The sequence below is a fragment of the Pygocentrus nattereri genome, chromosome 6, assembly GCF_015220715.1.
Source record: "Pygocentrus nattereri isolate fPygNat1 chromosome 6, fPygNat1.pri, whole genome shotgun sequence".
In the NCBI taxonomy this organism is placed as follows: domain Eukaryota; kingdom Metazoa; phylum Chordata; class Actinopteri; order Characiformes; family Serrasalmidae; genus Pygocentrus; species Pygocentrus nattereri.
The window spans coordinates 35,684,000-35,756,088 of NC_051216.1; the positions used below are offsets into that span (position 1 = coordinate 35,684,000).

The following is a 72,089-nucleotide window of genomic DNA, read 5'->3' on the forward strand; positions in this document are numbered from 1 at the left end:
ATTGTCCTGTATTTTTTAGTTTTACCCCATTTATTTGCAAGAATTGCTTATCTGCTCTGTATTTCAGATACATTTTTTTTTCATAGCTGAACCAGAATGAACAGAATATGCATTGTGCACATTGATGCATATATCCAATCATCTCTATATAATACAACTAAATGGAGTTAAATTGCTAGAGGAAATATAGCCAATCATATTTCAGACAGAGCCATGTACAGCTAAAGTATACTTCAGGCCTTCAGGTTTGCTAAAGAAGAGAAAATTGTAAATTGTAATTACATATAACAAGAAACTTCAGAAATAATTACATTTTTAATAAATGATCTGTGTAATCCTGACAAACATGAATTACCTCAACCGTTAGACATTGTTAAAGATGTCAAATCTGTATTCAAATGTGAGAGCAGGAGATTATTGTTGCAGTCAATATTTGACTGTTTAAAAAGAAAGAACATGCACAGTGCTGTGAAAAAGTATCCCTTTGAAAAAGTCTTCTCTTTTTTGCATATTGTCACTTCTGAATGTTTCAGGTCATCATTTGATATTAGACATAGATAACCCAGGTAACCATAAATGCTGTTTTTAAATAATGATTTTATTTACTGAAGGAAAATGCTCTTTATCCCTACCTGGCCTTATGTGAAAAGTAATTGCTTTGGCTATTATTTTAAACAGTTAACCAAATTCAATTGACTACTGGGTTCAGTTTCACTAGCCACACCCAGGCATGATTACTGCTGACCTGTTGAATTTAAACATCACTTAAATAGAATCTGTCTAGAAATGTGAAGCAGGCTGGAAGGTCTCAGAAAGCAGCAGAAGATGTCACATTCTAAAGAGATTCAAATACAAATGCAAAAAGAGTCTACCAGTCTGGAACAGTTTAGAAAGCCGTTGCTAGGGCTCTGGGACTCAGGTGAATCACAGTGAGAGCCATTATCCACAAATACAGAAAACTTGGAGCAGTGGTGAACCTTCCCAGGAGTGGCTGGGCTAACAAAGTTTCACCAAGAGCACCTTGACGACTTATACAGAAGGTCACAGAAGAACCTAGAAAAGCATCTGAAGAACTACAGGCCTCACTTGCCCCAGTTAATGTCGATGTACATGATACCACAATAAGGAGGACTCAAAAAATGACATTTATGGGAGAATTGTGAGGCAGAAACCACTGCTGATTAAAAAGGACACAAGGCCTCATCTTGCATTTGCCAAAAAACATCTAGATGATTGCCAAGACTTTTGGGATAACATTCTGTGGACTCAAGGTGGAACTTTTTGGAAGACATGGGTCCCATGATAATTTGTATGCTGATGTTCTACAACTGTTTATTGTTTATTAATTATAGGATGCATTGCAAATGTACAGAATGTACATCATGTACAGACTTTATGAACATGAATACATACATCAACTTCTACAAAAGTTTATAAACATATGTACACATTAAAATTCTGATTAACTAATGACTTGTTCACAGCTGTTAATGGTCAGTTTTGAGAACATTCAAACTCAAATTCTGCTAATTTAAATGTTAGTGTCTCAGCTAACCTGAATTTGCTGGGTTAACAAGACTGGTAGTGGCTGAAATCTCAGGCCGACACCTCACCAAGATATTACTAGGAGATGGCAAAATGTTACGGCTGTGTCCAAGGAAAGATTTCTTACCTTCAATCTATTATGTGAACCTGCTCTCTAGAGCTTGTCTTTGCTTGTCTGTGTGCCTGGCCCACGTTGCCCAGAGGTGTTTACATCCACTAGGCTGTTGCTTGTATCTTGATGCTTGGTCCTGATATACAGTGTGGGCTCTCAGTGTATATGGGCCGATGTTGTGCAGAAGGGAAATGAACTGTGTAACACGGTATAAACGTTCTGTCTGCATTGCATAAAACATTGCCCATTGACTGCCAATTGAGTTTTTTTTCTTCCTCTGCTAAAATCACTGCACAAACTGTTTCCCCCGACAACAATATTTCTCAAGTAGTTTAGCCATTCAAGTTTAGATAATGGCTAAACAATCCCTTTCCTCAAATAAACCATTCCTACATCTGAGAGGCTTATGCCAATAGTTGTGTATCTCCAGTCAGTCAAAACGGGCTTTGCTGGAGGACAGGTGGGTGGATGCCAAGTGGAATGTCCTTGCAAAGAATATTCATAACAGTAACAAGCAAGGGTGTGTAAGGGTATGTGTGTGTCTGTACAAGTGAGGGCCATATCTTTAGCTCTTTGTGGTAGCAAACATGGAATGAGTTAATCCACAGTAAGTAAAATGTGTTCAAAATAATGTACTTCTAACAGCAAACAATTACCTATAAAATGTAGCATTCAACCTGTCCAGGGTGTATCCTGCCTTCCTCCCAATGACTGCTGGGATAGGCTCCAGCACCCCCCCACGACCCTGGTGGAGAAGCGGCTTAGAAAATGATTGGATGGATGGATGGATGGATGGATGTAGCATTCATTTGTTTATAGTTTACATTTATTTCCAATGGTGGGGGTAACATGGTACAAAGTATCATGTCACAGTAATATAATTTTTTTTTTCTGTAATTAAGTAGCATAAGACATTATAGCATAAATTCTCTGTCTACTGATTTCTCTATAGTTCTGCATGATGTAATGGTTAAGATCAATGTCATAAATCATCACAATGTGAAATGCTCAGTTCTAGAGAAACTCAGAGTCAGATTTGTTCACAGTGGTGGTGAGAAAAAACATCTAAAGACTTTAATGCTTCTTAAAGCTACCTCACAGAAGTATATTATATGAAATGGTTATGAGTACAGTGCCTGATCCCTAATGTCTGAAACATTGTTTTATGATAGTTTTAAGAAATGATGAGCTTTGACCTTCAAGTTATTTTTTCCAAGTCATTCATGCTGGAGGATTTGTACAGGAAAATAAAATGGATTTTGCAGATTTTCCACTACTTTACCATCATCTACATTACATATGAAACTTAGACACATGTATGTTCACTGGTGGTTTTGGACAGTAAAATAAAATGGTTACATGGAGACTTTGTGATTCCTGGTTCCTATCACCACCATTATAAAGTAATCAGAGTTGGTGAATTTCTCTAGAATGGAGTTTGAAATTTCACATAAAATCACTCGGAATTAAATTGTTTACATCTCAGCCACTGAATTATGCAGAAATGTTGAAAACGGTCTTAGGTACAGATTATGAGTACCTGTGACAGCTGACTGACTCTGTGTTATATGTTTAATAATGTTAGTTATAGAATTTTATAGTCATAGTGGTGCTTAACAGCACAATTATTGTATTATCTCAATTAAATGTTTATTTAGTCTCACAAATGAGGATATATTAAGGAAAAACACTACTGCAAATTCAGTATTTGATTTAAAATCAAACTCAGATTTACACAAATGAAAGATTTACAACAACTAAAGAGAAATCAATCTTTGTATTTTTTTTGGCAATGATTTTCTTACCTGACTGTTCCTCTACAATGCTGCCACCTCTTAATTTCCTTCCACCAGTTAATGCATAAAATTACATTATGATAAACACTTTGTGACCTTTCAGACACATGCACACATGCACACGCACACACACACACACACACACACACACACACACACACACACACACACACACACACACACACACACACACACGCGCACACACACACACACACACAAGCACAAACATGCACACGCATATATATACATCCATTCATCCATCCATCCATTTTCTAAGATGCTTCTCTGTCAGGGTTGCGAGGGGGGTGCTGGAGCCTATCTCAGCAGTCATCAGGCGGAAGGCAGGATGCTTTCAAGTCGCCAGTCCATCGCAGGGCAATATATATATATATATATATATATATATATATATATATATATGTGTGTGTGTGTGTGTGTGTGTGTGTATTTGTGTATTTGTGTGTGTGTTATATATATACACACACAAGAAATCTATGATAGCACAACCTTCCCCAGTAGTGCCTTCCCCAGTTTCTAGAGCCCAGTTGTTACAGTATATTGTGAATTTGGAACCATAATGGTGAAGCGGCATAATGAGAAATGAATGAGAAACTAGTGAAGCTACTGATGATTTTATTTAGTAGTATTTATTTATTTGGGGGCCTAGTGACATCCGTGGCATTAGACTGAAATATGGCATAGATAGAAAGGAGATTTCATGAAGGAACAATGGAAAATTGTTGCTTCAGGAAAAACAAACCTGACTTAAGGCCTTTACATTCATGGCTGTAGATTAGGTTTAGGTATTGATGCGAATGTTTTCCTTGTGAGAGCTAGAGTGAGCCTGCCCAAATGATTTAGATGTACAGGATAATTTTCAGAATGGTATTGTTGGAACTTATCTGCATGTGCATAGTCTACTGTTGTGTGCGAACTTCCTTTTGTATATCATAAATATGCCACCGCTCCCTCTTTATCACCAAACCATTAACCTCACCTCTAACACTCTGCTTTCCTGTGGGTGAGTGCCCAACTGCATTATTACTGCCATTTCCTATTACTCTAGCAACTGTTGTTTTTTTTTTGCTACAAGGCCTATGAGTTTAGAAGCAGTCTAAAGATGAATAAGATTAAATTACATAGTACTCTGGTCTGTTTTAGCTGCTGTGTGACTCAATCAGTCGATCAATTGCTGTTAATTTCTATACATGTATTGTTACTGTTACATTGCAGTTCTGGTTAACAAACAGCTGTGAAGAAGCTACTGCTGCTACTTTATCATGCACCAAGTCTTGGTTTTTGGTGTGATCTCTGGGTTCGGATCTGTGGGGTAAGGGGGTCCTGCCCCTCTGGCTTTGGGTTTGTTGATCCTATTGTCTCCTGCATCCCTATGCATGGTCCGATGCATAAAGGGTGTCTGGCTAGAAGCTTAGGCTCTGCAGCTGGCTGAAAAGCAGCCATCACAGCCCATTCGCTCACATCTGCTCAGTGGGGCGACAAGGACTTGCACTGAGGCAACCAGGACAAGAGCAGTTCACTTTAGCCCTGCGGCTGCCAGGAGAAACCAGACGACTGAAACAAGCAACTGAAACAAGCTGCCACTGGACCAAGGTGCCTGATTGGTCTCAATTCACCTCACAGTCAACCACTAACATTTTAGAAGGTAGTACACTTTTGTCATTTTTGGATGTTTTCCAGTTATGAGTGATATGGATCAGAGAGTTCATTGCCTTAGTTTTGTTCTTAGTATATATAGGTCAGAAAATTGTTGCTATGCTATATATGCAGTGGCCTTATTTCATGCTTTTCATCAAGATTTTTTTTGGGTAAAGATAAAAAAAACCTGACAAGATTTTCATTAAATAATTTCATTGAAGAATCCTTTTATATGCTCTTATCATTAGCTTTTCTTATAACTTCATGCTTCCTGTCTTCCTCATGCAGAGCTAAGAGTTAACCATGGGAGACTGGAGTTTCTTAGGTAATATTTTAGAGGAAGTCAATGAACACTCAACTGTGATTGGCCGTGTTTGGCTCACAGTGCTCTTCATCTTCCGTATTCTGATTCTGGGCACAGCAGCAGAGTTTGTCTGGGGAGACGAACAGTCCGATTACGTGTGTAACACAGAGCAACCTGGTTGTGAGAATGTCTGTTATGATGAAGCTTTCCCCATCTCCCACATCCGCCTTTGGGTGCTGCAGATCATATTTGTTTCCACTCCTTCATTGGTTTATGTAGGCCATGCTGTCCATCATGTCCACATGGAAGAGAAGCGCAAGGAGCGTGAAGAAGCAGAGCTCAGCCGCCAGCAGGAAATAAACGAGGAGCGGCTACCTGTGGCAGTGGACCAGGGAGGCACAACCAAGGAGGCTAGTCCCAAGGGGAGCAAAAAGTTTCGCCTCGAGGGCACTCTACTCTGCACCTACATTTGCCATATCATCTTCAAGACATTGTTTGAGGTGGGCTTTGTAGTGGGACAGTATTTTCTGTACGGTTTCCGCATCCTGCCGCTGTACAAATGTAGCCGCTGGCCCTGCCCTAACACAGTGGACTGTTTTGTGTCACGACCCACTGAGAAGACCATCTTTATCATCTTCATGTTGGCTGTGGCTTGCGTCTCACTATTCCTCAACTTTGTGGAGATTATCCATCTGGGTTTGAAGAAAGTTCGGTTTGTGTTCCGCCAGCCAGCTCCAGCCCCAGTTGAGAGCTTTGGTCCTCCTGAGCGGAGCCTGCCTTTCCTTCTTACTCCTCCGATTCACAAGGCTAAAGGCTACAAGCCCCTTGAGGAGGACACCAAGGAAGAGGAGGTTGCACATATCTACCCATTGTCTGAAGTAGGTATGGAGGCAGGCCTGCTCCCTACACCCTCTCAGGAGATGGAGCAGAAAAGGATGCAGGAGGCAGCAGTACCCACAGTGCCCCCTGTAGAGGAGACAGTGATTTGTGATGAGATTTTGCTTTCCTTCACTGAAGTCACAGAGAACCTGCTTGAGTTACCACAAGAAGAAGAGATGTGTAGAGAAGGAGATGAAGTAGATAGTTTTCGGATGGTTACACCATTGGAAGAGCAGTCAGAGAAGGGGACTTTGGAGGAGGTAGTTGATTCAAAAAAGGACAATGAAGAGCAAAATCTAGGGGACTTGGCCAGTAAAGAGACAGTAATGGATGAGAAGTTGGGCATGGAGAGTGAGTCTGAACAGTGTAAACCAATTGAGGAGCAAAAGCCTAAGGAAGGGGAAGCAGAGGTAGAGGAGGAAGTAGAAACTCCAGTGGAAAAGCCAGTGACTGAGGAACTTTCTGAAGAGGAGTGTGCATTAGACACTGACGGGACAGGAGATGGTAGTAGCTTGCCTGATGTAGTGGAGGACAGGACAGAAACTGAAGGTTTGGAAAGAGTGGAAGATGTAGCACAGGTAGAACCCTTATGTCAGGAAGAATCTTTAGAAAAGGTGAAATCTCTAGAGGAGGTGGATGTAGTTGAGGAGATCAAGGGGTCAGAAATATTGGAGTGTGCTGAGCAGGCACCCTCTTTATGTGAGGTAGTAGAAGCAAAAGAATCGGAAACTTCATCTAACACAGAATCCATAGACAATGTAATGGATGCAGGTGAGCAGCTAGAGGTTTCAGCAGATGCTGTGGACATGAGCAAGGACCAGGCTTCCAGTGAAATGAGCAATCCAGAGGAGACTGAGAGTTCTGCCAGTCTTGATAGTCTGGGAAAGACTGAAGCTCCTGGAATGGTGGAGGGTCCTGCACTAGTGGAGAGTCCAGAACTAGAGGCTAATTTGCAAGAGCAGAAGGTCCTAGAACAGGAGATTGCAGTCCCTCTCGTACCACTGGTATTGGAGACAACAGAGACACTGGAAGATACAAGACCCTTAAGTCGCCTTAGCAAATGGAGCAGTAGAGCCAGGTCAGATGATCTTATGATTTAACTGGCATATAAAATGAGCCATAACCAAAGAAAATATAGTAATAATTTGATAATTCCAAAACCAAGTGCCAATTTAAAAATTGTATCAGTGCAAAGCAATTATTATTAAGGAAATTCCTGTTTTGTTGATGTTTCTGGACAAATTCACATATGTTAGGGTACTTAAGGGCTATATAAGTTAGGGTCATTAAAATGATACATTAGTTTGAATTCCAATTACTTAAGTGAATAAAGTAAAATTACTTCCAAGCTTAGATATGTTTTTATAGAAAGGTTTTGTTCATTTTAGACACACACACATACACACTCACCGGCCACTTTATTAGGTACTGTTCAGTTGCTTGTTAACACAAATAATTCATCAACCAATCACATGGCCGCAACTCAATGCATTTAGGCATGTAGAGGTGGTCAAGACAACTTGCTGAAGTGCAAACCGAGCATCAGAATGGGGAAGAACGGTGATTTAAGTGACTTGGAACATGGCATGGTTGTTGGTGCCAGATGGGCTGGTCTGATTATTTCAGAAACTGCTGGTCTACTGGGATTTTCACGTTCAACCATCTCTAGGGTTTACAGAGAATGGTCTGAAAAAGAGAAAATATCCAGTGAGCGGCAGTCGTGTGGATGAAAATGCCTTGTTGATGTGAGAGGTCAGAGGAGAATGGGCAGACTGGTTTGAGATGATAGAAAGTCAACAGGAACTCATATAACCAACCAAAACCCCTGAGGAATGTTTCCAACACCTTGTTAAAAGTATGCCACGAAGAATTAAGGCAGATCTGAAGGCAAAAGGGGTCCAACGTTTTACTAGCAAGGTGTACCTAATAAAGTGGCCGGTGAGTGTATATATAGATAATTATAATTACAGATAATATAGAGAGGGCAATACACATGATCTGGAAAAGACTTAATAAGATCCTTTTTATTAGCCATTCTTACAAGCTATTGTCATATGCAAAATTTTTAGGTGCCCATGGTTTGTTGATTTTCTGAGTTAAGTATACAGAGATCACACATCTACACATTTTAATGCATGATTGCTGTTGATTCATTGAAAAAAATATTGAGAACTAACTAACTAACTAAACAAATAAATAATGTAGAAAGTTATACATAATGTAGAAACTTATATATTTTTCCTAATATGTTGAACTTGAAATAATTAAAAATTCTGTCAAATTTACAGAACAGTACTATATTTAAGTTCCCTCTATAGATTGTGTTAATATATTTTCACTTAGAAGATCAACAAAACATAATTTGAGCATAGATGTTTGCATATGACTATGCATATCTCTATATTTAAATTTTAAAATTGTTATTTATTTTGTCCTTATAAACCAGTGAACATGATTAATTTAGTTTATTGTCCGAACACTCTGTCTCATTCACTAACTGATACTCAACTTTTTGTTAATCCAAAAGTTGCGTTCCCTTTGCATCCGCAGGACAAATCCCCCTTTATTGCTAGAGTAAACATAGCGCTCATGATGATAAAGATTATGCCCCATCAGCACAAGGTATTTTTTCACTGCAGACAATAAAAAAAACTCTCATTGAACAGTCTCATTCTATACGTGGTGTTAAAGATTATTATTTCTTATTATTAATTATTATTCATAAATTTACTTGGAAACTATAAATGTGTGAAAAATAATATTGCGAAATGTTTCAACAAAGAACCAAATAAGCATAAAGAAAGGATCATCCTAAGTCTTATTTAAAAAGCCATGTGTCATTTAGATAAGCTTTAATTTATTTGATGAATGCAAAAGTTTGGGCATCACTGGTCAAATGACAGGCTTTTTGATTTGATTTTGGCAAAAATAAGTTAAAACAACCTCTACACAGATCACAATCGTGCACATTTTAATGTAAAATATTGAAATACTGTTTATATGATTTTAATATATTAGGGAAAAAATTAAGACCTCTGCAAATTTTTATTTTAGATTTAAACATTTATGGCACATTTTACATTTTATGTCTTATATGTTTTAACTTTTTTCCCCTTAAATGGTCAACTGGGCAAATAAAGATAATTTTTTAAAATGCATAATTATTTTTAAATCTAAAAATATTTAAGTTTGATCCCTGCAGAGGATATGTTACCTTATTTTCCCTGTAACATTTATGTCAATTCTGAATTCTTACATCAGTGTCAGTGATCATCTATTATACTGGCATTGGCCTTTATGTTTATGTGAATATAGGTTCATTTGCTCAATCAGGATGTGGTGTTTGTAGATTTTGTCTACAAGCCATAGTGTTTCTTGTTTTCATTTACTTTTCAGTACTTCGGAGGGCCAAGCCTCTTTAATGTATAATGTTTTATTTACTCTTAAGTTTGCATCATCTGTGACTACAAAGTGGAATAAAGATTCCAGTGCTCATATCTTCTTCTGCTTTAACTGTCTTCTTGTAATTAACATATATTTCTCTTACTGAGCTGCTGTGGTGCAACATACTATGGGTTGTGTTGAATGTACTTAATCCTTTTTTTATTACATAGCATGTGTGACCTCTAGTGGTCAGCAAACACAGCATACATGTTCACCAATGAAATGCAAATTGTCTTTCAAAACAAAGTAAAGTATGAGCCCAGTTATTTTCATAACTATTACATGACATATAATGTTGTAAATGTTAAAATCCTTTAGGGCACTGTAGTCTTGCATTTAATCATCACTGTGGTCATACAACAGATTATAAATCACTGTTGTCAGAACAAAACCTTATATCTCCAAAATGATAACTTCACAGGAGAAGGAAAAACATACATTACTTTCAATGTAAGTCAATGGAACCAAACCTTTTTTCCAAGTAATTTTTGGCCATTTACTTTGGTCCATCCTTCATGAAATTTACAGACAATATAAAGGCCAACAAGCATTTCCAATTATGTCAAAAACTGAAAATCGACAAAAATGGAGATACGAGGTTTTTTTCCGATAACAGCGAAATAAGGGAGTGCTGCTTTAGAAATCCTGAACATGTATTGTCTTTTAGGTGGGCATTTGTTAGTGAATCTAGTAAAATAAAACAATATCACTTGCAGGCTGGTTTACTGAGCCCTACTGTATTTGCACAGGTAAGTTAGACGTTGTTCCGTTCTCTCCATTCTCCCATAAAGTGCTGTTACTTTTCTATAAACTGCTAGAGTCCAGTTAGTCTATTTAGTCAATTATTTAACTATTTTCCACTTTTTTAAAATTAGAAAATACAAATTGATGTCTATCGATTAAGTCAATACAGTTTAACTTTGTTTTTGATCAGATTAGTCCAATTTATTATTAACAAGTAAGTAAATCTGTTACCTTATTAAAGTTACACTACAAAAGAGAGACCTCACTAATACAAATTTGTAACTGCACACAACATGCAGAAGAATGTTTTGTAAAGAAGTGGTTGCAAAGCAGTGGTCGAAGGACCAACAGATGAGCAGAGTGGTTACAACCAGCCACACTACACTACCTGATGAGCTGAATGAGTTCTATGCTCGCTTTGAGGCCCTTAACCCTGGCCGACGGAGAGATATTATGGCCAAGGAGAGCACATCACTCATTGTGACATCAGTGGATGTGTGCAGGACCTCAAAAAGAATAAACCCATGGACAGCAGACGGACAAGACAACATCAACGAGCTTGCTCATCAGAACTGGCTGACGTGTTTGTGGACATATTCAATCCATCCCTCGAATAAGCTTTTGTGTCATCCTGCTTCATGACCACCACCATTGTGCCCCTCCCAAAGAAAAGAGTTGTGACCTGCCTGTTGCACCCCAATCGTGATGAAGTGCATCGAGAGAATAGTCATGACTCATATCCAGGAGACCATTCTGAACACTGTAGATCCTCTCCAGTTTGCATACCGTCAGAATCAGAGTCAGAATCACTGCCCTTCACACAGCCCTCACACACCTGGAGGGTAAGAACACATATGTCAGAATGCTCTTCATTGACTACAGCTCAGCATTTAACACAGTCATCCCATATAAACTCTCAGAAAAGCTCCTCGGACTGACACCCGCCCTCTGCAACTGGGTGCTGAACCTTCTAACAGACAGACCCCAGTCAGTCAGTCAGCAGCCACGTATTCAGCACAAGAACAGTGAGTACAGGGGTCCCCCAGGGCTATGTGCTGAGCCCCCTTCTGCACATGCTCTTCACATATGAATGCACGGACTCCCAGAACAACACCAGCATCATCAAGTTTGCTGATGATACTACAGTCATTGGACTGATCACTGGTGGGGATGAGACAGCATACAGCAAGGAGGTGGCTGAGCTGGTGACCTGGTGTCATGACAACAATCTTTCCTTGAATGCAGACAAGACCAAGGAAATGATTGTTGATCCAAGATGGAAGCAGGACACACCCCTATACATAGGTGAGACAGAGGTGGAGAGGGTGAAAACCTTCAAATTACTTTGCATCCACATTAACAAGGATCTCACTTGGTCTCACAACACACACCTCGTCATCAGGAAGTCCCAGCAGCGACTGTACTTTCTGAGAAGGCTGAGGAAATCTGGCATGCCATCCAAAATGATCAGCACCTTCTACAGGAGTACAATTAAAAGTGTTCTTTCCAGCTCCATCACGGTCTGGTATGGAAACTGCACTGCTCAGGACAGAAAGGCTCTCCAGTGTGTGATCAAAACTGCACAGTCCATCTCAGGAGCAGCCTTCCCCTCACTACAGGACACATCACTCCAGGGTCATCAGAAAGGCCCACAACATAATCAGGGACAGTTCACATCCCCAGCACTCTTCACACTCCTACCTTCAGGCAGACGCCACAGGAGTGCGAAGTCCAGGACTACAAGACTGATAAACAGTTTCCATTCACCAGCCATCAGGCTTGTGAACATCTCACTCATTACCTCTTCCCCTCTCCTACTCTGAACTCGTTTAAATTTTGGCCGACTTTGCCCTCAATAACTGCACCTTACATACACTGTACTGCTGCTGTCAGAACACAGCTGTTTACATCTATTACATTTACATTTACACTCACAGCATTTAGCAGACGCTCTTATCCAGAGCGACTTACAAGAAGTGCTTTGTCAATCTAGAGAAAGTATCTTTGCTAGTTACCAATAGCTTAGAGAAAAGACAGTCCTGAGCTCAGATACTGCTAGAAACAAAATGTCACTGCAGACACAGAGAGAAAAAGAAACAGAGTTGAACGCAGAACTCTGTGCCATTCAATGCAAAGTACTATTACTTGCACAGAACACTACTGTTTACATCTATTACTTGTAACATGGACTTCATGAACTGCTGCTCTACATACTTGCACATATGCACATGTAACTTTAATTTTTCTTTCAACTTTGCACATATAACTGTACTTTTTTACTATTATTTTTAGTGTTCTTATATTTTCTATTTTTTTTCTAAGATTAAGAACAGCAAAGTAAGAATTTCAATATACAGTGAAACTGCCTGTTTCTGCTGTGCACATGACAATAAAATTCTTGAATCAAGAAAATGAGGTGGACACTTACAGTCACGGGCAGTCAAACATGCAGGAATAATGAATGATGCTAAAACGTGTTAAACTTCAATCCACATCATTTTAGTGCTGTTTGTGCATTAAACTATTAGTCATTAAGGGACAAAGAGGCATATACTCCACAACCTGTGAGATAATAGTATAGTAATCATTTAGAAGTTGTTAGGGGGACCCCCTGGTGGCAGTGGGGCCATGAGCGATCGTTTATGTGGCTTCATATGCAGAGCACTGGTCGGATGGGTTGTAACTGTAATCTTTTAGGCTCCTAGAATTCTTAGCTAAAAATTATGGACAGCTGTTCTCACCATTACAAACCTACTGTAGCCAAACAACAGTGCAATTTGTTCAATTAACTAAATATTCAGAACATCAACACAATAAAACACCAAATTAAAGTCAATATAATACCTAAGCTTTTAGCTCATACAGTTATCGGTGGCAAACGGCTGAGTGATTAAACGTATACAGTCAATATTTAGACTATTTAGACCTAATGAATACATCTAAGTATCCTTGGTCTTATCTGGATTCAGATGCTAAGCATTGGAGACTGAGTTGACTCTTCAATTGTTTTAGCCCCAGCTTTTCTTCAGGTCATGAATCAATCATCCATCCATCCATCCATTATCTTCCGCTTGTCCGGAGTTCGGGTCGCGGGGGCAGCATCCTAAGCAATGAAGCCCAGACCTCCCTTTCCCCAGCCACTTCCACCAGCTCTCCAAGGGGGATTCCGAGGCGCTCCCAGGCCAGCTGGGCGATATAGTCGCGCCAGCGTGTCCTGGGTCTTCCCCGGGGTCTCCTCCCAGGTGGACTCGCCTGTGACACCTCCCGAGGGAGGCGTCCAGGAGGCATCCGAACCAGATGCCCGAACCACCTCAGCTGGCTCCTCTCGACGTAAAGAAGCAGCGGCTCTACTCCGAGTCCCTCCCGGATGACTGAACTTCTCACCCTATCTCTAAGGGAGTGTCCAGACACCCTGCGGAGGAAACTCATTTCAGCCGCTTGTATTCGCGATCTTATTCTTTCGGTCATTACCCAAAGCTCATGACCATAGGTGAGGGTGGGAACGTAGATCGACCGGTAAATCGAGAGCCTTGCCTTATGGCTCAGCTCTTTCTTTACCACAACAGACCGGTAAAGAGCCCGCATCACTGCTGACCCAGCACCAATCCGCCTGTCAATCTCCCGCTCCCTTGTACCATCACTCGTGAACAAGACCCCAAGATACTTGAACTCCTCCACTTGAGGCAAGAGCCTATCCCCGACCCAGAGAGGGCTCTCCACCCTTTTCCGCCTGAGAACCATGGTCTCGGATTTAGAGGTACTGATTCTCATCCCAGCCGGCTATGCGAACCAAACTCCAGCTTTGTTTGTACAGGGCCTGAATGGCTCGTAGCAAAGAGCCATGTACCCCGTACTCCCGAAGCACCTCCCACAGAATACCCCGGGGAACACAGTCGAATGCCTTCTCCAGATCCACAAAGCACATGTGGACTGGTTGGGCAAACTCCCATGAACCCTCCAGAATCCTGGAGAGGGTGAAGAGTTGGTCCAGTGTTCCACGACCAGGGCGGAACCTGCACTGTTCTTCCTGGATCCGAGGTTCGACTATAAGCCGGACTCTCTTCTCCAGTACCCCTGCATAGACCTTGCCAGGGAGGCTGAGGAGTGTGATTCCCCTGTAGTTGGAACACACCCTCCGGTCCCCTTTTTTAAAAAGAGGCACCACCACCCCAGTTTGCCAATCCAGTGGCACCGCCCCCGATGTCCATGCAATGTTGAAAAGGCGTGTCAGCCAAGACAGCCCCACAACATCCAGAGCCTTGAGGAACTCAGGGCGGATCTCATCCACCCCTGGAGTCTTGCCACCAAGGAGCTTCTTAACTACCTTAGCGACTTCGGCCTCAGTAATGGACAAGCCTATTCCCATGTCCCCAGACTCAGCCTCCTCACTGGAGAACGTGTCGGTGGGATTGAGAAGGTCCTCAAAGTATTCCTTCCACCGCCCAATGACGTACTGAGTCGAAGTCAGCAGCACACCATCTCCACTAAATACAGTGCTAGTGGCACACTGCTTTCCCCTTCTGAGTCGCCTGACGGTTTGCCAGAATCTTTTCGGAGCCGACTTAAAGTCAGTTTCCAAGGCCTCACCAAACTCCTCCCATACACGGCTTTTTGCCTTGGCAACAACTGAAGCCGCAGATCGCTTGGCCTGTCGATACCTGCCAGCTGCCTCTGGTGTCCCACAGGCCAACCATGCCTGGTAGGACTCCTTCTTCAGCTTGACGGCATCTCTCACCTGGGGTGTCCACCACCGGGTTCGAGGATTTCAGGCACCAACTACCTTACGGCCACAGCTACAGTCAGCCGCTTCAGCAATGGAGGAATGGAACATGGCCCATTCTGAGTCAATGTCCCCCACCTCCCCCGATATCTGGTCAAAGTTCTGACGGAGGTGTGAGTTGAAGATCAATCTGACAGGTTCTTCTGCTAGACGTTCCCAGCAAACCCTCACTATGCGTTTGGGCTTGCCTGGTCTGACCGGCATCTTCCCCCACCCCCTGATCCAACTCACCACCAGGTGGTGATCAGTTGACAGCTCAGCTCCTCTCTTTACCCGAGTGTCCAAAACACATGGCCGCAAGTCCGATGACACGACTACAAAGTCAATCATTGAACTGCGGCCTAGGGTGTCCTGGTGCCATGTGCACTTATGGACATCCTTGTGTTCAAACATGGTGTTCATGATGGTCAAACTGTGGTTTGCGCAGAAGTCCAAAAACTGAACACCTCTCGGGTTCAGATCAGAGAGGCCATTCCTCCCAATCACACCACTCCAGGTCTCACTGTCATTGCCCACGTGAGCGTTGAAGTCCCCCAGTAGGACAATAGAGTCTCCAGGAGGAGCACTTTCAAGCACCCTTCCCAAGGACTCTAAGAAGGCTGGGTACTCTGAACTGCTGTTCGGTGCATAAGCACAGACAACAGTCAGGACCCGTTCCCCAACCCGAAGGCGTAGGGAAGCTACCCTCTCGTCCACCGGAGAAAACCCCAACATACAGGCACCGAGTCGAGGGGCTATGAGAAAGCCCACACCTGCCCGCCGCCTCTCACCATGGGCAACTCCAGAAAAGAATAAAGTCCAGCCCCTCTCAAGGAGATTGAACCCAGAGCCCAAGCTGTGTGTTGAGGTGAGCCCGACTATATCTAGCCAGTATCTCTCAACCTCGCGCACCAACTCAGGCTCCTTCCCCGCCAGTGAGGTAACGTTCCAAGTTCCAAAAGCCAGTTTCAGCAACCAAGGATCAGAACGCCAAGGCCCACGCCTTCGGACACTGCCCGATCCACAACGCACCGAACCCCTACTACTGCCCCTCCCATTGGTGGTGGGTCGATGGGAGGGGGGATGAATCAATCAAGGAATTAAAAAAAAAAGAAGCCTGTATCTATAGAGTGGTGAAAGGTTTTCAGCTCTAGCTTTTATTTTGGTCATATATAGCTATGAATGAATTGAAAAAAAGAGGAAGCCTGTATCTTTTAGATTAAAAAGAGTCTGAGAATAATTTAAGAGGCTGTTTTTTCTGCTAACGTTTGCCACAGACAGCCTTCGTCTTGTCTGGGTTTCAGATGCTAAGCAAGACTCAGCCTGATTAGGGACTGCATGGGAGACTAGATTCCTAGACTTATTTGTTTATATAAACCATTATAATAGTATATACAACACCAAGGCTGCTTAGAAGTATTCAGTAAGTATTGAAAGCTGGTCAACAAAACAGTATATACAGATTATGCATGTGACCAAGGAACATGGTGAAGAGGGAAACAGTTCCTCCAAGAGCTGAGGAGCATGGAGGTGCAGAGGATGAGGTGGGGGAAAGGGCTTTGGTGACACTTGGTGCTAACTCAGAGGAGTTGTGTGCTGCTAATAGGGGGAGCAGGAGGGCGTTCCAGTCATGGTAAAAGATGATTAAAACATGGTACCAATTGCACCATATTGATGGAAATGGTGCAGGGTAGGCCACTGGAAAAATGGCTTATGTGGAGGATTTGTCTATTGGAGGTCCAGCCAAATGCTGCCTCCAAGAGACTTGGAACTAGTTCAGGGACTAGTTCGTAGGGCAGCGTATAGCTGGAAAGGATAGTCTGTGGGTGAAGAGAAGATTATGGTTGAGTCTAGATTTAGAACGCTAGCAGAGCAACCCAATGTTTTTAAGTTGCATATGACTTTTCTGTATTTGTGTCACTATGCATTGTCTACTTGAACACAAGAGGACACGTAAATTTATCAGTGTGCTCTAGATAGGTGTAACAGGGAACTGACAGATGCAGACCTAGCCCACCATAGCCCAGCTGAATAATGGTAAATGTCCAGGCTTAGATGAGTTGCCAAGCGAAATTTATAAGACTTTTAGATATGTTTTGGTTTCTATCTTAAACTAGTATATGCCAAATGTTAAAACAGCATTTCTCAATCAGTAAATGCAGACAGGATTAATTGAACTGATCTTTTGGAAAAAAGAGGATCATTCAGATTTGAGGAATTTTAGGTCTTTAACCTAATTGAATACTAACATTTTAGCTACACATTTAGCAAGTAGAATTAAGAAGTTTCTGCCAATCATACTGGAAAATAATTAAGCATATGTCATAGCAGGTAGGCTATGAGGTGGTCCTTAGCATTAAGAATATAGTGCACAGGTGGTTGAGACAGGTCAGAGTTGGTACCTGATTAGCTTAGATCTGGAGAAAGCTTTTGACAGGGTGGCGCATATATATTTGTTTGATTTATTGGTTTGGGGACAACATGATTCATTAGATGAGGCAATGTGTATACAAATGTGGTGAGCTGTATTAATAACAATAATAATACATTAATTTAATAATACAATCAGACTTTCATGACAACAGAACAAAAAGAAATTAAAACAAATACAAAACAAAACAAAAATGAAGAAGAAAATATGAGAGAAATGAGAGAAAAAGAAAAAAAACGGATTTAAAAAATCACATTTAAAAAGAAAAATCTTAAGATTCTTCTTTAAAGGTGATAAAGATCCAGAATTTCTTAGATACTCAGGAAGCTCATTCCGTAGTTATGGAACCAATACACTAAAAGCAAAGTCACCCATGGAGCATAAATTTGAACATGGAACTGCGAGTAGATTTGAGGATGGATCCAGACCTAGGTGAAAAAGCGGCATGAATCTGAGGAAGTAAAATATCCTGCAAACATACTGGAGCTTGGGCATATAAACCTTTCCAGACCAAAAGTACAATTTTAAAATGAATTTAGTCTCTAATGGGTAACCAGTGCAAAGATTCTAAAACTGGATAAATTTTTTGGGGTCCTGGTTAAAATGCATGCTGTGCAATACTGAACAGACTGCAATCTCTCTATTCTCTGATTTGGAAGTCCAGCTGAGAGGACATTACAGTAATGAGGTCACAAACACCATCTCAGCATCACAACGAGTCAGAGGGGTCCTGAGTCTTGCAATGTTTTGTAAATGATAAAACTGTATGATAAAATATGAGGGTTGTATGATAAAAGGTTTAACAAACAGAAGTAATATGAGAATCAAATGGTAATGTATGGTCAAACATAACCCCATGGTGACGAATGACCATTTACAGCAAAATTGTCCATTTCCGCCTTACGAACATGGCTGTGCCTACAAGAATAACCTTATGTTTAGTACTCTTCAATTACAGATCATTTCTAGTCATTCAACAGTGAATATTTTCCTACAACCCCAATTCCAATGAAGTTGGGATGTTGTGTAAAACATAAATAATAACAGAATACGATGATTTGCAAATCCTTTTCGACCTATATTCAATTGAATACACTACAAAGACAAGATATTTAATGTTCAAACGGATAAACTTTATTGTTTTTTTGCAAATATTCACTCATTTTGAATTTGATGCCTGCAACTCGTTCCAAAGAAGTTGGGACAGGGGCATGTTTACCACTGCGTTACATCAACTTTACTTTTAACAACACTCAGTAAGCGTTTGGGAACTGAGGACACTAATTGTTGAAGCTTTGAAGGTGGAATTCTTTCCCATTCTTGCTTGATGTACAACTTCAGTTACTCAACAGTCCTGGGTCTCTGTAGTCATATTTTGCGCTTCATAACATGCCACACATTTTCAATGGGAGACAGGTCTGGACTGCAGGCAGGCCAGTCTAGTACCCACACTCTTTTACTATGACGCCACGCTGTTGTAACACATGCAGAATGTGGCTTGGCGCTGTCTTGCTGAAATAAGCAGAGACGTCCCTGAAAAAGACGTTGCTTGGATGGCAGCATATGTTGCTCCAAAACCTGTATGTACCTTTCAGCATTAATGGTGCCTTCACAGATGTGCAAGTTACCCATGCCATGGGCACTAACACACCCCCTGTACCATCAGAGATGCTGGCTTTTGAACTTTGTGCTGACAATAATCTGGACAGTCCTTTTCCTCTTTCGCCCAGAGGACACGACGTTCATGATTTCCAAAAACAATTTGAAATGCGGACTCGTCAGACCACAGGACATTTTTCCACTTTGCGTCAGTCCATCTCAGATGAGCTCGGCCCTGCAGTGTTTCTGGGTGTTGTTGATATATGGCTTTCGCTTTGCATGGCAGAGTTTTAACTTGCACTTTTAGATGGAGCGATGAACTGTGTTCACTGACAATGGTTTTCTGAAGTGTTCCTGAGTCTGATTGCATTTTGCCAAGTGTAAACTTTGATGGAGGGGGGATTATGTCAAGGGTTCGTTTTTCAGGAGTTGGGCTTGGCCCCTTAGTTCCAGTGGGAGGAACTCTTAATGCTTCAGCAGACCAAGAGATTTTGGACAATTTCAGGCTCCCAGCTTTGTGGGAACAATTTGGGGATGGTCCCTTCCTGTTCCAACATGACAACGCACCAGTGCACAAAGCAAAGTCCATAAAGACATGGATGAGCGAGTTTGGTGTGGAAGAACTTGACTGGCCTGCACAGAGTCCTGACCTCAACTCTGATAGAACACCTTTGGGATGAATTAGAATGGAGACTGCGAGCCAGGCCTTCTCATCCAACATCAGTTTCTGACCTCAAGCGCTTAATGCTAATTTAAACGACAGTTCCAATGGCACAACCTTATTGGTTAATTGTTCTACACAGTGTTGTTACTGTGATAACAGTTTTCTTCACAATAACTGTATCTTTTTGCTAAGTACCAGTTGTTGAGCAATGACTCATTTCATTTGACATGTGGCATGTTTGGTCAGATGCTGAAAAAGAAACTGCAGACCTATATCAGATTCTGAGCAAGCTTTCATTTGGCAGCTATGATGATGAAACAACTAAACAAACTGGATCCAGCCAGAAATTAACAGAATACACTGAGCAGGAATAACATTATGACCACCTCCACGTTTTCTTTGTCCATTTTATACAGCATTTTATGCAGCACTGGTGTGTCTGATCCACTGGTACCAGCACAACACACACAAACGCACCACCACCATGTCAGTGTCACTGCAGGGCTGAGAATGACCTACCACCCTAATAATACCTGCTCTGTGAGGGTCTATCTGGAGAGCAGGTTGGTGATGGTGAGGAGGAGTCCCTGATGGTCAGTCTTCAGCAGGACGGGAGGGCAGTCATTATCTCAGGAAGAATAAAGAGACTGTGATGATGCCAGTAGCCCTGGTTCATCACCGACGGATTCTAGAGACATTTAAATTATATACAATGTTATACTTACCTGCTCCTTCGGGATTTCTAGGGGGACTGGCAGCCAAGCCAGATCCTTCTCTTGTAGTAGCCGAAGGGCCCTCGGCCTACTAAAGGGGGGGAGGGGGTTTACAGTTCCTGAAATGCCCGAGGGGTGGAGACATATTAAAATTGATGGACATATAATTAATTATTCTTAGTAGATAAGTGCACTAAAGCAATATGACATGTCTGTATCTTTTGTTACTGCAGTAGTGTGTGTATGTCATGTTTGTGTTTTTAGGTAACCCTTGCCGGTAGTATCAAATCAAATCAAATCAAATCAAATTTATTTGTATAGCGCTTTTTACAACAGATGTTGTCACAAAGCAGCTTTACAGAATTTCAGAAAAGAAAAAGTTTCAAGAGAACTGTAAGAATGTACAGAAACCCCCCAGTGGGCAAACCAGGGGCAACAGTGGCAAGGAAAAACTCCCTCAGAACTGAGGAAGAAACCTTGGGAGGAACCAGGCTCTCCAGGGGGGACCCATCCTCTTCTGGTCAAACTACCTACAAATGATTATATTACTAATATTAACAGCAGTAATATTGGTATTAGGAATAACTAGGAGTCTATGAGAACATCAGCGTAGGGTGGGCAGCTCATCCAAGGTAGGTGGTTGGGGCGTGGGCAGCTGGTCTGAAGTGGGCAGCAGGAGGGCTCGGCAGTCAATCGTCCTTCAGTGTCCAGCCGGACATATAGGTGATTGTATACTCGGAAAGAAAGCAGGTAAATGGAATTAGTTTTGTTCTATCCGTTTGTACATAAACCGGGAATGTAAACATTTACAGAGTGTGGCTAATGACTCCGGCAGATCTGACTATGACAGCTTAACTAAAAGGAGAGAACCAGAAGGACACACAGACACGGCAGCACTCTGAAACAGTTCGGCATCCCTCCGCTCCACCGTCCACAAACCTGAGTGACCGCGTGCGAGCAGCGGGACGACAGCACCAGCGTCTCAGTTTACTATAATTCCCTGTGTCCATGGACCCCTGGATCTGCTGCCTTTATCTAAGGGGGAACATTAGCTACCAAAAGCTAAACTGAACAAGTGAGTTTTCAGCCTAGTCTTAAAGATTGAGACTGTGTCTGAATCCCGAACAGTTTCTGGAAGATCATGCCAGAGTTTGGGGGCTTTATAAGAAAAAGCTCATCCCCCAGCTGAAACCTTCTGAATTCTGGGGACTATTAATAAGCCAGCGCTCTGGGATCTGAGTGGTTGTGATGGCTCATAATGAGAAATAAGGTCTTGCAGGTATTCAGGAGCAAGACCATGTAGGGCTTTATAAGTCAATAAAAGGATTTTATAATCAATACGGAATTTAATAGGTAGCCAATGAAGTGATGATAGCACTGGACTAATATGCTCAAATTTTCTAGTTTTAGTGAGGACCCTGGCTGCGGCATTTTGTACTAGTTGGAGTTTGTTTAAATTCCTGCTCGTGCATCCTGACAGTAGCGCATTACAGTAGTCTAGCCTAGAAGTAATAAAGACATGTACTAGTGTTTCCGCATCACGCAGGGACAGGGCATTTCTGATCTTGGCAATGTTGCGAAGATGTAGAAAAGCTGTCCTAGTGATGCTGCCTATGTGTTGATCGAATGATAAATCTGAATCTATTATAACGCCAAGATTTTTTGCTGCTGAGCCAGGTGTGGCTGGAAAGTCGGTGACATTTAAGATTAAATCTGGTGATTTACTTCTTGCTAATTTTGGACCCAGAAGGAGAACCTCTGTTTTATTACTGTTTAATAGGAGGAAGTTGCGTGACATCCAGCCTTTCACGTCTTTTACACAGTCCTCCATTTTCTTTAACCTGTATTGGTCATCAGGTTTGGCTGATATGTACAGTATCGTCTGCATAACAATGAAAGTTTACGCCATGGTTACTTATAACTGTGCCTAACGGTAACATGTATAGTGTAAATAGTAATGGTCCTAATATAGACCCCTGCGGAATTCCAAATCTCACTTTTGAATAATTGGAAGATAAATTGTTTACCCTAACAAACTGATAACGTTCTGATAGGTAAGATCTGAACCATGACAGGGCTGTCTCTGTGACTCCAACCATGTTTTCTAACCTTTCTAGGAGAATATTGTGGTCTATTGTATCAAAAGCCGCGCTAAGGTCAAGTAGCACTAAGAGAGATATGTAGCCTTGATCAGAGGCAAGAAGAAGATCATTAGTTATCTTAACTAGAGCCGTCTCAGTGCTGTGGTGTGGCCTGAATGACTGAAATTTTTCATATATATGGTTCTTGTGTAGATATGAACTAAGTTGTTGGGCCACAGCTTTTTCTAAGATCTTAGATATAAACGGTAAGTTAGAAACAGGCCTGTAATTAGACAAAATGGTGACATCAAGATTTGGTTTCTTGATCAGAGGTTTGATAACTGCTAGTTTAAAAGCTTTGGGAACATGGCCCAGACTAAGGGACGAGTTTACAATAGTTGAGATAATTTATAATAACTGGCAGTACGTCTTTGAGTAATTTTGATGGAATTGCATCGAGTGTGCAGGTTGTGCAATTTGCAGAAGAGATAATCTTCTCTAGCTCTAGCTGTGGGAGGGGGTAAAAGGTTTCCAGACTCTTTTCTACAGCTGTGTTTTGTTCTATATCAGCCAAGTCAGATGACAGCCAAGCTGGATTTGAATTTGATACTGTGGGTTGAATTTGTTGTCTAATATTATCAATTTTTTTATTAAAGAAGTCCATAAAAACTTCACTGGTGAGAGTTGCTGGGATTTCTGGTTCATTACCTGCCTGATTTTGTGTGATTTGGGAAATCACATTAAACAGAACTCTAGGATTATACTTATTATTCTCGATCAGCGAGGCCAGATATGCTGAGCGAGCTTCTGTGAGAGCATTTCTATAATCTATAAGGCTGTCCTTCCAGGCAGTGTGGAACACTTCTAGTTTGGTATGACGCCATTTCCGCTCTAATTTCCGAGCTGTTTGTTTTAAGGTCCGGGTTTTATCGTTGTACCACGGGGCGAGCTTTTTCTGCCTTATTCTTTTTATTTTAAGTGGGGCCACATTTTCTAAAGTGTATCGTAAGGTATTTTCTAAATAATCGGTTAGTAAATCTAGTTCCATTGGATCTAATGGAGTGGAGACTGGGGTTGATAACTCTGGGAGATTTTCTATAAATTGTAGGGCGGTAGAAGGTTTTATTGAATAACGAGGGGACGTATATATATTATGGCTAAATCGTAGCTCATATGAAATTAAGTAATGGTCGGAGATTGCTGTGGTTTGCGGTAGGATATTAAGCTTGTCTATGTTAAGACCTAGTGTCAAAACTAAATCTAACGTATGACTACAGTAGTGTGTCGGCCCTGTTACATTTTGGGTAAAACCAACAGAGTCTAGGATTGAGGTAAATGCCTTTTTTAGTGGGTCATCTACCTTCTCAAAGTGAATATTAAAATCTCCTACAATTATTACTTTATCGTTGCACACAGCCAGGTTTGCAGCAAAGTCACTAAATTCTTTTATAAATTCAGAGTATGGCCCTGGTGGTCTGTAAATGTTAAATAATGAGAACGCCTTCTTTTTTGTGACCGGATTTGTGACGTGAATAGAGAGGACCTCAAAGGAAGTAAAAGTATTGCATTGTTTCTGACTAATATCGAAAGTATTTTGGTATATTACACAGACTCTACCTCCCTTGCCTGATAGTCTTGGCCTATGCGCATAATTATAGCCTACAGGCGTGGCTTCATTTAAAGCTAAATATTCATCTGGTCTAACCCATGTTTCAGTAAGACAAAAAAAGTCAAATTTATGATCGCTTATAATTTCATTTACGACGACTGCTTTAGAGTTTAATGATCTTATATTAAGTAGTCCAAGTTTTAGATCTAAGGTGTTAGTGCTATCATCAGAACATGGATATATGTTGATAAGGTTATTTAAGCGGACTGATTGAGGTTTTCTGTGATTAAATTTAGTTTTAATTCGGGGCAAAGACTCAATAAGTCTCAATAAGGTTAATCTTGGGTGACGCCTCAAGGCAGATCGCAGACGGTCGGTTTAGCCTGTCTGTCTGCGGCCTAGTCCCAGCTCTGGATTGTCAGCAGCGGTTTACACTTCTCTGCTGACTAACTAAAAGACTATGTGCTATGCTGCACGAAAGTAAGGCAGCACCCTCCCATGTGGGGTGGACACCATCCCTACCTATAAGACCAGGCTTGCCCTCAAATTGTAACCAATTATCTATAAAGCCCACTTGATTTTTGGAACACCACTTGGACATCCAGCAGTTTAACGCCGTAAGCCTGCTGTAGGCTTGGTACGGCCCAGCTTAATTGGGGGTGGGGCTACCGGTTTAAGAGGGCTTCCTGTTGGAGGAAATGGGGTTGTTGGGTGGTTGGTCTTGATGTGAGTCTGTGTTCCTGTGTTTGGCCTAGATAACTTCATGGCTAGACTTACTGGCTGCTGTTAGCCAGTCTCAGTTCAGGAAGTGCTGCATATAAGTCTTTACGGACTTGAGTACTTTTTATATGTTTGTTCTGTTTTTATACAGTTTTTTCTTGTTTTTGCTCTAAATGTTGGTGGTTTGCTCATGTATGCTGGAACCCACGATTAAATACACCTGGGAATTGGAACTCATAAGGCTGTGTTCGACTCACTCTCTGTGGTGAACCCAGAATCTCCCACTCGTCCCCACATGCTCACAAATGGTGGCAGCGAACAAGGTCTTGCGTGAGCAACGCTGAAAGAAGAGCCGGTCGGCATTCGAAACTAATTGAAGTTTGTTTAGGTTCTTGTCGGAGCATCCTGACAACAATGCATTACAGTAGTCTAGCCTTGAAGTTATAAAGGCATGTACCAATTTTTCAGCGTCATGTAGGGATAACGCACTTCTTAACTTTGAAATGTTTCGGAGGTGAAGAAACGCTGTCCTTGTAATATTACCTATGTGTTAAATAAATGTTAGATCTGAATCAATTGTCACACCAAGATTTTTAGCTACTTCACCAGGTATTACAGAGAAGTCAGCAAGATTTAACATTAAATCTGAACATTTATTCCGAGCAGCCTTTGGACCAAGAAGGAGAACTTCTGTTTTATCTGGGTTTAACAGAAGGAAATTCTGCAGCATTCTGCAGCATTCTGCATTCTGGATTTATCATCTGGTTTAGCTGATATGTACAGCTGTGTATCATCAGTATAGCAGTGGAATCTAATTCCATGTCTATTTATAACTAAGCCTAATGGTAACATGTATAATGTGAATAACAGAGGACCTAAAACAGAACCTTGTGGAACTCCATATTTCACTTTTGTATAATTAGATGATACATTATATAATTGTATGAACTGAAACCTGTCTGTGAGGTAGGATGTGAACCAGGATAACGCTATTCCTCGAATTCCAACCATGCTTTGTAGTCTGTCTAAGAGAATAGAATGATCTATAGTGTCAAAAGCTGCACTTAGATCAAGTAGTACCAGCAGAGATACGTGGCCTTGATCAGAGGCAAGAAGATCATTTGTTATGTAACTAGAGCCGTCTCTGTGCTATGGTGGGGCATAAAACCAGATTGGAATTTTTCATATATGGTGTTCTTATGTAGATAGGAACAGAGTTGCTGGGCTACAGCTTTTTCTAAAATCTTAGAAATAAATGATAAGTTGGAAATAGGTCTGTAGCTTGACAATTCGCTGGTGACATGATTTGGCTTCTTTATCAAAGGTTTAATCACTGCTAGTTTGGGTACATGACCTAGGCTAAGAGAAGAATTAATTATTGTTAAAATGGGTTTAATTATAGCTGGTAGTACACTAGAACTACCAGCATTTTCATACAACTCCTTCTTCTACCAGAGACTGCCAAATGGCAGTGCTGGGGTAATTTGCATCCCATTAGGCCACCTTTTGTTATGTACATGCAGCCACTACTAGGTAATGCTAAACGGGGGGATGGGTGACAGTACCAGGTACCAGGTGAACAGGGTTGTGTGTGAAGGGTGATAGTGTGAACTATGTTGATCCATTGGGAAGAAAATGTTTTTTAAATATCTTAAAATGTTGTTGCAGCCATTAGATTGAAATATGCCAGTACCAGGTACCAGGTGAACAGGGTTGTGTGTGAAGGGTGATAGTGTGAACTATGTTGATCCATTGAGAAGAAAATGTTTTTTAAATATCTTAAAATGTTGTTGTTGCAGCCATTAGATTGAAATATGCCAGTACCAGGTAACAATGAACAGGGATGTGTGTGATGGGTGATAGTGTGAACTATGTTGATCCATTGAGAAGAAAATGTTTTTTAAATATCTTAATGTTGTTGTTGCAGCCATTAGATTGAAATATGCCAGTACCAGGTAACAATGAACAGGGATGGGTGTGATGGGTGTAATGGGTGATAGTGTGAACGATGATGATAATGATTATGTGTGTGTCCACCTCCATGTGGATAAAAAGCCACGTCACCACACATATTTCACTTACTCTGTTGACTGAGAAGCAAAGATGGTAAAGGTTTACAGTGCACAGCAAGCTTTGGACATGATCCTCAACCATGTCAACCCCTGTGACTCCGATGGAGAAGAAGTAACTCTTGATCAGAGTAGTGACTCTGAAATCTCTTCTGGTAAGATTTCCTAAATTTCCTATTTTTGTTCTGGGTGGCATGTGACCTGAAATCCAAGTATGTATGCAACATCATCCCATATCTTGGCAAAGACTCCAGTTGTCCCACGGGGGAAAAACTATCGGAATATGTGGTGATGAAGCTAATGGAACCATTTATGGACAAAGGAAGAACCATTACCACAGACAATTTTTTCACCTCATTGTCACTAGCAAGACGATTGCTTGGCCGGAAGACCACCCTCCTTGGCACTGTAAACAAGATTCGCCGTGAGCTTCCAGACTCTGCCAAAAAGACTTTGGACCGTGAGGAATTCAGTACACAGGTGTTTTCAACCTCTGGTGCCACACTGACCGTTTACGCGCCCAAACGGAGAAAGACTGTCTGCATCCTCAGTAGCATGCACAGTATGGTGGAGACTGGGGACACCCGAAAAAAAAAGCCTAACATAGTCACCAACTACAACAGCTTAAAATGTGGTGTGGATGTCATGGACCAGACTGTACGTTCAGGAACACGTCGCTGTGTTTTATAACTTAATTGACATTTCAGCACTGAATGCACATGTGCTTTTTCAGGCATGCACTGGGGTCAAAGAGAGACGGTCGGACTTCTTGGTGAAGCTTGCAGAAGAGCTTGCACAGTCTCATATGGCAGCCAAGGAGGTGCATAAGGAAAACCTTCAGCAGCAACCACTCACACCTGACACAGGGAAAAGGGCATTGTGCCAGGTTAAGTGTTGCTGCAAGAATAACCATGCCACTAAGCGTTGCGTTTCTTGTAACAGGTTCACATGTGGCGAATGCAGAAAGGAGATGTTGTGTTGTGGTATATTTCTGTATAGTTTACTGTATAGTTTACATTTAGTTCTATTTATGAATACTTCCATCCATCCATCCATTTTCTAAGCCGCTTCTCCGTCAGGGTCGCGGGGGGGAGCTGGAGCCTATCCCAGCAGTCTTCAGGCGGAAGGCAGGATACACCCTGGACAGGTCGCCAGTTTATGAATACATTTGTTATAATATTGTTGCATGCTTATTTTATCTTTTTATTACTTTTTTTATCTTTTTATTACTTATTTTTATTACTGTTTCATTGTACAGGGAAACAAAGCAACACGTTTCTTTACTGTACATATACCAATAAAGCTAACTTGAATCTAAATTTCTGGTAATGCTGACATTTTGGTGGGTGCATTTTGGTAATGCTGACATTTTGGTGGGGGCTCCACCAACTTGTTGCCGAGAAGGGTGTAGAGTGTAGGAGAGTGTCCTTCTTGCAAATGTAATGGTCTCATTTACATAACATTGGAAGCAAGAAGGGCTTTTCACACCTGCCATTTGGCAGTTCTTTGGGAGTTAAAGGTATAACTGCCAAATGGCAGAGGTCTGGTAGTTCTAGTGTTAAATAAGTTTGTTGGAATCATGTCAAGTGTGTATGTTGCAGAATTTGAGGTAGATATTTTTTCTAGTTCTGACTGTCTGCTGAAGTGGACAAAATGTTTCCGGTCTCTCTTCTATAACCATATTTTGTGTTGTTTCAGCCAAACCAGATGACGGGTAGGTTACTGGTATCGGTTGAACTTTTTGTCTAATATTCTCGATTTTGTTATTTAAAAATCTTTGCTGCTGTAGTTGATTTCGAAAAGTGAGGACAGGTATGCTGAGCGTGTTTTGATAAGTGCCATTCTGTACCTGCTAAGGCTGTCCTTCCAAACAGAGTGAAATACTTCCAGCTTGGTTAGTTACCATTTGCACTCTAATTTCTGTACTGTCTGTCTTAAGGTGCGCATTTCATTGTTGTACCATGGACCGAGCTTTTTCTGTTGCATCATTTTAATTTTTATAGGTGCAATGTTGTCTAAGGTTGAACAGAACATATTTTCTAGGCAGTCTGTTCATCTGTCTAGCTCTGTTGGGTCTGATGAAGGAAAAGCTACGGTTGATAGGTCTGGAATGATTTCAATAAAGTGTTGAACTGTATCTGGCGTTATTGAATGCTTCATGCAGTAACGGGGTGATGTATACACATTTTCATTTAAGACCTAGTTCACATGAAATTAGGTAATGGTCTGAAACTACTGAAGTTTGTGGAAGAACAGTTAGATTATGTATGTCAACACATAGAGTCAAAACTAAATCTAAAGTGTGATTACAGTAAAGTGTAGGCCCTATTACATTTTGAGTAAGGCCTACAGAGTCTAAGATGAGAATGCCTTTTTAATGGATCTGCTGTGTTCTCAACATGAATATTAAAATCTCCTGCAATAATTACTTTCTCAGTGCTCACTGTTAGGTCTCCAACAAAGTCACTGAATTCTTTTAAGAATTCCAAATAAAGTCTTGGTGGCCTCAGGGGTGATAGTGGGAAAAATTCCTGAGCCTGAACTTTTTTTCTCTGCTCGGGAGGTGAGCAGGGTGGGGGTGCTATGTATGCGACACACATAACACATAACTTGTTGGCCCCTGGGCGCAGATATACGTCTATGTATAACCCTGATCTTCATTACTGTCAAAGAATTTTTGCTTTTGAATTAGTCCCTTCAATGATAGATTGTGTTGAATTTTGTTGAAATACATGAACAACATTCAGACATGAGATAAACAAACCCAATATAAGCCTATATTTCAGAAGCTTGTGCAGATTACCAGAACTCTTGGGACTAGCAGGCCTGTTCAGGAATCCATACCTGTTTCTAACTAGTCACATACCTTATTGCTTCTATAGCATAGGAGACTACAGATACTACAGCCATACCAAGAACGGTCATCAGGTGGCAATAACAATACTCCAAAGTAAACTAGGAATTGATTAGTAGCCTAACCATTGACTAAATGACATGAACAAGGACACATTCATTTCTTTTAAAAATATAATAGCAAACTATGCAGCATTTATTTTAAATATTTTGAAACAGTTACAGTGCAACAAACTCATAAATAATACTACAGCCCTAAAATTACTATTCAGTTCCATTTTCCCCTTAATATAGGCTTAATATAGTTGTGTTCCATGGCTGAGTTTATACGTTTCGCGTTGACAGTGGAAAAAAATTTGCACGTGTATTTCCCGGGATTTCCTACTGAAACTATCAATTTGTTTGGTCAAAGCAAGTCCCGCCCCCCCTGTTTATGACTGGCTTAATGGCTAGTAGGCTAGGCCTTGGTGTTGGTTACAGTGAAACCTGCGCATGTCAGATCAAGAGCAGTGTCAGATCCTATGGTCAGATCACGAGGCCAGGGGTCGGCAACCCGGAGCCGCATGCGGGTCTTTGATCCCTCTGATGTGGCTCAGCTTTTGAAAATAATTAATTTAATTAACGTATATTAATTTTGAGACTTAAAAAAATGTTCGGGCAGAATTTCACAAACGTCCAGTATTTAGTTTCGGTTCGCTTGACTGACATGTTGGCGTCGTCTGCCCTTTTTATAGATGACACATATACCACCTCCTTTGCCAGATAGTCTAGGGCTGTGTAAATAATTATAAACTACAGAGGTGGCTTCATTTAATGAGAAATATTCATCAGGTTTAATCCATGTTTCTGTGACACATAATACATCAATTTTATGATAATTTGTATCATTTACAATGAGAGCCTTAGAGTTGAGTGATCTTATAATAAACAAACCAAACCTTAGTTCAGAGATGCTGCAGTTAGACACTGGATCTGATATTTTTATATTAATCAAGTTATTTAAACAAACTGATGGAGATTTTCTAAGTTTGTGTTTAATTTGGGGCAGTGAAACAGTCTCGATATAGTTATACCTAGGTGACATCCCATTTTTAATCCATAGGGTTTAATATGATGTCGGACCACCCTTTGCAGCTATAAGAGCTTCATCTCTTCTGAGAAGGCTTTCCACAAGGTTTAGGAGTGTGTTTATGGGAAATTTTGACCATTTTTCCAGAAGCACATTTATAGACCTTGCTGCGTACACTGGTGTGCATTCATGTTGGAACAGGAAAGGGCCATCCCCAAACTATTCCTACAAAGTTAGGAGCATGAAATTGCCCAAAACCTCTTGGTATGCTGAAGCATTAAGAGTTCCTTTCACAGGGGCTGAGCCCAACTCCTGAAGAACAATCGCACACCATAACCCCCCCCTCCACCAAACTTTACCCATTCCATGAAGCTCTCTATGCTGTTCTTGAGCTAATCTGAAGGCCACGTGAAGTTGAGGTCTGTAGTAATTGACTGCAGAAAGTTGGCGACCGCTGCGTACTATGCATTTCAGCATCCGCCGACCCTGCTCTGTCATTTTACATGGCCTACCACTTCATGGCTGACTTGCTGTCACTTCCACTTTGTTATAATACCATTGACAGTTGACTGGAATATTGAGTAGTGAGGGAATTTCACCACAGGACCACAGGTGGCATGCTATCACGGTACCGCACTGGAATTGACTGAGCTCTTGAGAGTGACGCATTCTTCCACAAATGTCTGTAGAAGCTGTGTGCATGTTTAGGTGCTTGGTTTGATACACATGTGGCCATGGAAGTGATTGGAACACTTGAATTCAGTGCTTTGGAAGGTTGAGCGAAAACTTTTGACAATTTAGTGTATATGAAGATATGACAGTTTCATGGCTTTATCTGTTATTGTTACTACTTATTTGGAGGAAGCAATTATTAATATAAAGCACATTAGATGCTGCGTTCTGGGATGCTTTGCTTTTTTCTTTATTTTACTGACCTGTTTGTCTTAAAGCAATTAAAAACTTTACATTGTATGTCATTGTGAATAACCCCATGGCTATGAATATCTGGGAGACTTGCTGTGACAGACTTGGAAACCAAAGAAGGATCCACGTGCAGGTTTAATAGTTAGAGGGGCAATCCAAAACTCGGTCAAAAAGGCATTTAAAAAAAAAAAAAAAGTCAAAAACAGTAAGTCCACCCAAAAACCAAACATTCAAAACCCAGGGACAAAAGGCAAAAATCCAAGAAGTCAAACAATACAGGTAATTATTCCAAAAATGCTCAGTAGGCAGATACAAGGGAACTGGCAATACTTCGCACTGTTTGGCTGAACGAAAGGAGTTTTTAAGCTGTGGCTGATTACAGAAATTGGGCACAGATAGTTTGGTGGGAACAAGGCTAAGTAAGTGAAGTTGAACCTGGTGAAGAAAAGAGCCCACCTTGCCTGACAAGGTGTTGTGTTGTCAATAAACAGTCCTTTACTTTAGTTTTTATGCTTCCTTTATTAACACACGTTTTGTCTTTGTTCTAGCTGCCATGTCTGTCTCGTTCTCGTTCTCGCGATAGCTCATTAACATCAACTATACTACATTTTCCTCCCTTGTTTAGAACAAAAGTCTATCTGTAACACAAAAGTTTCCTTTTGAATAAATCTCAAACAAATCACATTGTTTCTGTACTTTACAAATTAAATAGAAACATTCTCTCTTCAAATCACAGTGACACAAACTTAAATAAATCAATAAATCAAAACATTTTAATTTTACATTTACGAACCAAAGGTAGTGTCTCTCTTTTGCTTATTGCTATTTTTCAAGTCTCCCTGTATCTTATGGGCTTTCTGATAACTCGGCCCTTCCTGGTAGTGATGACCTCAGACACAGGCGGGTCAGTCTCAGGTGAGATTTCGACTGCTGTAGCAGTCTCAGCAATCGGCACATCCACTATATCATTGTTGATTTGAGCGTTGTGGTCCGATGGAGGCTCTAAAACATCAAAGTCCAATATCACAGGTGTGTGGCAAAGATGTTTAACATTCCTGATCACTCTTGATCCATCCTCTGTGTTGACCAGTTCAAACGCGTTGTCGGAGGTGTTTCTCAGTAGCACATAGCGAATGTCTCTGAATGTGGGATCTAGCTTCCCATTCTCCATATTGGCAATGTAGACTATGTCACCAACTTGGAAGTTGTGCTCCTTTGCTCTACTGGTCTGGTCAGCATACTGTTTCATTTTAGTTTTGTATTCCTCATGATGGTTTCGGACATTTGTTGTTTCCTCCTTCCCTTTTGGAGTTCCACATTCCTTCTCTAAGGTCGGACATTTAGTGCGGATGTCTCGTCCAAACATGAGCATGGCTGGTGTTTCTCCTGATGCTCTGTGTGGTGTTGAGCAGTATGCCATTAATATCTTTGAAAGTTCTTCTTTCCATGTCTTACCTTCACATGTGATTGCTCTGAAGGCTTTTTTCAAATATCTGTGAAACCTCTCAATTTTTCCGTTGCTCTTAGGATAATATGGTGATGCTCTAATGTGCCTAATACCACATGACCTAAGAAATGTCTCAAAAAACTGTCCTACAAACTGTCTGCCATTATCAGGAACGGCCTCTAGTGGATAGCCAAATCTAGCAAATATCAGTCAGTTCTGTAACTACAGTGGCTGAGGAAATGTCTGAAATAACTACAGCCTGCGGGAAAGAAGTATAGTAGTCAATCACAGTTAGTACATGCTGGTTTTGGATAGGACCTACTAGATCAATACCTATCTTAGTCCATGGTCTCGGGGGTAGCTCTAGTGGTTGAAGAGGTTGATCTTCATGTAGTGGCTGGTTGAGCACACAAGCAGAGCAGTTTCTGATCAGTCTCTCTACATCTAGGTCCATGTTGGGCCAGTAGAATTTGCTCCTTAGGTATTGCTTTGTACGTACCACCCCTTGATGAGTCTCGTGTCCGATCCTCAGCGCTTGTTTCACCATTGTTCTTGGTAGCACTATCCTATGTCCTCTCAGCACAAGTCCATCATATGTGCAGAACTCTCCAGCACATCTGTTGTAAGGCTGCAATTCCTCTGGAACTGGATTCGGCCATTTTCCTGTCTCTACAATTGTTTTTAGTTGCTTCAGTGTGTCATCCTCTGTCATTTTCTGTTTTATGTCCTCAAGGCTCATGGCTTGTACGTCATGCATTGTCACTGACAACACTCTGTCCACATACGTTTCCACATACTCATTGTACTCTGTTTCTGGTAAGGGAAGTCGTGAAAGTGAATCCGCTACATTGGACTTTCCAACTATGTGTTCTATCTTATAATCATATGGTTGTAGTCTCAAGCCAAGTCTCTGTATTCGTGGTGGTGACAATGTTGCTTTCCTTGAGTTGAACATGTAAATGAGGGGTTTGTGGTCTGTTTGCAGAGTAAACTTGGACCCCCACAGGTACGTTCTAAAATGTTCCACAGCCCATACACATCCTAAAGCCTCACGTTCTATCTGAGAATAGCAACGTTCTGTTGGGGTCAGTGAACGGCTTGCATAGGCTACTGGCTTGTTCTGTCCATCTGATTGGGTCTGTAACAAGACTGCACCTAGTCCTACTGGACTTGCATCACTAATGACTACTGTTGGTGCATCTAGTTTAAAGTAGGCTAGGCATGGCTCACTCACCAATGCTTCTTTCATTGCTTGGAATGATCTCTCTGTTTCACTTGTCCACTCCCATGCCTGTCCTTTCCTAGTCAGCTTCCGTAGTGGTTCTGATAAGTTTGCATAGTTTGGTATGAATTTCATCAGAATTCCACAGGTGCCTAGGAATGAGCGAAGTAGCTGAATGATCTCAGGTCTGGGTGCTTTGCAGATGGCTTCGACCTTTCTCGAGTCCGGTTTGATTCCTTCGGCGGTGATCACATGTCCGAGTATTTTAATCTGTTGTAGTCCGAAGATACATTTATCTCTGTTGAGGGTTAGACCTCTGTTTTTAAATCTCTGAAAGACTTGTCTGAGTCTCTGTTCAAGTTGCTCTTCGTTCTCTCCGAAGAGAACTACATCATCCATGTAGCAGACGGTGCCAGGCATTCCACATAACATAGAGTCCATAGCCTTCTGGTAAGCTTCTGGTGCACTCGATAATCCAGAGGGAACTTTTCTAAAACGGTAGCACCCTCTGTGTGTGATGAACGTCGTAAGGGGTCTGGATTCCGGGGCTAAGTCACACTGCCAAAACCCTTTCCGTGCATCCAGCTTAGCAAACACTTTTGCTTCCTGCACTGCCTGTAAGATGCTATCTACTGTTGGTACTGGGTGTCTTTCCCTGATCACTGCACTATTCACTTCCCTGAGATCTACACATAGCCTCACTTCTTTTGTGTCTTTCTTGGGTACGATCAGGATATTAGAAACCCATTCTGATCCTTCATTCACTTCCTCTATTATACCTTGTTCCAGCATTTTGTCTAGCTCCTGGTTTACAGCTTCTAACATGGGATAAGGGACTCTCCTTAAACCCTGCCCTATAGGCGGAACTTTTTCATCAACAGTTACCTTATGGCTGTAACCTTTGATCTGACCTAGTCCTTTGAAAACTAGTGGGTACTCCTTAACAAGCTCGTTAAATCTCTCTGTCTGTTCTACTGTGTTCACTTTTTCTTCATTGTTAAGAATCTTTAATTCAAAGCTTGTTTTTCTACCTAGCAGTGCTTCTACATTCCCTTCTATCACATACATGTTATCTTTTACTATGTTGTCTTTCCACCTAATTTCTGCCTCAAAGTAAACTACACATTTAAGTGGAGTAGTTTGAGCATAGGCATAAAATTTCTTTGTTGGTTTTAGTTTTGTTCCAGCAGACATTGTTCTTTTATATAGATCCTCACCTATAAAGTTTTTACCACTGCCTGTATCTATGACCATTTTCAACCATTGTCCATTTACCTTCACTGTCTCTGTACCTTCAGGATCAACAGCATGGATAAACTCATCTGAATCTGAATCAGAAGCATACTGTATTACTGCTCTCACTGGTTTACCTGACTTTGTCTTTTCTTTCTCCTTATTTCTGTCTTTTCTTTTGTCACTGTTCTTTTCTGTTTGTGCTTTATTTTTCTTCTTAAAACACATGTGTGCGTAATGTCCTGTTTTCTTACAGTAAAGACATGTCGCTGCCTTGGCTCCACATTCATCAGCTGTGTGAGTGTCCATTCCACATCTGTAACACTGTGTGTCGGTGTTAGCTTGTGTTTGGCTGCTTCTCCCTCCTTCCGCTGTTCCAGCTTTCTTTCCGTGATCTCTATGCACACTTTTCTTAGTGAAACGAACCTGGTTGTCTCTTGTTCTGTGGCCTGTGCTCTCCGTGAAAAGTTTGGATTCTGCCTGCGCTGCTTCAAAAGCTCTCGCTGTTGACAGTGCTTTGTCTAAACTCAGTCCATCCTCCTGCAACAATTTGTCGCGCAGCTTTTTCATGACACATTTCTCCACTATCTGATCTCGTATCATATTGTTCTCTAGTGTGCCAAAGTCGCATGATTTTGCCAGTTCTCGCAGAGCATTCACGAAAGCATCTACTGACTCATCAGGGCACTGAGCTCTCTGCCTAAACTTATGCCTCTCTAGGACTACATTTCTCCGTGGAGTAAAATATGCGTCTAGCGCTGCAACAGTTTGAGCATATGTACCTTTTTCTCCCGTTAGATTAGCGAAAATCCTCTGCGTAGGCGCTCCTATACAATGCAACAGTGTGGCTCTCCTCACCAAATCCTGGGCATAAATAGTTCCACTAGCAACTTCAAAAAAACTGTAAGAGTCTTTCCACAGATTATACTCCGTGAATAAATCAGACGCTCCAAGGTTCAGTGGGACCGGCGGGACTAGCTGAGCGTAGCTGGGTCTCGGTGCAGCTTGTGCGGCAGCTTGTTGCTGTTCGTTATCCGACATAGCTATCTTCTATTTGTTCTATCTTGCTTCTGGGTTCTTGGCAAACTTTAGCAGCGATCTGTGAGAATCATGAATTGATAATGGGCCCCCTCCAGCCAGTGTCTCCATACTTCCAAAGCGGCATTGACTGCTAGTAATTCACGGTTACTGACATAACTTACTTCTACTGAGCGAAACTTTCTGGAGAAGAAGGCACAAGGATACATTTTTCCAGGAGTACCATGACGTTGGGGCAGGATAACCAATATTCCTATGTCCGATGCATCCACTTCCACAATGAAAGGCAAGGCACGGTCAGGATGGGAGCTGTAGTGAATTTAGACTATAATTCAGTAAAGGCCATCTCAGCAGCTCTATCCCATTTCAGGGACTTGGATTTTCCCCGTAACAGGGAAGTTAACGGAGCAGCGATTGTGTTGAAACCAAGAATAAATCTCCGGTAAAAATGGGCGAACCCAAGAAACCATTGTAGTTCCTTAGAGGATGTGGCCAGTGCATGACTGCTTTTATCTTGGTGTCATCCATCTGAATCCCTTGAGCACTGATAACGTAACCTAGAAAGGAGATCACAGATGTGTGAAACTCGCACTTAAATTTTAACAAACAACTGGTGTTCTTGTAATCTTTTCAGAACATGTCTATTCAAACAATAGAGAGGAACACACTCATGTGAGAAGGATGTCAATGTATACAATGACCCATCGATCAATCATGTCATAAAGGACTGGAACACAGAAGGGGTGTTTATTCTAATTTGGTTTAGATTTTGGCTTGGCGAAGTTGTTCCAAGGCGGGAGGCACTAAAGGGAGGGGATAACTATTTCACCGTAATGGCATTCAGGCCACGGTAATCTATACACGGCCTTAAGCCACCATCCTTCTTTTCAATAGGAGGTAACAGGACTCGACTTTGCGTTTCAGGGCTCTCTATGGTGGTGGTCAAACAGGGAAGGGTCAAGCAATGGGCATGGCAAAAAGAACTCCAACGAGTGAGCTCTCCAGTGGCCCAGGAGAAGGCAGGGTTATGGCTGGCTAGCCAAAGCTAACCTAATACAATGGGATGTTCAGGAGAATCAATGATAAACAGGGACATGGTTTCTGTATGGAACAAGCCAGTGGTGAGTTGCAACGGAATGGTGGTGGCCAAAATAGTACCCCTGCGTATGGGCTGGCTGTCTATGCCTTTGATTCTAAGAGGAGATTTACATGGAATGAGGGGAATGGACAAGGAAGCAGCAAACATCTTGTCTATGAAATTCCCAGCTGCTCCAGAGTCTATCAGGGCTGAGACGACAAGCATCAACACTCCATGTCATCTTAACTGGTACAACAAGCTTACGACTCAATCATTGGCATGACATTCGCACTCGCCCTCAATGCTGAGGTCCTTCTCAGGGAAGGACGGTTTTCCCAGAAACAGCCCTTTTCCCCCACAGTAAAGACAGCCCTTCCCTGAATCTCCTTTGTTTTTCCTCAGGGGTGATTCTGGCTTGATAACATTCCATTTCCTTTGGTTGCGTCATCTGTGTTGAGATGTGTGCTGGAGTAGTGATGGGTGAGTAAACTTGCCTGCGAGAATGGATGAGGTTATCCAGCCGTATGGATAGTTTAATGAGTCCATCCAGGGTTTGTGCTTCATCCTTGCAGGCCAGTTCTGATTTCAGTTTTTCCATTCAGGCCATTACGATATACTGTTTAAGGCTTTGTCGTTCCAACCACTTTCAGCTGCCAGAGTGTGAAAATGTGAGTGAAAAGTCCAGTGCTGTGCAGTTACCTTGCTTGAGATGAAGGAGTCGTTCTCCTGGATCCTTTCCCATGCCTGAATGATCGAACACTTCCTTGAATTGGTACTTGATTGAGGCATATGTCCACATAACTGAAGATTGAGCTCCCCAAACAGCTGTGGCCCATCTCAGGGCTTTTCCAGGAAGCAGGGACAGAACAAACAACATCTTAGTGTGTTCCAACTTTAAAGCTGTTGGTGTGCGGCTGAAAAAGTGAACGTTGCATTAATAAGCCCTGGCACAAATCCCGGGTCCCATCATGGGTGTTGGTTGAGGTAAGGGGAGCTGGGGCTGAGTCGGTGGGGGCTGCTGAAGGTGTAGGCTGCAGCTGCAAGGATCTAAGGGAGTGAATAAGCTCTTCCATGGTGCGATTGAGCTATTGTAGGTGCTGTTCATGAGATCCAAGTAAATACCCCTGGGCCATTACCGCTTCCTGAAGCTCCTATACACCTGCTGGATCCAATGAAGGTGAAGTATTCTGTGACACATCACACTTGGGAAACAAAGAAGGATCCATGTGCAGGTTTAATAGTTGAAGGGGCAATCCAAAACTCATGGTTAAAAGGCATAAAAAACAGGTCCAAAACAGTAAGTCCATCCAAAAACCAAACATCCAAAACACAGGGACAAAAGGCAAAGGCAAAAATCCAAGAAGTCCAGGCAGAGAGTCAGAAACACAATAGAGGTAGTTACTCCAAAAACACTCAGTATGCAGATGCAAGGGAATTGGCAACACTTCACACTGCTTGGCTGAAAGAGAGGAGTATTTAAGCTGTGGCTGATTACAGAAATTAGACACAGGTGGTTTGGTGGGAACAAGGCTAGTACTCCAGGGAGTGAGACCTCTGGTGGCCATACAATGAATTGCTGACACTTGCCTTCAGCTTGTACCTATCCTCCTGACTACCAGCAGTTCATTTTTGTCCTCTCTAGAGGACCTTTTTAAACTTCAATATCTCCCACCCCCTGCATATCACTAAACCAACTCATGCTGTTCCTTACAGAGGACATTTAGACCTTTTGAATGATATCCCATTTGTGGGGGTGGAGTTTTAGGAACTTTTTTTTTCTCTCAAAGAAAATGGCGTCCTTCACCACGGGGGCATTTTACGGCAAAAGGAAAAGTAAGTGCAAAATACTTAAATCTCAACAAATGTTGTTTTGAAATATTGGTGATATATTTTAAATAAATATCTTAGGAACATGTTAAATCAATTTAAAAGTCAGTGTGACCCTGTTTCATCACAATATTTAAGCTTTTAAGACATGTCCTCTGTAGTGGACATTGGTAGTTATGTTTTTGATTTTGTTCTGTTTTTTTAAACATGAGAAGGGCAGGATTCATTATCAGAGGCAGAGAGGATTTTGATGAAAATTGTTGAGGGAAATTCAGACATTGATCCAATGTGGGCATGTTATACATCATTCAAACCGTCTGGCTCTCCGGATTACGATGCGATAATCCGTTTTACTGTACGACATAGGGTTTCTGAATTAGAGCCAAAAGAGTGTGGCATTTCAAACAGGAGATTTTTTTTTGCGAAAACTCAGAAGCCGTGCGTAATGACCCCTGGCAGTCGGCGGAACACATTACACGGAAACCGCTTACAGATCCGGTTACCTCTCCTTCTTGGCTTCAAAATGACACCACACCCGTGTATTTCCAGTAATGCGTTCGGTAGTAATCCTCTTTTTTGTGCAAAGAGTGCTGGTAAAAAACAGAAGGCAAAAATCTTTTATGTCTAATTTAAACCCAAATTAAAATATGTTCTCCTTGGGCTATCGCTTTCAAACAAACGTGGTCGTAAAGCTGAGATTCTCCCCTTTCCAACGACACGTCAATCAAACCTGTCGACCAACCAGGTGTCACGTTAGGCGAATGCGCAACAGGGGAGGCACGATATAACCTGGAAGATTAGCGCCAAGTGCGCAGGAGGCACGGTAAACACAGCTCACATGTTTGAAGTTCCCATGTCCACTGTAGTGGACACATTATATCTTTAAAATAAAAAAAGTATATTTTTTTAAAATGTTGTCAATGTCTTTATTTACCTTAAAACATTTGGGGAAGTAAAAAAAAAACAAAGATTTTTAAACTTTTTTTTCCCTGGTAGTCAGGAGGCTATGACTGAATCTCAGCCTTGAGGTTATTTACAGAAACACTTCCACTCTCTTGTTCTATTGCTTAAGTAACATTCCCTTATCCCATGAAGTCTGCTTGAAATGTGTAAATATGTCTTCTTTTCTTTGTGCCATAGAAAGAAACCTGGTCTTCTGTTACATCTAGATATACTCTTAGTTAAGAGGGTCTAGATAGATCTACAGATGTAGTGTCTAGTACTCTGGTGCTTTCATATATATAAAAAAAACATGATGTGGCAGACTCCTGCTCTACACCTATCTTCCGATCACATTCCCTCTTCTCTTATAATTACCTCCCAATAATTAGTGCCTGTTTAGCTAGTTTAGATACATGTCTAGCTATCATACTTATACCATTTTCTCTGGAAATTATTCAAGGTGCTGGATTCATTCATGCTGTCTTTGTAGGTCTTAGTTTTCAGTTTTTCATTCCTCAGACAGTAAAAGTCTTGGGTTTGCTGTGTCTGTATCTAGCTGGAAAATTAAAAAATAAGACATTATCAGTGAATGTAAGCAGATTTATTTAAGCAGTTCATGGTGTATTTTTAAGTTGTGTTTTGGAAATTTGTCTTGTAGTAGCCAGCCTCATTTCAGCTTTAGTGGCTTAAAGCCCTTTGAAATCTTTTTACAGCCTTCTCTGCTTTGCTGCTTCAAGCAGCGTCAGATCCCTAGCCAGCTGCTAAAAGAAGCCCATGCTGCTGAGTTTTAGCCAGGTTTGAAGATTCCTAATATCTATTCTTGTCCTAACAAACTAGCCCTAATTAGTCAAGTAACATTACTGCCAAGATTTGCAAGTAATTTGCTTCAGATGTTGTGTTTATTTCTTTTTGCTTCAAAAATCAACTAAGCATACAATTTGTCAACACAGCATGATCATATTTTTGTGACCTTGAAACATAATTTGGATTGGAAAAGTGGGCCACACTTTATTTGGATGGTTTCCTATTGTGACATGCAACCAGAAAGCAGATGCTCGTGGTTAAAAATCAAAAGTGAAGCTTTACTTGGGGAATCATAAATGCAGAGAGTAGTCAGGAGACAAGTCCAGGAAACACAGCAGAACAAGAAAGGTGATCGTAACTGACAAGGGCAAGACAAGGCACAGTCCAGACCAAGCAATGAGACAAAACCATGAATCCAATAAACCAGGCAACAATACGAAATGGAAAGTCCAAAAACCAGGGTAAAAAGAGAAACAGGCAGGAAGTCAATACACAAGCAGGATCTGAACAGAATAACGCTCAGTAGTTTCATAAGTGAAAGCACTATTTCGCAAATCACCTAGTCTAAAGCCCGGGCTTATTGTGGGCTGGAGGTTAGGGAACCAGCCCTGTGATCCGAAGGCTGCCGGTTCAATCCCCTCGGCTGACAGTCCATGTCTAAAGCACCCGTGAGCAAGGCACCTAACCCCCAATTGCTTCCCAGGTTCCGTGGATAGAGCTGCCCACTGCTCCGGGCAAGTGTGCTCACTGCCCCCTTGTGTGTGTTTGTGTTTGTGTGTTTGTGTGTGTGTGTGTGTGTGTGTGTGTGTGTGTGTGTGTGTGTGTGTGTGTGTGTGTGTGTGTGTTCACTAATGTATGTGTATGTGGGTGTTTCACTGCACGGATGGGTTAAATGCAGAGGTCTAATTTCAGAGTGTGCAAACACAGTGACAAATTGTTCTAAATTCAATTAAATTCAGATATACTAAACTATGTTATGTCATGTGACAAACACACAGCTGTGGATATTTAAAATTCAGGCAACCTAGATCGATGATGATATGTCTGGAGTCATGTGACTTTGCTGAGGGGTTTGGGAAATGGAGTTCATTCTGGAAACAGCAGCAAAGGAAATAGCTCCTCCTCATGCATCCGTAACGGATTCTGAGCAATGCAGTTTCTGTCTGTATGTGAACTGGCTGCAGGCGTGACACCTAAGATCTACAGACATTTATGTTATTAACACACTTTCTGATGGTCCTCACTTGAATATAAACACCATTAGGGTTAGGTTTAGCATTAAGGGTAAGTGTAGGTTTTGCCTTGCGGTTAGGGTTAGGTTTTGGTTTAAGATTAGGGTTAGGTTTAGATTTAATAGAATCTTTAATACACAACTTCAAGTTCATTTTATAGATATTTAGTTATATGTTAGTTAAAGATTGACTGAGTATCTACAAAGCGCCTACGGTGGACCATACAAATAAAGTGTTACTGAAAAATGTTCCCGTTATGACAATAAAATGAAACAAATGAAAATAACACAAGTCTGCAGGCAACAACTGATGTGAGATTGGGATATGTATTGTACCTAGAAACCAATAGAAAAGTTTTGCTAAAAAACAAAAGAAGCTTCTGACATGCATGACACTCATTGCTATAAGCCATGATGTTACATTTTTTGCAGTAAAAGAATGCATTGACAAGCAATTGTTGGATAACGTATATAAACAGCACCTGAATTAAATGTGAAAAAATACATCTAATGTTTTTATAGTTTTACTTGCACTTGTAAATGCTTGCTCTTATACTACTGTTTAAGTTTGGATTATGGGAGAAATTAGAAGGTCACATGAGCATCCACTACACCCCACACAGGCAATATTTCTTTTTTAAGTATTTATTTACATATCATTTACAACAAGTCATGAATCATGCATTTGTTTATGACCTTAGCATAGCATTGCTTACATTATAAATGCAAAATCACTTCTGCTTTTTAATGCAGTAGGCTATTTCTATACAATGAAAAACATGTGAAAATTAATGAAAATTACAACAAAAAAACTAAATACAAATGTCCAAACACAAGTTCCAAAATTCATGGCCGTTATCAAACTAAATACTACTAAACATTGTAGCGACTTGCTAATGACTGCCACTTTCTTTGAGGAGCTTGGGAGTCATGGCTTTACAAGCAGCCATGGGTGAAGGATCATCATAAAGACATGTCCTTCTAAACAGCATTATTTAACGTTGTTATTGTTGTTGTTCTGTTAGTTTAAAGGTAGATGAATGTGTTTTTCTTGTTTGTTTAAATAAAAACAGAACACAATGATGTGCAAATCTTTTCAACCCTCTATTTACTGAAAAAAATACAAAGACATATTAAACACTGAAATTGGGAAATTGAATTATTATATCGTAGTAAATGTCCAATTTAAATGTGATGCCAGCTACATGTGTTTAAAAAGTTAAGACAGGGACAACAAAAGACTGGTAACGTTGTGCAATGCTAAAAAATGGTGGTTAATTAGCAACAGGTCAGTAACATGACTGGTATAAAAAGAGTATCTCAGAGAGACTGACTCTTTCAGAAGTTGGGGTTGTAAAAAAATGGGGTTGTACTAAACACTGAAACTGCTGATGAATAAATTTGTTTGTATGTGTAGGACGTCAGCTCGTGCTGTATTTGTCTTGCGATTGTTGTCCCAGAGGCCTGATCCAAGGGTTTTGTATATGGGTTTTGAAAAGTTGTCATCCTACTTTTCTCAGCCTACACTGAACAAGAAACAAGAACTTGTTTTTATCCAAATGAAACGGGAAGTGGTTTAACTGTGAAAGCAGTCCTTTCTGGCACGCCCAAACTTGCACCTAAAAGCAACTGCACAACTGTTTCACTTTGAGTTTTGAGTCACACATAAGTTTATTGTCTGGTTGATAACACTATGTAACACAAGTTTTGTTCACAGCTTTTTAATGTTATATTCCAATTGTTTATGTCTAAAACAAATTAAAAATTGCTTACGTTCATCATAAACTTCGCTTTTGTGACCACGGCAACGAAAATTATGAATTTTTATTATAGAAACAGACGATTTTGCATCTTCTCATTTATACAGTCAGACTAAGAACACTATAGGCATTGTGACTTGGATGCTTTCATCTAATAAGTTCCATTGCTTGAGCCTTGATGTCAGAAGCTCAGCGTTGGACTTAGTGAGACCAAGGTCTCTGATCAGATCGTTGAGGTCTTTTTGGTTAGGGTAGTATGGCTTCCGCTCCTCATCTGCACATGAAGAGAAATCGTGATCTTCAACATCTTCCTGGGTGTCTGACTTGCTGCTTTCTTCTGAAGGTGGTGTTGCTCTGTCTGGAGGTGTTGGTACAGGAAGTTCAAGTTCCACAAGCTGTTGCCACAAAACCATATAATTGTAAAATGTTTTTAGATAATGTAGGATTAACATTACCCTTACTGGAACTAATAAGCCAAGCCCAAAACAGCCACACACTATTTTATCTCCATCACCTAACTGGGCATTATGCATTTTGGTGGGTAGCATTCTCCTGGCATCTGCCAAACCCAGATTTGTCCATTAGTCTGCCAGTTTCCACTACTCCACTGTCCAGTGTCCAGCGTCCAGCCAAAGCTTGGCATTGTGCCATCGGCCATGAAAACCGATTTCATAAGGCCCCTGATGTTGCTTCTTGAGGCAATTTAGAACTCTGTTATGAGCAATTCAAAAACAGTGTTGAAGATGCCCTGAAGATGATTTTAGATGGCGATTCAAATGACCTGGAGCAGTTAGGGGAAGATGATGATGATGAGGAATGGACTCCTATTGCAATGTGTACAGAGGGAAACTCAGATAGTAGTGATGAGGAAGACTTGCAAGATAAAAGTGTTGATGAGACAAGTGGAGAAGTTGAGGACCAGACAACAATACAGGACACAACAACAAAGCAGTCAGCAAGGGGCAAAGTGAAAAGGAAAGAGTATCACTGGAAAAAAAAAAACAATTTGAACCTCCAGCTGCTGAATTTGATGAACGTGTTGAGGAAGACTCAGAAGACAGGTTTGTCTTCCATACATGTATTTCAAAAGTTTTGTGATTGATGAAATGCTACAGGAAATTGCAGAACAAACAAACTTATACAGGGTACAGAAAGAAGGAAAGTCAGTGAACATAACTGCCAAAGAAATTGAGCAAATTCTGGGTACATGAACATGGGATTTGTACAGATGCCCAATGTATGAGCCTATTGGGAGATGGTGGGTTGGTGGGTTTGTCATTTCTGCACACTTGAACTTTGATCAAACCCACACTTTATTTCAAGTTTTTGTAGAAATCCCAATGTTTTTTTTTTTAAGATCCCAATTGTTCTTTTCTAAGTTTGAAATTACGATTAATGATTAATGATTTAAAGGAAACTCAGAGTATAAAGGGTTGAAAAATCTGCTCTATATGTTTTTATTTGTTTAACAAAAAAAAGCTGTGAGCAATAAATTGCTAAAAATCTGGATGTATCAAATATGTTACAAAATAAAACTCCAATATGCAAAGTGTTATTTCATTTTTTAAAAATTTGACAGAAGGTCTAGAAGCTCCAGTATCAAAAAATTAGAATTTTCTCTCAATTATTTGATGGTTTAGGCTTTACAGGGTTAAAGTGTGTCCATGCAGAAAACTGAATCACAGATGGTCACTTTGTTGTTGATTTATCCATTTCACATTTTCATTTTCATTTTGTCAGGTATGTAGCCTGTTGCTATGAAAAAAGAAAAAAGATTAATGACATGAAATGACAAATCACTGTTAAAGGCTGTTAACTCTACATTGAAAATGCTCAGTGTTTCACTCATAAAGAAGGTGAAATCAAATTACGACCAGTCTCAAATAATCCTCAGTGCCCTGCCTGTCTCCACTGTGCCAAACACAGGGTAAATTCTCTCAGACTTCATGAAGTGTGTTTTAAATGTGTAAATATGTCTCCTTTTCTCTGAGTCATAGAAAGAAACTCGGCCTTCCTCTATATCTAAATTTACTCCTATCTTAGAGAGAGCAATGTAATTGAGTTTGGTGACTGGATCAGTCAAAGCCATCAGAGAGCCGAGCTGCAGACGCAGAGTCCAGTACCCTGCTTTTGTGTTCATATTAACATAACCAAGTCGTGGGGCAGACTCCTTCACTACACCTATTCTCCAATCATATTTCCCGTTCACATCAACCTCCCAATAATAGCTGCCTGTTGTGTAGCCCTTTTTAGCCTGGACACACATCCAGCCATCATACTTAGAATGTTTTCTTTGATAATCATTCCAGGGATTAGTTATGGATTCTTCATGGGTCTTTGTCCTCACAGAGCGCCCATCCTTGTCCAGCATAAGATTAGGATTTGCTGTTTGTGGATCCAGAATAACTTCAGCTTGAAAAAAAAAAGGTAATGTGCTGAACAAATAAACATGCAATAACAGAATGTTTCAAAAAGGAGCAGAGTGAAAGTAGTATATTAATTTCTTAAAATATCTGCATTATTTAAATTCTAATATACTTTAAATTTTACTCATACAAATGCTTTGTAAGATGTCAAAATGCAATACCTGGATGTCTTGTGATGCAATTCCACACTGAAAAAGATGATTGAATGGGTGAATCAAACGAGCCAAGAGTAAACAAACAGCGAACTAACGTACAAATCAAGAAGAACAAACTGACCTGGAGTAGGGACATACAAGCCCCCTGCAGAAGTAAAACAAAAAAATTCCTGACTTTTGAATCTCACAAAACATGCTGAAATTCTCTACATCATAAACATCCATATCATTGTGAAACTTCAGAAATCGGGACGACTTAAAATTGAGTATTGCATATAAATGAAAAAACAGCACCTTTTCTCACCTGCTTTCCTAAACACCTTTTCACTCTTAAACCACTGTTTAAGCATGGATTCCTAAGGTGAAATAAAAAGTTTATGTAAGTACCCATAATATGTATTGACATAATTACTGTTCAAATTATGGAAATTCATCATGATGCACTTCATGATCATACTGCATATGTTACGTACTGTTGTTTACAACCCACTTAACTCATGACTGTATGTACCTCAGTCTTGTTTTCCTGAAGTAAAATCCTGATTATGAAATCCATGATGGGTAGAATGTTGACCAGCTTCCCTTTCTTCCACTGTTTACAGAGATCCTGTAGCACAGCCTTACATTCCTCTCCAAGTTTCACTGTCTCCTAAAGAAACAGAGGTGCAATAAATGTGCAATAAATTCCACATTTAACATGTAAAATCTAACTCTCCAGTGTTTTTATTACTTAGAGATTTCTATGTATCAAACATATAATCCAGTTATAAATTGCACTGGCCCATTGAAATGAACTGTTAATTGCACAGTATGACATTGCACCATAACCCAATCAGTCAGATTACATGTTTGGATTAATTTTTATTAGTTTGTGAATATGTTACAGCTTCTGGGAGTTTATGCCAACGGACTGTAGTGTAGTGGCTGGCCATGTTAAGTTCTGGTTCTAGACACGCTAAGACTTTTTACTTGTGTTGTACCATATAGATATTAAAGCCAAGATCAACTCTAACCACAAGTCATATCTCACTGCAGCCAAATGCAATCCCTTTTTGTTCTTGTTCAGCTGGAGGAAAGTATGACGCATCCAGTTATCTGGTTATCAGTGCATTTGCATTAAGAACCCGTAGGACCATAACTGTAAATTTGAATGTCATCTGCATAACTGCATAGCTAGATTTGTCTTCCTGCAGGATTCAGTGGAAGCATGTAAAAGAGGTACAAGAATTGCAAGACATGGCTGGTTCACTGGTAGGAGTATAGGGCCCAGGTGACAGGGCTGGTTCATTTGTCAAGGTATAGGGGTCAGGTGACAGGGCTGGTTCTTTGATAGCTTATAGGATTGAGGAGATAGGGCTGGTTCTTTGGTAGAGGTATGGGGATGGGGACACAGGGCTGGTTCACTGGTAGCTGTATAGGGGTGGAGAGCTAGGGCAGCACTTACAGACTACACCCTGTTTTGTGAAAAACTTGGTGACACACTGTTTCCCATTCTGTTTCCCCTCCTTTCTTGGAAGCCAGATTTTTTTAGGAAGTTGAGATGTGATGATGATTGAATCATCCTCACAAATATATTTAAATAGAAATATACTCAAAAAACTTCAGTATAAGTAACTGAGATCAAATGTAAGAAATTACTACCCACTAACCTAGAACTTGTTGTGTGATTATGATGTGTGTATACTCTAGACATAGTATTAGATAGAACACATTCTTGGACAGAATGTATTAATATAATCACTAACCTTGCTTTTAAGTTTCCATGTCCAGTCTGAAAGGATCATTTTTGCATCTTGTAATCTTTGTTCCTTGTCCAGGTTTTGGGAATCTTCATGATCTTCTGTTGTCTTGAGCTCTGTCAGCATCTTGAGAATTAACGGATGAACATGATTTGAGTGACATTACATTACAAAATGCAAGCAATAGAATGCACTTGACTACAAGATCTTTCATCCCTTTAGTCTCTGCTTTACCTGTGTGGTTTCCTGTTTTCTCTTTTGTTGTTGGGAGCTCAGCTCATCAGCCCACTGCAGAACCAGAGTTTGGCTCTCTTCCTGATGAATTTTGTCATCGCTCACTTCAGACTGGATAAGCAGTTCTCTAAGCTAAAAATTTTGACATTTCAATATATCAGTTTGCTATTTATTCATTTAATGTTTTCAGTTATGCTAATAATAGTGAACTATTGACAATACCGAGACCAGTCTGTCCAGTTCAGCTGCAAGCTCTCTGAGGATGCATTTGGACACCTCCATTGAGAAATCTATTTGTTCTGTGTCATTGTTAAATTGCTTCTGAAGAATAGACGCATAGAAGAATAGAGTCATTCAAACACACTCTATGATGATTATCAGTTTACAGAAAGCCTGTTATTAATGAAAATAAAGTGAAAGTTAAGGACTAGCAATGGTCCAAGGAAGAACAGTGTTAGGCAGTTAAGGATTTTAAAAAACTTTAAAGAACAAGTTGCATTTTCTAAACCAGTCTCACCTTAATCTGCCCATGAAACTTCTTAAGGAGTTTGTCTTTCAGCTAGAACACAGAGAGATATAGAAGTAGGGCTATATTTTTCCAGCATGTCAGCATGGTCCATTACGTGATGTATAGACCAGTAGTAATATGTTTTATATCTGTTCTGTTGCTGACTGAGAGTCAGTGTAAAAGGCTGAGTACTGGAGTGATATGTTCAGATATTTTTGTCTTGGTTAATATTTTGGCAGCAGCATTAAGACGATAAGACTTTTTACTTGTGTTGTACCATATAGACATTAGAGCCAAGATCAACTCTAACCACAAGTCATATCTCACTGCAGTCAAATGCAATCCCTTTTTGTTCTTGTTCAGCTGGAGGAAAGTATGAAGCATCCAGTTATCTGGATATCAGTGCATTTGCATTAAGAACCCGTAGGACCATAACTGTAAATTTGAATGTCATCTGCATAGCTGCATAGCTAGATTTGTCTTCCTGCAGGATTCATTGGAAGCATGTAAAAGAGGTACAAGAATTGCAAGACATGGCTGGTTCACTGGTAGGAGTATAGGGCTCAGGTGACAGGGCTATGCATTATACACACAACATACAGTCAAAAGAGCAAAAAGATACTTTAGAAAGAGCTCTGAGTTTAGCAAAAGCATCCATGGTGAACATTTATACTGTGTATTTTAGTGGGTGTGTTGTTATTAATAAGTCTTTCACTGGTCAAACTTTTGCCAGCTAAAAATGTTGATTACCTTCATTATCCCCAGCTTTGGTTTGAGAAATGGCTGTGAGTTGCAAGCTGTTTTAATTTCTGCTTTATGTGGATTTAACAGACTTCCAACACTGTAGCAAGCCCCAGTGATGTTATCTTCTGTAGAAATGAAAACAAGAGGAGTTGGAAGAGATAAGAGCAGCATGATGGCATTGTTCCAAATCAATAGAACTCTGATAAAAGTGTCTAAAAAATGTGAGTAATTGAAAAGGTCAGCCATAAACATTTGTTTGTTATCATTCTTTAAATGATAACACTGAGATATCAAATCAGCTGACTGTATGTCTACCAATAAATAGTAAATACATTTGAGACTCTTTTATGGCAGTGTGGGAAAATAACCTGGCCAGGAAAAGGGCACCATAAAAATCCTGTGTTCTCTTTCTCTACATAAATACTGGGTTTAGGTCAATTTACTGAGTGATTTCCACACTGCTAGCTAATACTTGCCAATAGGTTACTGTTTCCACTTTCAGTTACAGCATAAACAATGCAGATAATTGGGCTCCAACACTGCTACATATAGCTCAGCCAGTTTTTTCTAGTTATTTTGCACTGAAAATGTGTTTATTGCAAGTATGTATGCATCTATGTAGTCTACTGTAGTTCATCTTGCATAAATTGTATGCTTCAGTACATACTGTTACACAACACAAGCTTCCTCAAAACTGCTCTCATAAAGGAAGTAAATAAATATATAATGCAAAAGTAATAAGAAGCAACACTATCACAAAGCAAAAATTATGCAATGCATTAATGCAATACACAGAGTATTAATTAATAATATTACATTAACATCAGTTCTTTGGTACTTTTTACCTTTATCAGTTCAATAAAAACAACAGCAGACTGCAGAGTAATTTATGATTTACCTGTTGTTGTCATTTTGTTCTGATATGAATATTTCAAAGCCCATACAGACGATCACTTTTTTCAGTTTGTTAAGTAGATCCACGCACATTAGCAACCAGCGACAAGAACAACAAGACCAAGATTGTTCTGAAACATGTCTTCAGTGGGAGTTACCCTGTTGCCACAGTCTGTCTCTTTTCAACACAGTTTCAGTTTCACTTTCTGCCAGCTTCAAATAACATTGAATTTTTTCAATATATTTTACTTACCATAAAATAATATGATTGGCTGCTTTAATTTAAAACATGCCTGTGAAACAAAATTATATTAAAATACTTTTTTGTGTTTACAGCACCACTGCATACAGACAGCATTACAAACGTGATTAAGGCTGCAATGCAGCATGAAAACCTCTCATCAGAATGAAAAAGGGGAAGAAGATCATACTGTAGTGTTACTGAGGGGAGCCTGCAGTCATATGGGGTCATTTCATTACACAGACAACACCATCCAGTAAAACTCAAAAAACCCCAAAAGCTTTCACTTCCGTGTGCTGTTTGTTGTTTTGTTCACACATGGGTGGGCAGTTCCAGTTTCATGTATTTTGACCATGTTAACTGTTGTACTGTAAAGCGCTATGGTGGTACTAACTAAATAAATTTGTAAACCATGTCAAAAATTATATAGTAGCCTTCCTTGGTGAGTGAAGCTAAACTTAGCCAGTCAATTAGCCAGACCCTAAACATACCCCTGTGCTAGATTCAAGTCTGAATAGACAGAAACAGCTGGTATCAACATATGTCAAAATACGGTTGGCTGAAAAAGTGATGCACTATTTGTAGATCACATGCTAGCCTACTAATATCATATTGTATGCCTATAAAAACCTGCCAACTGGAAATATAAGTCCCATAACCCTGCGTTTAATCCTTACCTTGTTTCTGAGACGACATTTGTGGTGGTATGGCACTTGATAGCTTTTACTCGAGTTACGCAGCAGTATTTTCTAAAACTAAGGAAGTAAGTGGTAGATGTGGGTAGTAGACTGCAGCAGCCAGCCCCCTCTGCTACCAGACCTTTCTTAAGACTTTCCACTGTGTTTTAATGTCTGTCTGCCTTACTTTAAATTCAACAAATTAAGAATAATAAATTAAGACTTCTTTATTAGCCAAGTTAAGCCAGGAAAATAAAGACGGATCCAGCACTAAACACTGATTAAACAGCATGGTATCACTACACAGTAGAATGTGTCACTGAATGTGAAACTGATACAAACTTTAGTAAATATGAGTACTGTACACAGTACAAGGGTCGACAGTAAATGAGAGTCAATATTTAGTTTAAAGAAAAAAAACAAACGTCACCAACCCCTGTGAGAAAGAGCAACTGACATCATGCAAAGGTCAGCTTCCTTGTTATATCTTGTTATATGTCTGCTATCCGGTGTCAACCAGAGGAGGATGGGTTCCCCTTCTGAGTCTTGGTTACTCTCAAGGTTTCTTCCTCTTTTAGGGAGTTTTTCCTTGCCACCGTCGCCGCTGGCTTGCTCATGGGGGCTCGGACCCGGACTTTCTTTCTTCTTTTCTCTTCTCTCTGTAATACTGATTGTTTTGTAAAGCTGCTTTGTGACAACACCTGTTGTAAAAAGCGCTATATAAATAAATTTTGCTTGCTTGCTTGTTCTGGCTGTGAGCAAATACATATAAACATTATAAAAAATGATTTAGTTAATTGTGGTGTTAACTTTCACTTTGTTAATTTCTCTCACTTATGCAAACATAAAAGACAATATATTAGATGTTGGAGTTTCTATCTGAACATTTTTGCTATTAACTTATTTTGATGAAAAATCTGCAAAATGTAAAATTTGTATAATTTTAAAGATGTCATTTATCTCAGTATAATTTTATCATACAAGTCAGGAAATGTTCTTCTCATCCCGTTACTTTTGTCTGATCTGACTACATATAGTACACATTCTATTCTTCAGGGACCTTTTATATCACAATGCTACTTTAGTGTATGACAAATTGCTGTAACTGGTTATGTTTACACTTTGTCCAGTCCTACTATTGCCATCTAGTGGGTAAAAATATGGTTGCATTTGGACATCTCATGGATACTGCAGGGAACACAACCCATTTCTTCCAAGCAAGAAGAAAATGTGAGCAGTCCACAACCACGTTTCCAAAAAAGTTTGGGACCCTGTGCAAAATGTAAATAAAAACAAAATTCAAAACTCATATGCAGCTGTGATTGACGTGCGATCATCAATGAGAAAAACTCATTTTTGAACCTGAGTTTAAAGCATTTGCAAATAAATCTTAAACTGAAACTTTGCTTGTTTGCAAAAGGTTATTTCAGAGCCACTCGGTTACACCTAATGAAAATTGTTTGCCTTCAGTGTTTTGTGCTTTGATAATTTTAATAGACGTCAGCGTCACTAATTAATGGCATTCTATTAAAAGACTGTTTTACCGAGAGTGACTCAGGAGTATTTTCACCTAAAATGAGTTCATGAGGCAAGAGTCTTCTTACAAAAATGGTAAAAGGACATTAGGCCATAATTAATCTTTTAGTACTTTTAGTTTTGTTACTTACATTTGGAGGCAAATACTTTTGTAATTTTATTCAAGTGGAGGTCTAAAGGGAGAAACTTCTTTTACTGGGGTAATATTTTACCTTGGGTATCTCTACTTAACTCAAGTACATGGTTTGTGTACTTTGTCCACCACTGCATATGTGCCAGTCACCCATGCCAGGTGCACTAATGCACCCCTATACCAGCATGAATATTGGCTTTTGAACTGTAGGCTGATAAGCTGAGTGGTCTTTAGATTTCTCCAGATTCTCTGAACCTCTTTGCTATTTTATGTTATGAAACGTTATTCTTGAATGCTTGCACTATTTAATCATGCAGTCTTTCACAGAGGGGTGAACCCCTTCCCATCTTTACTTCTGAAAGACTCAGCCTCTCTGGGATGTTCTTTTTATACATTTTTATAATTAACCACCAGGTGTTTCTTAAAGCATTACACAATTTTACCAGCCTTTTGTTGCCCTCGTCCCAATTTTTTTGGAACTTGTTGGCTTCAAAATCAAAATGGGCAAATATAAAAAAAAAAACCAATAGAAATTCTCAGTTTCAACATTTGATATGTTGTCTTTGAAGCACTGAAATATAAGGTTTAAATGACTTGCACATCATTGTATTGTGTTTTTATTTACATATTTCATTGCGTCCCTATTTTTTTGGAAATGGGATTTAACTGTTTAAGAATAAAGATTGTTGAGTCATATTCTTTAAATGCAAGAGAAACCCATTTCATGACAAATATTTGGGATAATATAAAAATATTTATGGAATTTTTTTTGGTCTCTGTTTTGTAACTTCTCTTTACATCTTGAAAATTTTACTTAATTTTAATTCCTGTCCAACAGCTCAAACTGAAAACTGTACAACATGAACTGACCTGAGAGCTACACATCTAACACTATAACTAATTAACCATCCTAAGTTTTAGATTTCAATATTACTGTGTTAGATTTCAAATACATACCCACCCACCCACCCACACACACACACACACACACACACTAGGACCCTAGCATTTATGACACATAACACACTGACAGAGGTTGGTGATTTTAATGCACAGTGACAAACAAAAAGGAAACAAGTATGATTGTGCCTTTAGAAATATAAACACTTCATTTCCGAGTGGCTGTTGTGGTTTTATAATACATAGTAATATAAATATCCAAATCAGAATACATATCAATCCTCTATGCATACTTAAACCTTCACACAATCTTTAAGTCCTTTAAAACTTGACTTCAAGAGTTATACAAAAAAAGAAAAAAAAAAGACTATAAGTACTTGTAGGTTTTACCCAACCATAAGAAAAGTAGCTCACTACTGTTTTCTAAATTAATTTGAGGACATCATTATTTTTTATTGTAGGTTGTACAAACAAAAAACAATGTAGCATAAAAATGTATAAAATACCCAAAAACGCACAAGTCTTTTACTCAGCTGTCCTGGTGATGCTGTGATATCAGAGAGAAACAGCTCTTTGCTTATAAAAATAGATTTTTTTTGTTTCTTAAAATACCCTTTATTATTTGAGGATGGGCTCCACTCCTCCGATTTCCCTCCTTATAAAATGCCATGCAGGAGTTAGCCTGCTACAACAGGATAGCACCACTCCTCAACCTCCTACAGTGGCCCTCCGAGGCCTCCACACTGTTTGCATATACTGTAATTTTTTTCCATCGTACAAACTGCCAAATTGTCCAATTGAAACCATAAATACACAACCTACAGAAGCCAACAGAAATGGACACTTAGATAAACATGTATAGAGCAACTTGCAGATGAAATCAAAAGAGCGACATTTGATTTGGCCAAGCCTGAATCAAAAATGGTCCAGACTGATTTGAAAGGAAAGCATCATAAGTCAAATCAACTGAAAGTTGAGTAGTACAATAAAAAAGGTAATTAGACAAAAGACAATTTTTTTAACAGAACAAAAAACAAAAACAAAAGGCAGCATGATGAAATGGAACATAGAGACAGGGAGGTGGCGATGCTACGAGAAAAAGCAGTAGACGTCTGCACAAGACCCTGTTTCCGTTCACGTGGTTTGGCTGCGTGCATCTCAGTTTGTCCCCTATAAAGTTGATATGGCACTATATGATTAATCACTGTAAAAGTTCATTTCATTTCAAGAGTGGATTCAGTAAGAGATCAACAGGCCCAGCAGGACTAAAAACCGGATGCAGAGTGACCCCAGCCTGTACACTCAGCCCAGCCCAGCCTGTAATCGCCTATATGAGCCTTAATGAAGTTTGGCTTAACCTCTACAGCCAGGAGCCCTGCTGCACTTTGGTCACCAGATGACGCTGGAGATGCTGGTTTCTCGTGGCAGCAGCGGCAGCATGGCATTGTTGTTTGCATGTGGCTCGTCCAGGCTGTGCTGGCGCAGGCCCTTGGGGCCGGCAGCTGTGGGCCGCTGGCCGTTGAGCAGCGTGAGTGGCAGGTTGCAGTAGGTGTGCTGCTGCGATGGTGTCGGCAGCGTGGCTCCAGCCGCAAGCGGTAGCTCATAGTCGTAACTGCGGAAGTGTGCGTGCTTCTGGCGTGCTAGTGAGTGTGAGCGGTAGGAGCTGCGCAGGGCTGTTCGCAGCTCAGGACGGGCCGGAGCTACGGCCGCGGTCGCCACAGATACAGCAGAGACGGCCTGCAGGTCGGCGAAGGGCCCTGGTTCACCTCCATCTGCTGCGGGGTTGGCTAGCGTGCGGTGCAGTGGTGGCCGGCGGCAGGGCATGGCATAGCGCAGGCGCTTCCAGAAGTGGGAACCAGGCTTGTTGCTAGGGGGCCCACCCCAGCGCACCACCGTCAGTGCCTTGATGGACTGCTTCAGCTCTTCCACCTCCTGATAGTTGATGAGGCCACGCAGCTCAGCACACTCAATCAGGATGACCTTGACCTCGCCGGACGCTAGAGAGCCACGGAGCCGTGACTCCATCTCAAAGATGCTCCAGCCACGCCGCAGCACATAGCCTGGAGTCAGCACAATGATCAGCCGCTTGCTCATCTCCACACAGCGTGCCACATCTTCGATATACGCTGCAGAGAAACAGACACATGCGATTAGGGATGTCTGAACCAGTTATTTCGCCCCAACCCCAATCTGTCCCATTTAATACTGAGTAACCAATATCGAGTCAAAGGCAATCCGATAATTGTGCATTCGCTGATAGTACAGCTGCACAGTTTACACATCATGTACATTATGGTTAGTAAAACTAGTCTAAGCAAGACTCAACAACAGCAACAGCGCAGATGTACTTAACTGTCTCACATCATCAATGCAGGCAAAAATGATAATTAATCGATTGCCGAGTGTGTTAGAAGAACAAAATGTCTAAGTCCAATCATTCCTTTTTAAAATGCACTGTCCAATCACTGTTTAATACGTGCATACTGTAAGAAACCTGGTACTAATACAATTAGTTTTTGTGGACTGTGAACACTTTATTACAGTGCCTTTAATATGCTACTTTCATGTTTTATGTTGGTCTGACATTCGCAAGTTAATCTACTCCTTTCTGTAGGCTTCGAATGCACTGTTAGAACAAAGTACTAGAACTAACAGGCATGCATTTTAAGGTTCAGATGTTTCATAAACATCATCTGGCCTAACTGCAGGTAAAATACTGGGTTTTCAGCACTAAGTGTCCAAAAGTTTGTAGACTTAAAACATTTCTTATGAAATTAAATATCAATAGTGCATTTCCCCCCCTTTGCTGCAGTAACAGTCTCTACTTCACTGGGAAGGCTGTATAATGCCCTGTATGGTGTTTGATGAGAGCATGACAGCATTAGTGAGATCAGACACTGACGTTGTTGATCCAGAGAATAAGAGCATGAGAGCATTAGTGAGATCAGATACTAACATGAGTTGATCCAGAGAATGAGAGCATGAGAGCATTAGTGAGATCAGATACCGACGTTAGTTGATCCAGAGAACAAAGGAGCTTTACTGACATACACAATCTTCCACAATATACTACTCTAGATGTAATAGATAAACTAATGCATGTTTAGTGTCCAGATTTTGCTTATTTAGTTATTACCTTGGGCTACGAGGCTAGCAAACACTAGAAATCCATTGTCACCTAAATCTTTGCCCAAAACCTCCCTTCATCTTGCTCAAACCACATCAAGATCTTCATTAAGGCTGTGCTGATTGGTCTATAACAATAAATATAACTTGTGTAGTTAAAAGTAATGGGCAGCTATTTTGCCAACTCCCATGCATGCAGGCACATGAATGCTACAGATGATGTCTGCTATGTTATTGTTGTGTCTTTTTTTATAAATAACTGATCATCTTGATTTTATGAACTGAATATATATGTTGATAAATAGAAACAACAGAATCATAAATCTAGTATCTACACTCCTATGCAAAAAATGGCTAAGCTTTAAATGGTTTTTACAACACATCATTAAACAAGCAAAGTAACGTAGTATGGGGTAGTTTTTCCTTTGTTTTCTTTATATATTAAAAATCTGTTCATTTAAATAGCTGTCTGTAGCATTCAGCTACACAGTCAAGTTTTTCTTTGTTTATAGTCCATGGCAAATCATAATGCGTCCTAAAGCACATTAGGAAGTCTGTGCAAACTTAGTGAAGACCTGGATGCAGTTTGATGTTTTGGGTATTTATTAATGTAAACGATTTGGCTGACCATTAACTTCAAGTGACTTGTAACCTCTCACTGAACCATTCTTTTAAGAAAACATGAAATCAGGCTTAATACAGCTGATTCCAGTCCATCACAATATGCTTTTATCAGCTCTGATCAATCAGGACATTCCTGCATGAAATACAGTACAAAATGTGAACATAAGGACAGAAAACAAATAACTGTTAAGGACAAATCACACAACCACATTTAAGACGCAACATTCACTTTGTAACATTCATAGCCTAATGCCTATGTACATGTGTGTGTATGTGTGTTAAGGAGAAACTGTACCTCTAAGAAGCTGTGTGTCATCCTGGTAATGCTCACTGCTGAGACCTAAACATAAACATTCAGCTTTTCAGACAACAATATGAGCACGCATACAAGACAAGCATCTGACATACACACTGAACAATACAAACGCAGCCTACAAATATGACACGTATTGATTAAGGTGACACATACAAATACCATTTAGCTTTTTCATTATATATTTCACATTATACGTTTCTGGTCTCAAAAAAGAGATAAAGAGGAAAATGAGGACAAGGAGGTAATCAAGTGGTAGCTTGTTGCCCTCTAAAACGGTTTAAAACAGACTATGAAGCCTTTCAGTTTTCCTTCCTCATTCTGTCATGCACATTAAGGTTCACTGGCTTTCAGTGATTACCACAGGGATAGCTCGTTACCTCATGATGTAAACGTTATAATATAACACTCACTGCCTCCACATATAACACTGTCTCAGTGACACAACTTGTCTAAATGTGGGGCTGCCTGCAGCCAAGAGGTTCAGAGAAGTGTGATAAACTTGTGAAGGCAAAGTGAGCTTGTTAACCAATTCATAGAAGACAATGGTTAACTTTAATATAAATTCTGATGTTAGATTAAAACTATATGTGATGGACACTGCATGTACTCAGACTTTTTTTTTTACCTCAGTGAAATACTCAAAAGTAGCAGGTCAAAAACACTACTTAAATACTGAGTTTCCTAAAAAAAATGCAGTAAATCTAGATACATTAAGCATCTCTCAGCATAACAAGCGAAGTTTGTTAGGTCATGCTCTTCTCTTTGTCATTCCAAAGTTTAAGTTGTCACCAAATGCAAAGAACAGGAAAGAAAAGGAAAAAGATCAGTAATTAAGTGTTAACAACTAAAATAAGTTAAGTAACATAGTAACATAGTTACTACCCACTTCTGTGTATTAAATTATAATATGCATTTTTTACACCTGTTTCACTTTTATGTTGCTTTTTGTTTGTTATTTTGGGCCTTCCAGAAATTAAACTCCCTTTTCCTTTTGTCTAATGTTTTATACCAACACTAATGGCTGGATAAAAATGGCGCTAAATAAATGGTTAAATGTGCTATTGATTTTTTTCCCCTGCTATTTATTATTTAAAAATTTCTCCTTGCTCTGGTCTGCTGGCTGAGCAATCTTGCTTCCTCTGTCTTATCCCTAGGAGACATAACAATCTGAAAAATGTAAATTTGATTAAATTTAACTCAAGATATGTTTACATGTATTATATTAATAAAGTATTGGGCACATACTTTACCAACAAATCTGATGTGTGCATTTGGTGTATGTCCATCTATTAATAATACGCATTTTGGGCTGCTGTTTTATATTGGGTTTTTGTTTGTTTGTGGGAGAATCTTCAGTGCAGTAGCAAGGTTTGACAGGGCCACAAGGTGGGAGACTCTTCTCTATGGTAGCGAAATTTGAGTTGCAAAAAGTGACACATTTCACAGCAAAGATTAACTGGGTCTTCTCTGTTGTAGCAAAGCCTGTCTAAGCAAAAAGGGACATTTTTCTTCAAAATTTGACTGGGTTGTGAGATGGGAGGGTCTTCACTGTAGTAGTTGAGTTTGTTATTGTTATTGAAGTGCACACAAGTTACTGATAAGTGTAGCATAGTCATTTGGGTAATATTTTATGAAACGGGTTTCAATAATTTACAGTCACAGCAACAGGTAGCATGACCCCATAGGCTGCCTAGATGAGCCTGAGTTAAGAATAACCTGAATTATGTGACCAAACAAATAAGTATATGATATATTTTAATGTTGTTCATCTTCACACTATTTTATTTGGCTGATGTGGGTCATAGTCTACAGCCTACTGGTTGTACAGGCCTGATTTATAGCTACAGTGTGCGGTGCTGCATTCTATATCTTGCCAATTAGTTTTACTAAATAAAGGCACAGCATTGTTAAAAGTTCAGTTATGTGTTGAGTGGGAATAGTATATTATTGGTTTGCTAAAATTAGCTTTTTTGTTTGTTTATTTGTTTCCTGTAATTAGTTTTTACTATATAAACTAAGTGATATGACTGGACACAGACAGCAGTAGGTAACTGGCAACACTGGTTTGGTCAACTCAATCAAAGACAGCAAAATGCAAGTACTTTTGAGACTTTTTCCCAAAAAGTTAGAGTACTTTCAGAAGCTTAATAATTTCAAGGCCTTTGAGGCCCCACCAGTCTATTTTAGCTTTGGTCTTCATCTGCCTCTGACAAGTGTTTTGCATGTATATGCCTCAACACTAAGAGAAACCAGGACACACATATAGACAGACAGACAGACAGACAGACAGATAGAAAGACACATGGGCTGCACATACTGCTAGTAGGAATCAAGTCCCTGTCTGGAATGAAGAGTTTGTAGCCGTAGTGTTTCTCCAGAACATCAGGAAGGATCTCAAGAGCGAAGCGTTCCTCCTCCTGCAGCTCCTGCCCCCACTGATCCAACTCCACTTTACTGTAGGACAGGTATGCATCATACTCCTTATGATCTATGAGAAACAGAAAGAGAAAAGTTATGTCTATGTTTACATGCAAAGATTTTTACCAATCTGATTGAATACATTAAGACTGAGACGTTTACATGCTCACTCAACAGTCTGATGGAAAATCTCTGTTTACATGCACACTGATCAAAACTTAGACACATTCATAGAGTACTACTCAGTATAGATGTTACCATGACAATGAGCATCTCTTGAGTCCAGTCAGTGTGAGATGAGCAGCAGTGTGTTCCCTGAGTTTTCAGTTGGTGCATGTGCGTTTTTAGTTACTTTAAAATTATGGCAGACTCAGAAAAATGTTCTGAGACACATAAGCTGGACATCAGTCCCACCACTGTCTTCTAAAGATCAAAGCATAAATGTATTCTCCTCTGCACACCAGTTTCTGCTCCCACCATGCTGAGCATTCTAAACTTTCGCTATGACATGAACACACATGAACAGAACCTCCTTAAACTTTCAGAATGGGAATATAATCGGATACAGGTATTTACATGGCTATTATTAGTCTTTTAAACAGATTATTTCCATGACCTTGTTCAATCGGATAGAAACTATATATCAAATGGCCTCAACTGGACTAGTCTATGTATGCAGAGATGTTTTCCATTCCGACTGAGCTATTAGTGTGATTATTCATGGACAATCAGGCTGCATGTTGTCTCATGTCAATAAAAGGTCACAGATATGGCCAGACAGGGCCTGCTGAATTAAGTTTACCCTGAACCAGTTAGGAGGTAGATCATATGTCCTACATCTTCAAAAAAATTTGAAGGAACTAATATTGTGGAAGATTCAAGTGCACTGCTTGTAATGCTCTCAGAGTGATTTCTATTTTAAACAACAAAGTGGGTTGAAACCTTGCTGTCTAAAATACACAAAGCACTTTGAGCATTATGAACAGTATAAATGTTTTTTGGGTGCATTTTTCCTATTGAGGTGTTATCCCTAATCTCTCCACTGGGGTGCACTGCTGAATCACTCTTAAGACTATACCGAACATAATTTTTACCTCCATCAGTATCCTCTCCTCCAAAATGATGCCTGTAGCAGAGCAGGAGCTCAATCCTGTAGCATTTATACACACACAGCAGCAGAACCAGCAGCAGCAAGATAGCTCCCAGTCCCCCAGCTAGCTCCACTGTGTACATCAGCTCAACTGAGTGTGAAAAGAGGGAATTAATGTGGTGTGAGCATTTAGCTCTAGCAAAAATGGCTATTAATGGTTTATAATTACATGCACATGAAGCATTCATAGCACATTCATTAACAGTATGCTAACATTTTAACAAAATTACATAATCATTCACACAGATTTTGTCTTAGTATACTTAATGAATGATTGAACAAATACTCAGCATTATCAGTAAAATCCACAATGAAAAAAATTGCAGACATATTTCTGTTGGTGATTTTGAATTTTTCATTGTCACAAGATCAGTTTGAAGATGCAACTGATAAAACTAGTACAATTATGTGAGCTCTCACTTGTTTAAAGACCTGCAGACACACTTTCCCTTTATGGAGAAGATTGTATTGGATTTATGTTTTATCTTTGATGTCCATCCTAGGGTAAGTTGCTGGCCTGAACAACTTTTGGCCTTGAGCAGATGTTGAAAGACAAAAAGCAGAACAAAAAGAACAAAAAAGTGGCCTGGAAATTTTCTTAAAAAATTCAACAGGTAGTCAGCGTCAGCATCCCTTCATTGTTGTGTTCTGACAAACCAAACTACTTGCAGTGCAGTTCACACTATAAATTGATTTGTCACAGTGAGCTACTGTTCCCCTTACAAAAATGACTAAAGCTCATTATGTTAGATTACTAATGTTATTTACAGACTACTTCAAAAATTTCAGCAGCTCATCTGTCACAGCATTATCTATATGTTAGTTAGTTAACTACATAAAAGTGATTAATGAGCCTGATAAACAACTCATTTTGTGAACACAGTTTTAATGTGAAAATATGACATCTACTCAACCTGGAAACCAGTTCACACAAGGCTCAGCTGGAGAACTAGCACAATAAATAAACAATAAACTGTTTAAATGATGCTGCAGCCTGAGAAACTATGATATTAATCTACATATTTGTTACTACACTGCTCAAAAAAATAAAGGGAACACTCAAATAACACATCCTAGATCTGAATGAAATATTCTCATTGAATACTTTGTTCTGTACAAAGTTGAATGTGCTGACAACAAAACCACACAAAAATCATCAATGGAAATCAAATTTATTAACCAGTGGAGGCCTGGATTTGGAGTCACACACAAAATTAAAGTGGAAAAACACACTACAGGCTGATCCAACTTTGATGTAATGTCCTTAAACCAAGTTAAAATGAGGCTCAGTATTGTGTGTGGCCTCCACGTCCCCGTATGACCTCCCTACAACGCCTGGGAATGCTCCTGATGAGGTGGCGGATGGTCTCCTGAGGGATCTCCTTCCAGACCTGGACTAAAGCATCCACCAACTCCTGGACAGTCTGTGGTGTGGTTGGTAGATAGAGCGAGACATGATGTCCCAGATGTGCTCAATCGGATTCAGGTCTGGGGAACGGGCGGGCCAGTCCATAGCTTGAATGCCTTCATCTTGCAGGAACTGCTGACACACTCCAGCCACATGAGGTCTAGCATTGTCCTGCATTAGAAGGAACCCAGGGCCAACAGCACCAGCATATGGTCTCAAGGGGTCTGAGGATCTCATCTTGGTACCTAATGGCAGTCAGGCTACCTCTGGCGAGCACATGGAGGGCTGTGCGGCCCTCCAAAGATATGCCACCCCACACCATTATTGACCCACTGCCAAACCGGTCATGCTGAAGGATGTTGCAGGCAGCAGATCGCTCTCCATGGCATCTCCAGACTCTGTCACGTCTGTCACATGTGCTCAGTGTGAACCTGCTTTCATCTGTGAAGAGCACAGGACGCCAGTGGTGAATTTGCCATTCCTGGTGTTCTCTGGCAAATGCCAAGCGTCCTGCACGGTGTTGCGCTGTGAGCACAACCCCCATCTATGGACGTCGGGCCCTCATACCATCCTCAAGGAGTCAGTTTCTAACCGTTTGTGCTGGAGGTCATTTTGCAGGGCTCTGGCAGTGCTCCTCCTGTTCCTCCTTGCACATAGGCGGAGGTAGCGGTCGTGCTGCTGGGTTGTTGCCCTCCTACGGCCTCCTCCACGTCTCCTGGTGTACTGGCCTGTCTGCTGGTAGCGCCTCCAGCCTCTGGACACTACGCTGACCTAGACACAGCAAACCTTCTTGCCACAGCTCCCACTGATGTGCCATCATGGATCTAGCTGCACTACCTGAGCCACTTGTTTGGGTTGTAGAGTACGTATCATGCTACCACGAGTGTGAAAGCACCACCAACATTCAAAAGTGACCAAAACATCAGCCAGAAAGCATAGGCACTGAGAAGTGGTCTGTGGTCCCCACCTGCAGAACCACTCCTTTATTGAGTGTGTCTTGCTAATTGCCAATAATTTCCACCTGCTGTCTATTCCATTTGCACAACGGCATGTGAAATTGATTGTCAATCAGTGTTGCTTCCTAAGTGGACAGTTTGATTTCACAGAAGTTTGATTTACTTGGAGTTATATTGTGTTGTTTAAGTGTTCCCTTTATTTTTTTGAGCAGTGTATATCACTTACTTTTAGCTATCACTTAATACTTACTATAGCTCAGAATTATAGGCATGATTAAACAAAGCAGCATGTTTTATTCCATGTTGGTACTTCTGTTTGTCCAGCCACTGCTAAACTTTTTCATGTCTACAGCTCTTCATATTTACAGATCACATTTAAGCTGATTATTTGATTATTATTCAATTTATTCACATTAATATCAATCTAATATCAAAATATCAGTTTTTTGCCACCCTAGTATAGATACATACAATACACATTGTGTCATACACAGTGCTGTGCAAAAGTTAGAGACCATCCCTCGCTTATTTAAAATCTTTTTCCAGTCAAAAGAGCCTTTAAGCACAAGTTTTTCATTTTGCAGATTAGACATAAATTAATGCACAAAGAGAAAGCAAAGAGCAAAGTAAACAAGCAAAGAGAAAATTAAAGGAAAATAAGTGAAAAAACAAGGGTTTCCAAACTGGCCTTCAAAAAATGACTAAAGGTTATAGAGAAAATGAGACTCCTAACAACCACGTAAAACCTGGTAGACCACCAACACTCACCATCAGATAATCAGTATATAGGGGAAGATAGGAGGAAATCTAACTCCACTCTAGCTTCAGATCTGAAAAAATCCATACATGTTTCTGTACATTCCTCCAGTCTGCAAAGACAATGCTCTGTATATCAATGATCTGAAATTATATATGTGACCTCAACATCACTGAATGTGTTTAGAATTACATGGACCGTGAGAAGCTGAAAATGCAACCACCTCCTAAGATTGAATATTGGAAGTGTGGAAAAATGGCCCTGAAAAACTGAAAGTAAGTCTCTAGAAAAGAATGGATGCTATAATGTACCCTTTTAGTTGTTCAGGCTTCAGTGCAATTTTCTGTTAAATATTTCTTTTTTTTCTGATGCTGAATAACTAATGACTGTTTTGACTGGAAAGTAAATAAATAAAGGGTGGCCTCTGACTTTTGCAGAGCTGTACATATTGGAGTAAAATATCCATCCATCCACCCATTTTCTAATCCGCTTCTCCGTCAGGGTCGCGGGGGAGTAAAATGTATAGCTCCTAAATATATTTTAATTTGTTCATGACTATAGAATTAGTATAGACTAAGAATCAATGACACTCAGTGCATCACATCATAGGGTTATAGGGACATGTTTTAAAAAGATTATGTAACTCTTTAAAAATGTTACAGTACTGTTTGTTAATATCCCATGACCCATTACTATAAAGCACAACCAAATGGTTTCATAGCTTTTGCCTATATTGTTGTCTGTAAGTTACTGAATTCAAAGACACTGTAATTATAATTATCACAATGAAAGAGAAAATGACAAATATTTACTCTGATATGGAATAACTTTGAAATATACATTCACCAGCCACTTTATTAGGTACACCTTGCTAGTAAAAGGTTGGACCCTCTTTTTGCCTTCAGAACTGCCTTAATTCTTCATGACAAACTTTCAACAAGGTGTTGAAAACATTCCTCTGAGATTTTGGTTGGTTATTTGAGTTCCTGTTGCCTTTCTATCATCTCAAACCAGTCTGCCCATTCTCTGACCTCTCACATCAACAAGGCATTTTCATCCACACGACTGCCGCTCACTGGATAATTTCTCTTTTTCAGACCATTCTGTAAACCCTAGAGATGGTTGTGCATGAAAATCCCAGTAGACCAGCAGTTTCTGAAATACTCAGACCAGCCAGTCTGGCACCAACAACCATGCCATGTTCAAAGTCACTTAAATCACCTTTCTTCCCCATTCTGATGCTCAGTTTGCACTTCAACAAGTTGTCTTGACCACCTCTACATGCCTAAATGCATTGAGTTGTGGCCATGTAATTGGCTGATTAGCTACTTATGTTAACAAGCAACTGAACCTAATAAAGTGGCTGGTGAGTGTATATTCTGCATTTCACCAGAACTGAATGCACATAAAGGCACAGGACACACTAGCACAGCTTACAGAATGTGAAGCATTTCAGAGCCTTTAGACTGAGGAAATGGAGAGTTTCTGCATTCTTACGAGGGAAAAGAGACGGGTGGTGTGTGTGTGTACATGAACGTGTGTGTGTGTGTGCTTGCACGCCTATCTGCGTGTTTGGAGACATGTTGAGAGAGAAGTATTTCTGATCTCCTGATGCTGTCTCTTCCTCTGAACTGCCATATGAAGAGGAGATGAGGCGCCTTCAAAGCTGTTTGTTTTAAAAGGGAACTTTAGATGCTAATGTATGCCTGAAAGAGCCCCGGAGGAAAGAAAGAAGGAAATCTGCTGCTGTTTATTTATCACTGCAATACTGCATGTGTGTGTACTCATGCATATGGTGTGTGTGTGTGTGTGTGTGTGTGTTCCTGTGCAAATACCTCGTTTGCTGATCTGGATGCTGGCCTGTCGCCGTCCATTCCCATTCTCTGCATAACAAGAGTAATTACCCAGGTCTCCCTCTTCTAACGAGTCTATCGTCAAAGTGATGGACATTTCCTGCTCTCCCAGGTGCTCTCGGATGGTCCTATCAACACAAACACAAACACACACAAACACACACATATTTATATATTATTTCGCCTCATATTCTGCACAAACTAGTTTGGCAATGTTTTATAACTGTTTGAAGCCATTAATGCTGAATGGAACAATACAGACTCTGTAAAAGGCTCTCTGCAAATTTACCCCCAAGACTTCAAAATTTAAAGAAACCAAAAGTCAAAGCTACCCCTACTAAATTACTTTATCTATGGGTTTAATGCTGTGTTCTTAAGACCTTAATGTTTTGGCACTTTGGACTTTTTTTGCACTGGAGAGTGTGTCTAAACATATTTATACACACATCAGAATATATATCTTTATTTAATATGTTTATTTTCCTAAGTGCAGGGATGGACTGTGGCACAGCTGACAAATGTATCATAGTATCATAAAATCTAAATTTTAAAACAGTTTTTTGTGTTTTTTGATGAAAATTATATCTTGTAATGTAAGATACGACGCAGAAAATGGGATATAGAACAAGCAAGCAAAATTGCTTTAAGAAACTGTAATATGCCACTAATGCTGTGATGCAATATTCTGCAATGGTTGTGCTATTTTTCCATCTTGTGGAAAGATCTGCTAAAACACAAACGGAATGCATGCAATCTTCTAACTCACTTGAGACTATTTTACTCTTCCATGCTTATTTGAACATCTCGTCATTGCTTTCCACTTCTCTCTCTCTCTCTCTCTCTCTGGAAGTGGAACAGTGGAACACAGGTAGCTCACATACTTACACCCAAGATACTAGCAATGAGGCTAACTATTAATTAAGGGTAAATACATCTGTTTTCATCTGTCACTTGATGCACTTTATGAAAAGCTGCTTCACATATTTGCACATACGCACGTGTAACTTTATTTTTATTTCAACTTTGAACATACTGTTCACTTTTTTGCTTTTACTTTTTACTACTGTTTTTTAGAGATATTCTTATATTTTCTTTTTTTATTCTCTTAAGAGTATATATGGTGAATGGAGGAACAGCAAAGTAAGAATTTCATTGTACAGTGCAACTGCTTGTTCTGCTGTGCACATGACAATAAAACTCTTGAATACAAATTTCTGACAGATTTTTAACTGGATATATTAAAATATTCTTTCTGTTCTATTTTTATTTCACAGAATATCCTGAGGACATAATTTAAGCTGTAATAATGTTAAACTTGAACCTGGATTATTTTTTTGCCCTTTGGAAGCATATGAGAGCTCATTTTGAACTGTTTTACCCAACCAAAATCATTTTTAAAGGGGTTTTTAAAAGGTTAGAGTCTTCCCTTACACTCTGTTGAACACCATTGTTTGGTTCAGAGTTACAATGAGGCATTCATTTAAAACCTTCACATGGCTGAATAATTTGATTATGGAACCTCACAAAATGCTGACTGTGTTGGTCCATAATTAATGGCAAACGTATTCATTTGCGTTATTAATCTAATTTTACACCCACATTTCCCTGCAGTAACTGAACACAATCAATGTTGAATTGATTCTGTTTCTGCTGAGGAAAACCTCTTTGCAAGTCATTAATTAGTGTATGTTATGGTTGTTGCCACCCAGATTGGATGTATAAGCAGCTTCATAGAGCACCCTGGTTTGTCTATTGGCTGTAAATGAAAATTTACAGTTCCTCACTATTTTCTTGGAATACAATGATCATTTAGAGGTCCAAGAGATATGTTGTTATCCTTTTTCAGAACAATTTACTCCAAACATAGAAACCAAAAACTTCAAAGCCTGACAAGACAATCTTGTGAGCAGCTTAAAAAATGGGCCAAATTAATGTTGTGAGGACAGAGAACTACTGAATTATTTAGTGATTACTTGGTTAGAAAACAGCAGAACTATCAGTTTCCCAGTGAAACTTTCTCCCACACATATTACATAGTCATGTTTCTGGGCACATTCATGATTTCACGGAATCACAAAGTTATTTGAAACTGTTAGCAAAGTTTGTGAAGGTGTATGATGCTTCGCAACTGCAACATAAAAGAGTAAGCATTAAAGTTGAAACTATAATATACCCTAATCACTTCCAAATTTTGGAATTTCTCAGGAGAACAGAAGATCACTTGTCTGTAAGGTTAAACTGAAGCCAATGAAAACCAAGTAAATTCCAATGAGAATGGCTTAATAAGAAAAATTTAAATGGGAATGCCTTAATTTTTGGCAAAATTTCGGCATAAGTAAACAATTAATTAAATCATTAAGATAAGCTATTCATTACATGAATTCGATCGCCACCCCCACTCCCTTCGCATAATTTCTGCATAGTTGTTGTTCTGCAATAGTTAAGAAGAAATAGAAACACATTCAAAGCAGCTTGAAGTGAAACACATCATTGTAGAGAAATGTATTGAGTCAGAATTGCTCACAACAGTTATAAATCATTCACTATTTTATGATAGTTGTTTTGCTAAAGAGATTCTGGCCTAAAAATGTATTTTTTAAAATCCATTAATTGGTGTGAAGTACACGCAGGACGTTGTAAGTACAAAATAAATTGTATTTTTCAGATGTACCACTTTTTTATCATCAATCTTGTATATAAAACTCAGAAGGCACTGGTATTGGTTCAATAGTTGTCATAAAAAGTAAATAAAGTGGTTAGATATGTGTTTTAGACTTCATCACACCTGGTTCCCATCACCATCACTGTAAAGGAATATTCTGTATAACGCACCACTTTAAACCACTCTAAATGACTTTGTTTAGATCAAACCAATTGAACTATGCAGAAATTGTGAGAAATCAGTGTAATTCCCTTTTAACAAATGCATACAAACTCATGACCTAAACCCCACTAAGGCAGCACGGCAGGGCATATATCGAATAGATTGTGTACAAAAATGTCACAGACATATTACCTTTTTTACATAGGAACTTCAAAAATGGTCTTAGGCAATTACTTTTCATACAGTGGCATTAAATTTGCACAACTATCTTTGCTAAATACACATAAATGAGTATTTACATTTACTCATTTGGCTAATCCCTGATTTTAGTTTGAAGCCTGGCAAGAGTATCAAAAGTATGGGATAATGAGGAAAAAGCATTCTTCTTTACCACAGCTAAAAATTTATCTACTCATTTGCTGACCCTCAGAACTAACTATGAAGAAGAGATGTCTTGTAAGTCTTGAGATGACACAGCACTGAGGCAGGAGGGTTTGTGCCATGTTCCTGTGATGACCTCCATGCAGTCTTAAAGTGGTGGATGTTTTCTTGTTCAGAGGAAATGTTTGATAACGTCAGAAGCATTTTATTCATTGTTAGTTTTGGGAGTTAGCTGTGGCAGCATGTCGACATACATCAAGAACCCACAGTCACACATATCAACAACGAGCCGCGTGTCCTCCTTTCCATCTGCATGCCACACTGCTGCAGGGAAGGTCATGCTTGACACGACCAAAGCCACTTAATTTTCTGCTAACTGCCCTTACTGTGTTAGCAGGCTACTGACCAGACCAGGTTGGTCATCAGAAACATGAAATTTCTTTGCTTACTTAACAGCTGTGTAATAACAGTAATTTTGCCAATAAATTGATTTTATTTCAAAGTAGGTATGTACCTGAAGGCTGCACTACTTCTGAAATATTTAACAATAAAATAATTATTCATTAAAAAAATTGAACATTTGACTATTATTGAAATATGGCACTTCTTGAAAGTATATATGCTGAGAATATGCTTTTCAATGTCCATTTTCCAATTCTGTGTATGTAGTTTCAATGCATTTGTGTATTCAGAGCAAAAAAAATTAAGTAATTTAGAATCATTAGAAAAAAATAGCGTAATTTCTGATTGCTAGTTATTTCTGATTACCATTTACTAATAATGATAACTTTTTGTGGTTGACACCAATTAATTTGGATTTTATGTATTTAAAATAAGTTCACACTATAATACTTACATGAAGTGCATGTGAGTTTAGACATAACACTATGAACTCAAATGTATCCAGACATCCCTTCTAATTTGGAAATTCAGCTACTGTAAGGTGTACCCATAACTGACACAGTATTTCAGTTGCACAACCACAGCTTATTTAATCTCCATAGAAAAGCTTTTTAATAGAATGGGACACTCTGGACCAGCTGGCCATGAGACTAAGGTCACAATGCCCAATGCAAAGCCTCGGCTAGAGGGGTAGAACAGTGAGTAAGAATGATGAAGAACCATCAAATTTTGGACAAAATGAAGTCTTTGTGATCCAGAATCATTCAACATCAGTGCAACCTCACTAATGCTATTCAGGCTAAATGTAATCAAATCCTCACAGCAAATGTTCCAACATCTAGTGTAGAGACTGTTAGAGGGGGGATAAATTGCCTATTAATATCTTTGATTTCAGAGAAAATGTTGGATGTGTCCACAGTCAGACATGATCATTACAATATTATTGAAAATACAATACATTTAAATTATTTGTGTAAATATTTAACAATTAACAATTTAACAATGGTAAGTTAAAGTACCACAAGGAAGTGAACTGCATCACTGTAGAGAAAGGACTCCTATTAGTATAGCAGCAGTGCTCCTCCAAGAAGATCCAGTGGTATTTTTAACAGGTTCCATTCGAGCGAGTCAAAA

The 72,089-nt window shown here is 39.9% G+C and overlaps 3 protein-coding genes across 7 annotated transcripts in view; 1 reads left to right on the forward strand and 2 right to left on the reverse strand.

The window, feature by feature from the left end:
- The first annotated feature begins 5,412 nt into the window (after window positions 1-5,412).
- On the forward strand, window positions 5,413-7,392 carry gja8a (gap junction protein alpha 8 paralog a). The gene is made up of 3 exons (XM_037539503.1): window positions 5,413-6,555; window positions 6,676-6,702; window positions 7,306-7,392. The coding sequence occupies exons 1-3, from the start codon at window positions 5,413-5,415 to the stop codon at window positions 7,390-7,392; spliced, it is 1,257 nt and encodes a 418-aa protein (XP_037395400.1).
- Window positions 7,393-44,433: 37,041 nt separating this feature from the next.
- Window positions 44,434-52,323, reverse strand: LOC108432613 (E3 ubiquitin-protein ligase TRIM7-like). Of its 4 annotated transcripts, none has more exons than XR_001858238.2 (12): window positions 52,172-52,323; window positions 50,366-50,484; window positions 49,625-49,666; window positions 49,330-49,428; window positions 49,108-49,239; window positions 48,880-48,999; window positions 47,646-47,783; window positions 47,439-47,490; window positions 47,256-47,279; window positions 47,141-47,167; window positions 45,015-46,965; window positions 44,434-44,911 (listed from the first exon to the last, which is right to left on the reverse strand). XR_001858238.2 is itself a non-coding variant. In XM_037539663.1 (12 exons), exons 3-12 carry the CDS (start codon window positions 50,369-50,371, stop codon window positions 46,433-46,435), a joined length of 1,173 nt encoding a protein of 390 aa, XP_037395560.1. In that variant the 5' UTR covers window positions 50,372-50,484; window positions 51,507-51,546; window positions 52,172-52,318; the 3' UTR covers window positions 44,434-46,432. The 4 variants fall into 4 exon arrangements, 3 of the variants coding, with proteins under 3 accessions (XP_037395560.1, XP_017562059.1, XP_017562060.1); XM_037539663.1 differs by adding an exon at window positions 51,507-51,546 and having other exon boundaries at window positions 44,434-46,965; window positions 52,172-52,318; XM_017706570.2 differs by having other exon boundaries at window positions 44,434-46,965.
- A 2,517-nt stretch (window positions 52,324-54,840) lies between these two features.
- il1rapl1a (interleukin 1 receptor accessory protein-like 1a) overlaps window positions 54,841-72,089 on the reverse strand; it is a 133,501-nt gene continuing 116,252 nt past the window's right edge. The window contains exons 8-12 of one of the 2 annotated variants that reach the window (XM_017706572.2): window positions 67,331-67,476; window positions 62,319-62,465; window positions 61,124-61,294; window positions 58,786-58,830; window positions 54,841-56,866 (exon numbers count right to left, since the gene is read on the reverse strand). In XM_017706572.2, coding sequence (XP_017562061.1) covers window positions 56,130-56,866; window positions 58,786-58,830; window positions 61,124-61,294; window positions 62,319-62,465; window positions 67,331-67,476 — 1,246 coding nt within the window. In that variant the 3' untranslated portion in view covers window positions 54,841-56,129. The remainder of the gene's footprint in view (window positions 56,867-58,785; window positions 58,831-61,123; window positions 61,295-62,318; window positions 62,466-67,330; window positions 67,477-72,089) is intronic. The other variant, XM_017706574.2, reaches the window with a different exon arrangement.

Bases quoted from the DNA above. Each gene is read 5' to 3' on its own strand.
- gja8a (XM_037539503.1), top strand. From the start codon at position 5,413: ATGGGAGACTGGAGTTTCTTAGGTAATATTTTAGAGGAAGTCAATGAA. The intron at 6,556-6,675 runs GTTGATTCAAAA...CCAATTGAGGAG, and splicing joins AGGGGACTTTGGAGGAGGTA to CAAAAGCCTAAGGAAGGGGA. The intron at 6,703-7,305 runs GTAGAGGAGGAA...CTGGTATTGGAG, and splicing joins CTAAGGAAGGGGAAGCAGAG to ACAACAGAGACACTGGAAGA.
- LOC108432613 (XM_017706570.2), bottom strand. The intron at 49,000-49,107 runs GTAAAGCAGAGA...TTAATTCTCAAG, and splicing joins GAAAACAGGAAACCACACAG to ATGCTGACAGAGCTCAAGAC. The intron at 47,784-48,879 runs GTTAGTGATTAT...CTGTTTCTTTAG, and splicing joins CATGGAAACTTAAAAGCAAG to GAGACAGTGAAACTTGGAGA.